Here is a 70,230-nt window from a genome sequence, read left to right on the forward strand (position 1 = left end):
TGTCAGTCCAGGGCTGTTTTTAAGAAGAATTATCTGCAGACCGTATTATGAATGTTTCTCTGCTGCAGCAACATATCTAAAAATAATTTGGAGAAACCTAACAGACACTCTGTATGGGATTTCAATAAGATGAAAACCAACACTCACACAGAAACACTCATCACCAAGACAAGACGACCCTGAGAAAAAAAATCGAACGATATAAGATCCGGTCAGAAAGATTCATCACCAAGACAGCACTCACACAGAAACATTCAGCACCAAGACAACACACACAGAAACATTCATCACCAAGGCAACACTCCCAAGTATTTTTTTCTCAAGTTTTATCCCACAGACATAAGATACTGCCTGCAAGTAGACTAGCATCATCTCCCTCCAGTGAAAGTAGAAAACAATTTCCAGACTTTGCACTCGATCTGAACTCTTGGATAATCAAATGCCAAGGTCCCTTGATCCTGAATATAATTTCCAAAACTCAAGAGTCAGGCAGCAATGCTGTAGTCTAGACAAATTGTTCATCGTTACCAGTCATTAGCATTCTTAAATACAGTTGCTTTCAGTCCTGTCCATTCTACCGAATTTATTGGACAAAAGACTACAACAAGTTGACTGGGATCCTCTTCCCTTGCTGCAACGGAACAACGATGTTCAAATTAAGCTAGGCCTTCAAATTGGGTATGTGTACTAGTAGTGTGCCTTGTGCCATCCGAGTAGAGTGAAAAGTAGAGTGTTAAGCAGCAGTGCGCAAACATATCCATATCCAAGCACCTGCTACTGCCATCGTGTATGGCCATGTCAAACATGAATCCCATTTCCCTGTTCTTTCTAGAGCTCCTCCGCATTGGCCTTAGCGCACACAGTTTATCGCCGGCGATGACAACCAGCGGTTTGTCTACTCTGGCTTCGCTAACACTAACCTTACCCTCGATGGCACGGCCTCAGTCACGCCAAGCGGGCTGCTGGAGCTGACCAATGGCATAGCCATGAGCATGGGCCACGCCTTCTACCCAGCTCCATTGCACATGGCCGACTCGACCAACGGCACAGTGCAGTCCTCTGCTTCCTTCGTGTTCGGCATCATCTCCATCTACGACTTGAGTAGCCATGGTCTCACCATGTTGGTCGCACCAAACAAGGATTTCACCAAGGCGACCCCGGTACAGTACCTGGGACTCGTCAATGGCTCGAACAACGGCAACAGAACAAATCACATCTTCGCTGTCGAGCTGGACACATGAAAAAACTCCGAGTCGGGGACATCAACAACAACCACATCGGTGTGGACATCAACAGCCTCAGCTCCGTTCAGTCCCACCCAGCCGGCTTCTTCCACGACCAGAATGGCACATTCAAGAACTTGACTCTCAGTAGCCAAGAGGCGCTGCAGGTGTGGGTGGACTATGAAAGAGAGAAGACACAGATTGGTTCAGCAAACCTGGGAGAGATTGCTGACCAAGGTGGGTGGCCGCAACATTATCGACTGGTGGATCTTCATGTCTTCGGGTTGGCAGGGATACCAAGGCTGCAAAATCCGCTTTGCTGACCCAGATCGCCCAACCGGACGTACTGGCAGACGCTACCGGCCTCGACGAGGATGCTTGGGCCTCAAGATATCACCTGGAGGAGCAGCTACTCCATATCTACAGAATGGAGGAGGAACACTGGCGGCAGCGCGGCAGAGTCAGGTGGGCTTTGCAGGGCGATGCGAACACGGCATACTTTCACGCCGTAGCCAATGGAAGAAGAAGGAAATGCAATATCTCTAAGCTCAGCTCTGTCAATGGAACAATCACGGATCCAAAACTGATTCAACAACACGTTTACGAGTTCTATAGGAACCTGCTTGGTTCATCAGCCCCAAGGGTTTGTCGGTTGGCGCCCTCCTCCTGGGGAGAGGAGGCTCGTGCTGGCGTGCACCTTCCCTGAGTCTGAACTCGAGGCCATAGTCAAAGATATGAAGACAGACACCGCTCCGGGACCCGACGGCTTCCCTGTGGCTTTCTTCAAGCACTTCTGGCCACAGGTCAAGCACGGTATCCTGCACATCCTTAATGACTTCATGCTGGGCGCATCGACATTGCTAGGCTCAACTTCGGAATCCTGTCACTCATTCCGAAAGTCCCTGGGGCAGAACAAATCTTACAATATAGACCGATTGCCTTGATCAACGTAATTTTCAAAATCATCTCCAAAGCCTATGCTTCCAAGCTAGACCCTATAGCTCACAGGATTCTATCTCTGAATCAAACAACGTTTATTAAGGGCAGAAATATCCTCGACGGCCCGCTCGCTCTCATGGAGATCATCCATGACATCCGGGTGAGGAAGCACAGTGGGGTGCTCCTCAAGCTCGACTTCGAGGAGGCATATGACCGGGTGAACTGGGACTTCCTGGGGGAAGTCCTACGCTGCAAAGGATTTGATGAAGGCTACATTCACAGGATACTGCAACTTGTCTCTGGGGGGCAAACTGTTATATCTATAAACGGTGAGGTGGGGCCGTTCTTTCGGAATAAGAGAGGGGTTCGACAGGGAGATCCCCTCTCACCACTGCTCTTCAATTTTATTGGAGAAGCTCTTTCTGGGATCTTATCAGTCGCGGCTTCGGCCGGACACATCCATGGGCTAGTCCCACACCTTCTGCCAGGGGGCATCACTGATGAGGACATCCCATCTATTGATACAACCGCTGTACCTACAGCCACACAAATACAAGGACCAATCACTCGAGCTCGTGCCAAACAACTTAACTATCAGGTACTTTCGTTTCTTGGAACTATTCCTCATATACATGAGAATATGATGCTGCCTAAATCAGATATGTTTGTTACTCTTAGGAATGATGGACCTAGCATGGATGAGGAGGACAAGCATTGGAGCATGATCACGCATGGAGGAGATGGCAGCAAGCACTTGAGGATTGAAGATGACGCCGCAAGTGGAGATTTCAGAACTTTCAAGCCACCATAAGAAGAGATGAAGACATGGACGAAATATAGAGTTCTCCACTTCATAATTTCGTCCATAGCATAATATGGTGCTGCGTCACCTTTAGTTTTGGGCCAGGCCCATGTCATTTTCGCAGGAATTAAGTCAGCCACTTTTTAGAGTCCGTATTGAAGGGGGAAAGGCCTTCTAGGGTTTGGTTCGACCACCATACGTATGGCTGGTCGAAACCCCACCTTTTCCTCCTTTAAATACCTCCATAGCCGTCACGTTTAGACTCGGATTTTGATTAGACTAAAAGTTAGCCATTGCTGCAACTCTCGTGTACTTCTTTTGAGGCCAATGCCCAGAACAAGACCGACTATTCGGAATCCCACCTTATTCAATAAAGCTTTCATCTTTCATCCGCAATATTCTGATTGCAATATTAGTTCTTACTTGTTCTCGATTTCAGGTAGGAATTAAGACCCTCGCTGGTCAGGCTGATCGTGCATCCGCAAGATCAGTAACTCCCGGAGATTGTCCTAGCGATTGCATTGGCGCACGAGCTTTGCATGTGTAGTCGGATCGTCAAGCACGAACTCCACCAACAAATCGACGCTATCATACTCTCATCGAAAGATCGGACACCTTTGCCCTATCAAGTGGTATCAGATTTCAGGTTGCTCGGTGAGATTTTACTGTTTTCCTAGTGTAGATTGCATCTGCCATCATACCCATAAACCACGAAAAAGCCAAAAAAAAATACAGTTAGGGTTTAGATCATATCGTCCCATAAACCCCCTGCCACGCCTTTGCATTGTCTTTTCAGTTTTGCATTATTGAATTTGTGTCTGCATCTTCGTGTCGAGTTGCTGGTCTTAGCGTCTAGTTCCTTTAGAGTTTCGAGTTCTGGTCATAGTAGTTACGCCGCCGCCGCATACTCGCATCGCTCGCAGATCATCACCACCATATACTTCCGCTGCTGCCCTATACACCCACCAGATCGTTCCCACCACAATCAGATACACCTGTCATATTTTTTCCGCCATAGTCGTGTCCAGATAATCGCCGCCTTTCGTTTGTGAGCAGAAGGTTAAAAAAAAAGTTGCAAAAAAAAAAATTTGCAAAAAAAAAAAAAAAAGTCAAATCCGCATCCTAGTCGGGTTGACCACGATTTCCACTAGTCAGGACGCATACGAACTCCGTTTTCGACGTTTGACCACTCAAAACGACCGGGAGAAAAAGTTCTATCCAGCCACAACAGCTTCACCGTTGTGCGCTTTTCCGAGCTCTCAGAATTGCCAAAAAACGTCGGGAAGGTTGAGATTTTTGACCTTTAAGTTTCCTACCCGGAAATTCCTGTGTTCTTCACTTATATCTTGCTTTTGAGCTATTCCTTTGTGCTTGTGGGAGCCAACCGCCACCATATATCACTTCATCGCTGCTCGTTGCTTGTGTGCCGCGCCGTGACCTCGTTTGTGTTCTAGGCTCGCGTCTCTAGTACGGTCTAGCCTAGGACCAGCACAGTACCGTGGTTGAGCATACTTTCAATATTGCATTGCTGTTTTGACATTTGCTGTTTTCTACCATATTAGCCTTCCTACAGCTCCACATATTGTCTCCACGTGCTTGGTGTCGACCCCAGGTAATCGCTTTGGCAATCCTTGGAGACGCTGATTCCTTGCTGGTTGTTACATCACCTTCCTCCTGTTTGGTAAGGACTTGTAAGAGCTTTGTATTTTGCTTGACGAATTGCGCGTGAACCACCATATTCCGTAGTTTGTAGGCATATACATTTGTGCTTTTTCTGTACTAACCATGACAGGCACAGAGTCGGCGAACGTTGACCCGGATAAGATGACGAATGCAGAGATGCATGCTCACTTCCTCCACCTTTTGGGCGGGCATGCAACCGACGTGGATGGGCGCCTCGGTGATGTTGACGCCAAACTCACCGACGCGCTGGACAAAATCGATGGCCTCGAGGCAGCCTTCAACTCCAAGCTCGACGCCAAGTTCCAGGAGTTGTTGACTCGATTACCGCCGCCTCGCGCCAACGTGCAACGCCGCGCACGCCGCGTTCCTCGTGCGGACGTTCCGGCGGGTACCGCTCCTGCTGAGGCAGCCGCACATGACGCGCCTTCTGATGAAGGATACGAGGACTATGGAGGGAACGAGGATGAGCAAGTAGATGAGAACGTGCTAGATGAAGAGGAGGTCCAACAACCTGCACCTGGTCGTCCACGGCAGCTGAACCGCCACGCTCGACCACCTCCCCGCCCGGTACGTAATGATGATGATCATGTTGCTAAACTAAAACTGAATATTCCGCCATTTGAGGGTAGATATAATCCTGATGCATATCTTACATGGGAATTGGAAGTAGAGCAACGCTTTGCATGTTTACGCTATCCTGATCATTTGCGTGTTAGTGCTGCTACTTGTGAGTTCACAGATTTTGCATCTATTTGGTGGTCTGAGCATTGTAGAGTACACCATGCTAATATTCCTACTACTTGGGTTGGTTTAAAACTTGCTATGCGTACTCGCTTTGTTTCTCCACATTATCAACGTGATTTGCTAAAGAAATTGTCTCGCTTAGAACAAGGAAAAAATTATGTAGAAGACTATTATCAAGAATTGCAAACTGGCATGATTCGCTGTGGTATTGTAGAGGATAATGAGGCTATGCTTGCACGTTTCTTTGGTGGTTTGAATAAAGAGATTCAGCATATTTTAGATTATAAGGAGTACAACACTATTACTCGCTTGTTTCATCTTGCTTGCAAAGCTGAACGTGAAGTGCAGGATCGTCAACCACCATGGAGAAAAGCTAATGTTTCTGCAGGTCGTACATCGTCATGGACTACGCGACAATCAGCGCCACAATCTCGTGGGGCTACACCAGCACCTTCTACCTCCAAGTACACCGCGCCTGCATCACGAGCACCACCGGCTGCTACTTCACCACCATCTGCTGGTCCTCCTCGGAGTTCATCTTCGATGGCCTCCACGGGGAAGACGCGCGACATACAATGTCGCAAATGCTTGGGTTTTGGACACATAGAGAGAGAATGCAGAACCAAGCGTGTGATGTTGGTGCGTGAAGATGGCGAATATGATTCTGCAAGTGACTTTGATGAAGATACATTGGCCCTTATTGCTGCACGTGATGGTGCCAATTCTGATTCTGAGAGAGAGATGGAGGTAATGGAAGCTGACACTGCTGATCAGTACAGGAGCTTAGTTGCACAACGTGTGTTGAGCGTGCAATTGAGCAAAGCTGAGCATGATCAACGCCACAATCTGTTCCAAACAAGAGGCGTTGTCAAAGAGCGAGCTATAAGGATCATCATTGATGGAGGGAGCTGCAATAATCTGGCTAGCGTTGACATGGTGGAGAAGCTTTCTCTTCCTACAAGACAGCGCACACATCCATATTACATTCAATGGTTTGAGAGCTCTCGGAAGCTCAAGGTAACAAGAACTACACGTGTGCATTTTACTATTGGTACATATTCTGATTTTGTGGATTGTGATGTTGTACCTATGCAAGCTTGTTCTTTGTTACTTGGTAGACCTTGGCAATTTGATAGAGAATCTGTTCATAATGGTAAAACTAATCAGTATTCTCTTATGCATGATGGAAAGAAAATTGGTCTCAAACCTATGACTCCTGAACAAATACTAAAAGATGATCTTGCTAGAGCTAGTAGAGTAAAAAACGAGGAGAAACTTAAGAGTGAGAATCAGATTGTTGCTGCAGATTTTGTGCCACATAAGACTAATACTAAATCTGATTCAAACCATGCTACTGAAATTCGTCTGAAAAATCCTTGTTTGCTTGCTAGCAAATCTGATATTGCTGAACTTGATGTGAACACTACTCAATGCTATGCTATTATTTGCAAAGAAGTTCTGTTTTCATTTGAGGATATGCCTCCTTCTTTGCCACCTGCGGTTGCTAACCTTTTGCGAGAGTTCATTGATGTGTTCCCACAAGATGTACCACCTGGACTACCACCTATCCGTGGGATAGAACACCAGATTGACTTGATTCCAGGTGCTTCGCTGCCCAACCGTGCGCCATATCGTACCAATCCTGAAGAGACCAAAGAGATTCAGCGACAAATTCAGGTTCTCCAAGATAAAGGTTACATTCGTGAGTCTCTTAGCCCATGTGCTGTTCCTATTATCTTGGTACCTAAGAAGGATGGTTCTTCACGCTTGTGTACTGATTGTAGATCTATTAATAATATTACCATTCGTTACCGTCATCCTATACCTCGTTTAGATGATATGCTTGATGAATTGAGTGGTTCTATTATGTTCTCTAAAGTTGATTTGCGTAGTGGTTACCACCAGATTCGTATGCAATTAGGAGATGAATGGAAAACAGCGTTTAAAACTAAGTTCGGTTTATATGAGTGGTTAGTAATGCCTTTTGGTTTAACTAATGCACCTAGTACTTTCATGAGACCGATGAACGAAGTTTTACGTGCTTTTATTGGACGTTTTGTGGTGGTATACTTTGATGATATTCTGATTTATAGCAAATCTTTGGAGGAACATTTGGATCATTTACGTGCTGTTTTCAATGCTTTACGTGATGCACGTTTGTATGGTAATCTTGAGAAGTGCACCTTTTGCACCAATCGAGTTGCGTTTCTTGGCTATGTTGTTACTGCGCAGGGAATTGAAGTTGATCCAGCCAAGATTGAGGCAATTGAGAATTGGCCGCAGCCAAAGACGGTCACACAAGTGAGGAGTTTTCTTGGCCTCGCTGGTTTCTATAGGCGCTTTGTGAAAGATTTTGGATCCATTGCTGCGCCGCTGAATGAGCTTACAAAGAAGGATGTGCCCTTTGTGTGGGGCGATGCACAACAAGACGCCTTCATGATACTGAAAGATAAGTGTCAACACCCGGATTTTTAAGTCCAGATGCCTATTATGCCATTCATCGCAATCCCAGGAATATTGTTTTTGCGAGACATAATAGATTGATATCACAACACATCATTCATTACAACCCATAATTGTCTTACATAGAGGGATCACATGATCCAGTCTTAATACATCATAGTGGATCTAGAGATCCTATTACAAAACACATAGCGGAAGCGAAGTAACGATTGCGGTCCATCTATTCCACAGGCAACTGTTGACGTCAGGAGTGCTCCTAGTTGTCGTAGACGTCCTGCTGTCCATCTTCCTCGTACTGCTGTTCTCCTTCAAAGTCTGGCCATTTGAATAGCCAGGGACAAAGCCATGAGTACTTTAAAGTACTCGCAAACTAATACTAATGTAAGCACTATCAACTATAGTAAGGGGGTGCTAAGCTCTAAGTTTATTTGCATAAAGCCAATTTTAGTTCACAACCATTTAGTAAAAGCCTCTTCATTTGCTAACTAACTCAAGTGGGAACATTAGTGTCATTCCCACAACTCTGTTGTGATTCAATTCAAATTCACCATTTCAAGTTCAAATCACAAGTCACCCTTCACATGTCACATTTTTGAAAATGGTCTGATGACGGAACAGTATGGCCTTTCCAACCGTCCATAACCGTGGACGCGGTTATTCGAATAGTTCTACACTCTGCAGAGGTCGTACACTTGTGCCACAACATTTGCAATAATCCGTCGTGGTTAATCGGCCCCGATTTATCACACTCCGTGTGCGGACTACCAACCATAACCTTTCACTTACATACCATAGTATAGGCACCTCTCCCCATGAGTTTGGCCTCCCAAGTGAAGACAAACTGTCGCCCGGGAACCGCACATGGCTTGGGCCGGACATTCACCTCATATTCACGTCATATCACATCATTCCATATTTCTTTGGAGGCAGCCCTTGGCATAACCCCGATGACGCTTGTTTAGAGGGAACCCATACTAAGATACATAAACTTCTAGTTAAGCCCTACCCATATCAGGTGTTGTGGGGGTACTTGTAAAATTGGAATGGTATCGCATCCGAACCCAACCATCGGTTTTTGTAAAGTTCACCATTTCATTCACCAAGTCACATTCACCTTCAAAATCTTTCAATAGAATGACTCATCATTCCAAGGTTTTCCAAGTCATTTCATTTCACATATTCCCATCTAGAGTAGTCAATTTTATTTGTTAGCACTAGCAACTAGTCATGAGGGGTGCTAACTAGCTTATAGCTTTCTAGGCTAAGTTTGATACTCTTGTAGTACTCCATCTCTAGACCAAAGTTAACTATAAAAGCAAGTTATAATAATCAAAGTATAAGTTTGGAAGAATAAAACTTGGGATGGGATCATGAAGCATAAAATAAAAGGTGGTGGTGCCTTGCTCTTGTAGAGCTTTGCACTTAGCAAGAATATTAGCTTGCAAGAGTATAGCTTGCCTTGATTGGGGTATTGATCAAAGTGGTCTTCTTCTCCTTGGAAGTAGACCTCCTCCTCCTCCTGGTACTCCTCGGTACTAGCGTCTAAAATACGAATACGAGGTACACAATCATCACACCAAACTATTTTATAAACTAAGCACCAACAGGGTTCACACACTTAAACTAGCATCACATATTACTATTAAGTTGGTGGATGTGTTTTCTTATTAATTAAGAAAAATAATTTCCTCTCATACTAACTTAGGTGGTATTTTTAATTACTTAGAGAAATAATTTCCTCTCATTATCTTCTTAAGATTTAATTTCTCTCATGAATAATATGTGACCTAGGTTGACCAAAGTCAACCTCTTCACACTTATTATTTGAGAAAATGACTTAAATGAGGTGAACACCTCATATCATTTAATCCTAACATGGTAAGGATTTAATATCATCAACAATTCATATGAGACTTAAATGACCAGAGTACCTACCTCATTTTGGATTGTTCATGACAAGATTTAAATGAGAGAAACACTCCCATATGATTTCTTAATAGTTTTGGACAATATCTTTGACTAGAAATAGCCATAAAGTCCTTTAATTAAACTAGGCCATGATCATTCAAACAACTATGTAATATTTTTATATATTCTGGTAGATAATGTGACATATGATTTTTGAGAGTTGGAATTACCTTAAAAGAATTTTTATATAATTTTTAATAATTATTTGAAGTTGAAAAAGGCCCTGCCTTGTTATTTTTGTCACATTTATTCTACAACTAGTCTAGAGATGGGGCCAAGTGTAGTTTTGTAGGTAATTTAACAAGGTTTCCAAATATATAAAATTTGTCCAATTTGGTTTGGTAGATTTTATTCTATTTAATTTTCAAAACAGCATCTCGAGAATAATTAATCAATTTCGAAAATCCTGATTTGAACTGGTGGGCTTAGGCGGGAAGCTAAGCGGGCTGCACGAGGGAGAGGGAGTGGGCCGGCCCGAGCAGCGCAGCGGGCCAGCCGACAGGTGGGAGCCACCCGTCGCGTGGCCTTAACACGCCCCGAACCGTACGCAATCGGCGCCGTCGGATTAAAAGGCAATCGGACGGCTCGGGTCGTCCCCGTCCTCGACGAAGAGGTCCGGCGAGCTAACCTCACCGGCGGCGAGGTGGTTCGCGGGAGGGGACTTACCGTGGTCCAGCGGGGTCAGCGAGGCGGGCTATCGGCGTTGGAGACGACGGCGGTGCCGACGGTGGTCGCAGCAGCTCCAATGGTGGCCGCAATCGATGGCGCCGTTGCTGGGGTACGGCGGGCGCCGGCGAGCAATTGGGGCTAGCTAGGGCACAATGTGAGGAGGGAGATGGTCGAGGAGCTTCGAGAGGAGGTAGGGAGGCGACCGGGTGTGGAGTTTGGAGGCGGGAGCGTCGGCTTTTATAGAGGCGAGGCAAGGCCGAGGCGGAGCGGGCAGGTTGATGGTGGCGTCGCCGTTCCAGGGCGTTGAAGGGGCAAGGAATGGGCGAGGTGTGTTCCTGGGGTTACGGTGATCACGACGTGCATCCAGGCGAGGTCAGTGGTGGTCAGGAGCAGGCGGCACGTCACCGTGTACCGGCGGACCGTGGCGGACGGTCGTCGTCTGTGACGACGGCGACAGGGCGTGCGCGTCCAAGCGGCATTGTCCGTGAGGTGGCTGGCGTCGAGGTGAGGCTGCAGGTGAAAGGAGAGGTCGAGGGGAGCACTGAGTCGACGGGGCACGGCGGCGTCCTGTCGCGTCCAGGGATGTCACCGTGCGTGTCCTGGCGCGCGTGGGCGTCCTCCGGGCGTGGTCCGGGCACGCTGGTCTCGGGCGATGCCGACTTCTTCTCGGTCAACGGCGTGCACGAGCAGCTTCGGGAGGGTCGAGGAAGTCGATGGACAAGGTGGTGAGGTGCTGAGATGACCGAGAGGGGAAGTGACAAGATGATGGCATGGTGAGCACGGGCAAGTGGTGTTTTGGGTCATGGTGACCAAGAGAGAGGGGTGCAGTGGCTTGGACTGATGATGGGAGGTGTGATGGAGTTCCGTGGCCTCGTGAGATGGTCGTGGTTGGACCTGGTCCAAACCAAATTTCAGTATGGGCACAAATTTAGCTTGTGCACACAAGGTGGTTGTATAAATGGCCGCAAGAAAGTTTTTGTTGAATTTTTGGCAAACTTTTTGGTGGATCTCATTCATATAATATTTGAAGTAGATTGGTGGTGGTGGTCCTCATTTTGGTGAAGGTTTGCAAGAATTCAAAATGTGGGGGAATCTTCTCTTTGTTTCAAAGTCCCTTCTTGTCAACACTATACTGGTCAACCTGGTCAACATTAGGTATGGTGGTCAACATGAAAGTTGTTCACCTTCATATGGTCTTGGATGACATGGAGAGAGTTGGCCAAGTTTGGTTGCAGAAACAAAAGATAGGTGGGTGCAAAGTGGGGAAGAAATTATAAATGTGACATATGACCATTATCATATGTGATGTTGATTTTGAGATTTGCTTTGATTTGATTTTGGTTTCTTTGATGCAATTGTGTTTGTTTATCATATATAAGAGTTTTACAAACAATAGATCAAGCAATGGTGGCCTTGGTTGAAGATTTGCAATTTTGGCTAAGTGTATGTGAGTGAATTTTGGGGATTTTCTCCCTATTTGATTTCTCCCCATTTGAGTTGACTTTTGTTGACTCTAATGTGATTCTTATTAGTTTAGAAACATTTTCAAACCATTGAATCCATTTCAAAAGGTCTTGATCAAAGATTTGCAAAATTGACCATAACACATAAGAGGTGAGGTTCAAATTTTATTATTTTTGTAAATTGTTCATCTTGCTTCACTTGGGCATGGGTTAGGGTCAATTTAGTATTATATTAGGTTGAGAGATGGTTTCACACCATTTGGTCAAGGTTTAAAGTGCATAGGTCAAGAATTGGGGAAATGGCTATGTGCCACATATGCCTCTATGCATATGTTGTATTTGATTTTTGATTTGACTTGGCTTGACCCCATTTGATGTTGTTGAGTGTTGAAAAGGCATATGGAAGTGATCCAACCATTCACAACAAGTACTAGGGTCAATATTCTTTATTTCCCAAATTGCTATTTTATTCTCATATGCCTCTATGGCATTTTTAGTTTCTTTTTATTTTCTTTGGAAACCACTTGGATTTGGTTTGATAAGTACTAGGTAAGGTGTGTGAAGGTTTTCCAAACCTCTAAGCAAGGTAGAAAAGCATAGGGTAAAGTTTTATAAAATTAGCCATAGGCACATATACCTCTTTCTTATTTAATTTCCTTTTATTTGAATTTAACTAGGGTGGTGAAAAGAGGGGTGAGGTTTAGGGTTTGGTGGGGTTCACAAAGGTTCACCACCATTTAGCATAAAGAATAAAGGTAGGGTTCAAGATTTACCTATTAGGGCTATATGCCCCCATATATCTTTTATTTTATTTTGGGTTTCTCAAAATAGATACAAATGATTTTTGGAGAAGATTAGGGTTTAAGGTTTTTCTTATTTGATTTCTTTCTCTTTTATTTTATTGGGTTGGTGACCTTCACTTGATCACTTTAGGGTTTTAGGGTTTAGCACCTAAGCATAAAAACACTCATCATGGCAAAACACAAGATTTAAACCAGATCTATATGTATCAATCTTATTTTAATAAAAGTTTTTGTTGGTTCCAAAATTTGGAACTAGGGAAATTCATTTTGTTTGTTTTGAAATTTATGGGTTGTTACAAACCCTTCCCCTAAACAAATCTCGTCCCGAGATTTTAAGAAAAGTTAGGTTCCTAAGAGAGATTGAGCATTTTATTAACAGGAGGACATACTTGGCATGGTCCGGGGTGCTTCCCGGGCTTCAAGTGGCGTCATGTGGTAGAAACGGCCGTTGTTGTTGTTCTCGGTTCCTTCTTCCGGCAAAGCGGCGTTGTTGGCGAGGTGTGCTGCGGTATTGGCGGCAATCCTGGCAAGCTTTTTGGGGCACTCATTGGAGAAGTGACCCACAACTCCACATTCGTAGCAGTTGACGGTGGACTTGTCTTTGGGGTTGATGGGAACAGTGTTGCTTCCAGTCCTTGGGGCATTATTGGGGTTGTTATTGTTACCATTGGGGTGGTTGTTGGTGTTGTTGGGGTTGCTGTTGTTGTTTTTGCTGTGGTTGTTGTGGTTGCCTCCGGGCTTCGGGGGTCCTCCGTTGTTGTTGGTGTAGTTGGGGCGATAATTCTGAGCAGGGGGCTTGTTGTGTCTTGGGGTGAATCCTCCAGAGGAGTTGTTGCGGTACTTCTGGGTATGGTGGGGTCCATTCTGGTTCATCATTCTGCGTTTGCGGTTCTCATTGGCTTGATGTAGCTTTCCTTCCATCTGTATGGCTGAGTCCACGAGGGCTTCTAAGTCAGCGAACGGAATGTTCACTAACACAGTTTGCATCTCGTCGTGTAGTCCATTCAGAAATCTTTCCTTCCTTTTCTCATTGGTGTCGGTCTCATCCGGGGCGTACCTTGACAGAGTGAGAAACCTGTCGCGGTATTCCACCACCGACATCCTTCCTTGTTTGAGTTCGCGGAACTCGTCTCTCATTTTCTTGATCAGTCCTTGGGGCACATGGTATTTGCTAAACTTGGTCTTGAAGTCCTCCCAGGTCATCATCTGTCCCACATTCATTGCACGGGCACTCGTCCACCAGGCTCTGGCAGGTCCTGCGAGGTAGTGGGTGGCGAACAGTACTTTTTCTGCGGCTTCAACTCCCGCAACTTCAAGGTTGTTCTCCATTGTCTGGAGCCAGTCATCAGCATCAAGGGGTTCTTCTGTCTTACTAAACATTGGGGGATTAGTGTTTTGGAAATTCTTCAGCTTCGATCTAGGGTGATCGTGGTTTCCATGGCCGTTGTTGTTCTGAGCGATCTGCTGCAGTGCAGCGATGTTGGCTTGGTGTTCAGCTCTCTCGGCTTCGCGGTCTTCCATCATCATCTGCAGCATTTGTATCATTGCATCTTGGTTGGCGCTGCGGGTTGGTGGGGCCATCTGAATATTGGAGGTAGATGATAAGGTAAGAGGGAAATTTCTATGGTTTGTTTGGTTCAAAGTTCAAACAGTTTCAAAACTTGAGTAGTGTTGAGGGGGTAAAAACCAACAACACTTTTTCATTCATACCAAACATCACACATTACAAATCTAACACACCGTTGGTTTGAAGAACCATTCATTCGCTCTACGATACAAGGGGAATCCTGATACAACTCACACCTACTCAAGTGCTTTAGTGATACTACTCTTCAGGGGGGAATTCTTCGTCTTCACGGTTAAGGTGCTTGGCGAAGGGCGAGGGTGTTGTCCAAATCCCTGCGGGTTTTGTACAGCCTGAAGTCCTGGTGTGCTACATAGTGGTTCATCTCCGTGTGTGGTGGCATGGTCATCGATCTTCCCATGGAGTCATGTCTTGGGTAGTAGATGAAACGAGTGTTCCGGATCTTGTTCTCATTTTGTCCACACAGACGGGCGATTGCTTCTTGCATAGCTCTGACTAGTCCTTCCTTCCAGGTGTTTCCCGTTACAGAAAACCATATGGTTTCCCATACCGGGGCTCCAGGCTTTCTTCGTAGATCAGTGGAAACTTCCCACTGAGGTGATTCTCCGGAGTGGTTTTTGAGGGGTATTCCGAAGAACTCGGGATACGGGTGGCCTAGATATTCCACTAGTTGCTTCAAATCCTTTTCGAACCTCAGGTCGCCTCTGGGACCAAGCTGATAGAACTCCCATTGGTACTCCATCTATGCACAAAGAGGATGAGTAAGTTCAAGTGTGCAAAATTTTATGTAGGCTTGCAAAGAAAAGTAGAGCCTAGATTTCTCATTGTTGAAAAAGATCTCAAGGATAAGGGTGAGAATAAGTTTTCACAAATATTCATTTCATTGGTTTTTGAAACTAAGTTTTTCAGACGTCCATTCTAACTAGGGTCTCCTAAGGTCAACAATGGCTCTGATACCAACTTGTCAACACCCGGATTTTTAAGTCCAGATGCCTATTATGCCATTCATCGCAATCCCAGGAATATTGTTTTTGCGAGACATAATAGATTGATATCACAACACATCATTCATTACAACCCATAATTGTCTTACATAGAGGGATCACATGATCCAGTCTTAATACATCATAGTGGATCTAGAGATCCTATTACAAAACACATAGCGGAAGCGAAGTAACGATTGCGGTCCATCTATTCCACGAGCAACCGTTGACGTCGGAGTGCTCCTAGTTGTCGTAGACGTCCTGCTGTCCATCTTCCTCGTACTGCTCGTTCTCCTTCAAAGTCTGGCCATTTGAATAGCCGAGGACAAAGCCATGAGTACTTTAAAGTACTCGCAAACTAATACTAATGTAAGCACTATCAACTATAGTAAGGGGGTGCTAAGCTCTAAGTTTATTTGCATAAAGCCAATTTTAGTTCACAACCATTTAGTAAAAGCCTCTTCATTTGCTAACTAACTCAAGTGGGAACATTAGTGTCATTCCCACAACTCGTTGTGATTCAATTCAAATTCACCATTTCAAGTTCAAATCACAAGTCACCCTTCACATGTCACATTTTTGAAAATGGTCCGATGACTGAACAGTATGGCCTTTCCAACCGTCCATAACCGTGGACGCGGCTATTCGAATAGTTCTACACTCGCAGAGGTCGTACACTTGTGCCACAACATTTGCAATAATCCGTCGGGGTTAATCGGCCTCGATTTATCACACTCCGTGTGCGGACTACCAACCATAACCTTTCACTTACATACCATAGTATAGGCACCTCTCCCCATGAGTTTGGCCTCCCAGGTGAAGACAAAGCTGTCAGCTGGGAACCGCACGGGGCTTGGGCCGGACATTCACCTCATATTCACGTCATATCACATCATTCCATATTTCTTTGGAGGCAGCCCTTGGCATAACCCCGATGACGCTTGTTTAGAGGGAACCCATACTAAGATACATAAACTTCTAGTTAAGCCCTACCCATATCAGGTGTTGTGGGGGTACTTGTAAAATTGGAATGGTATCGCATCCGAACCCAACCATCAGTTTTTGTAAAGTTCACCATTTCATTCACCAGTCACATTCACCTTCAAAATCTTTCAATAGAATGACTCATCATTCCAAGGTTTTCCAAGTCATTTCATTTCACATATTCCCATCTAGAGTAGTCAATTTTATTTGTTAGCACTAGCAACTAGTCATGAGGGGTGCTAACTAGCTTATAGCTTTCTAGGCTAAGTTTGATACTCTTGTAGTACTCCATCTCTAGACCAAAGTTAACTATAAAAGCAAGTTATAATAATCAAAGTATAAGTTTGGAAGAATAAAACTTGGGATGGGATCATGAAGCATAAAATAAAAGGTGGTGGTGCCTTGCTCTTGTAGAGCTTTGCACTTAGCAAGAATATTAGCTTGCAAGAGTATAGCTTGCCTTGATTGGGGTATTGATCAAAGTGGTCTTCTTCTCCTTGGAAGTAGACCTCCTCCTCCTCCTGGTACTCCTCGGTACTAGCGTCTAAAATACGAATACGAGGTACACAATCATCACACCAAACTATTTTATAAACTAAGCACCAACAGGGTTCACACACTTAAACTAGCATCACATATTACTATTAAGTTGGTGGATGTGTTTTCTTATTAATTAAGAAAAATAATTTCCTCTCATACTAACTTAGGTGGTATTTTTAATTACTTAGAGAAATAATTTCCTCTCATTATCTTCTTAAGATTTAATTTCTCTCATGAATAATATGTGACCTAGGTTGACCAAAGTCAACCTCTTCACACTTATTATTTGAGAAAATGACTTAAATGAGGTGAACACCTCATATCATTTAATCCTAACATGGTAAGGATTTAATATCATCAACAATTCATATGAGACTTAAATGACCAGAGTACCTACCTCATTTTGGATTGTTCATGACAAGATTTAAATGAGAGAAACACTCCCATATGATTTCTTAATAGTTTTGGACAATATCTTTGACTAGAAATAGCCATAAAGTCCTTTAATTAAACTAGGCCATGATCATTCAAACAACTATGTAATATTTTTATATATTCTGGTAGATAATGTGACATATGATTTTTGAGAGTTGGAATTACCTTAAAAGAATTTTTATATAATTTTTAATAATTATTTGAAGTTGAAAAAGGCCCTGCCTTGTTATTTTTGTCACATTTATTCTACAACTAGTCTAGAGATGGGGCCAGTGTAGTTTTGTAGGTAATTTAACAAGGTTTCCAAATATATAAAATTTGTCCAATTTGGTTTGGTAGATTTTATTCTATTTAATTTTCAAAACAGCATCTGAGAATAATTAATCAATTTCGAAAATCCTGATTTGAACTGGTGGGCTTAGGCGGGAAGCTAAGCGGGCTGCACAGCGGGAGAGGGAGTGGGCCGGCCCAGCAGCGCAGCGGGCCAGCTGACAGTGGGAGCCACCCGTCAGTGGCCTTAACACGCCCCGGAACTGTACGCAACTGGCGCCGTCGGATTAAAAGGCAATCGGACGGTTCTGGGTCGTCCCCGTCCTCGACGAAGAGGTCCGGCGAGCTAACCCTACCGGCGGCGAGGTGGTTCGCGGGAGGGGACTTACCGTGGTCCAGCGGGGTCAGCGAGGCGGGCTATCGGCGTTGGAGACGACGGCGGTGCCGACGGTGGTCGCAGCAGCTCCAATGGTGGCCGCAATCGATGGCGTCGTTGCTGGGGTACGGCGGGGCGCCGGCGAGCAATTGGGGCTAGCTAGGGCACAATGTGAGGAGGGAGATGGTCGAGGAGCTTCAGAGGAGGTAGGGGAGGCGACTGGTGTGGAGTTTGGAGGCGGGAGCGTCGGCTTTTATAGAGGCGAGGCAAGGCCGAGGCGGAGCGGGCAGGTTGATGGTGGCGTCGCCGTTCCAGGGCGTTGAAGGGGCAAGGAATGGGCGAGGTGTGTTCCTGGGGTTACGGTGATCACGACGTGCATCCAGGCGAGGTCAGTGGTGGTCAGGAGCAGGCGGCATGTCACCGTGTACCGGCGGACCGTGGCGGACGGTCGTCGTCCGCGGACGACGGCGACAGGGCGTGCGCGTCCAAGCGGCATTGTCCGTGAGGTGGCTGACGTCGAGGTGAGGCTGCAGGTGAAAGGAGAGGTCGAGGGGAGCACTGAGTCGACGGGGCACGGCGGCGTCCTGTCGCGTCCAGGGATGTCACCGTGCGTGTCCTGGCGCGCGTGGGCGTCTCTGGGCGTGGTCTGGGCACGCTGGTCCTGGGCAGTGCTGACTTCTTCTCGGTCAACGGCGTGCACGAGCAGCTTCAGGAGGGTCAGGGGAAGTCGATGGACAAGGTGGTGAGGTGCTGAGATGACCAGAGGGGGAAGTGACAAGATGATGGCATGGTGAGCACGGGCAAGTGGTGTTTTGGGTCATGGTGACCAAGAGAGAGGGGTGCAGTGGCTTGGACTGATGATGGGAGGTGTGATGGAGTTCCAGGGCCTCAGAGATGGTCAGGGTTGGACCTGGTCCAAACCAAATTTCAGTATGGGCACAAATTTAGCTTGTGCACACAAGGTGGTTGTATAAATGGCCGCAAGAAAGTTTTTGTTGAATTTTTGGCAAACTTTTTGGTGGATCTCATTCATATAATATTTGAAGTAGATTGGTGGTGGTGGTCCTCATTTTGGTGAAGGTTTGCAAGAATTCAAAATGTGGGGGAATCTTCTCTTTGTTTCAAAGTCCCTTCTTGTCAACACTATACTGGTCAACCTGGTCAACATTAGGTATGGTGGTCAACATGAAAGTTGTTCACCTTCATATGGTCTTGGATGACATGGAGAGAGTTGGCCAAGTTTGGTTGCAGAAACAAAAGATAGGTGGGTGCAAAGTGGGGAAGAAATTATAAATGTGACATATGACCATTATCATATGTGATGTTGATTTTGAGATTTGCTTTGATTTGATTTTGGTTTCTTTGATGCAATTGTGTTTGTTTATCATATATAAGAGTTTTACAAACAATAGATCAAGCAATGGTGGCCTTGGTTGAAGATTTGCAATTTTGGCTAAGTGTATGTGAGTGAATTTTGGGGATTTTCTCCCTATTTGATTTCTCCCCATTTGAGTTGACTTTTGTTGACTCTAATGTGATTCTTATTAGTTTAGAAACATTTTCAAACCATTGAATCCATTTCAAAAGGTCTTGATCAAAGATTTGCAAAATTGACCATAACACATAAGAGGTGAGGTTCAAATTTTATTATTTTTGTAAATTGTTCATCTTGCTTCACTTGGGCATGGGTTAGGGTCAATTTAGTATTATATTAGGTTGAGAGATGGGTTCACACCATTTGGTCAAGGTTTAAAGTGCATAGGTCAAGAATTGGGGAAATGGCTATGTGCCACATATGCCTCTATGCATATGTTGTATTTGATTTTTGATTTGACTTGGCTTGACCCCATTTGATGTTGTTGAGTGTTGAAAAGGCATATGGAAGTGATCCAACCATTCACAACAAGTACTAGGGTCAATATTCTTTATTTCCCAAATTGCTATTTTATTCTCATATGCCTCTATGGCATTTTTAGTTTCTTTTTATTTTCTTTGGAAACCACTTGGATTTGGTTTGATAAGTACTAGGTAAGGTGTGTGAAGGTTTTCCAAACCTCTAAGCAAGGTAGAAAAGCATAGGGTAAAGTTTTATAAAATTAGCCATAGGCACATATACCTCTTTCTTATTTAATTTCCTTTTATTTGAATTTAACTAGGGTGGTGAAAAGAGGGGTGAGGTTTAGGGTTTGGTGGGGTTCACAAAGGTTCACCACCATTTAGCATAAAGAATAAAGGTAGGGTTCAATATTTACCTATTAGGGCTATATGCCCCCATATATCTTTTATTTTATTTTGGGTTTCTCAAAATAGATCCAAATGATTTTTGGAGAAGATTAGGGTTTAAGGTTTTTCTTATTTGATTTCTTTCTCTTTTATTTTATTGGGTTGGTGACCTTCACTTGATCACTTTAGGGTTTTAGGGTTTAGCACCTAAGCATAAAAACACTCATCATGGCAAAACACAAGATTTAAACCAGATCTATATGTATCAATCTTATTTTAATAAAAGTTTTTGTTGGTTCCAAAATTTGGAACTAGGGAAATTCATTTTGTTTGTTTTGAAATTTATGGGTTGTTACAATAAGTTAACACATGCTCCATTACTCCAACTCCCTGATTTCAATAATACTTTTGAGCTTGAATGTGATGCTAGTGGAATTGGTTTAGGAGGTGTGTTATTACAAGAGGGCAAACCTGTTGCATATTTTAGTGAGAAATTGAGTGGGCCTAGTCTGAATTATTCTACTTATGATAAAGAATTATATGCGCTGGTTCGGACATTACAAACTTGGCAACATTATTTATGGCCTAAAGAATTTGTTATACATTCTGATCATGAATCTTTGAAGCATATTCGTAGTCAAGCTAAGTTGAATCGCCGCCATGCAAAGTGGGTTGAGTTTATTGAGTCTTTTCCTTATGTTATCAAACACAAAAAGGGTAAAGATAATGTTATTGCTGATGCTTTGTCGCGCCGTTATACTATGCTATCTCAACTTGACTTCAAGATTTTTGGATTAGAAACCATAAAGGAACAATACTTGCATGATGCTGATTTTAAAGATGTGTTGCTGAATTGTAAAGATGGTAGAACATGGAACAAATTCGTCCTCAATGATGGATTTGTGTTCCGTGCTAACAAGCTATGCATCCCAGATAGTTCCGTTCGTCTTTTGTTGTTGCAGGAGGCGCATGGAGGAGGATTGATGGGTCACTTTGGTGTGAAGAAGACGGAGGATGTACTTGCTGCACACTTCTTTTGGCCACGTATGCGTCGAGATGTTGAGAGATTTGTGGCACGCTGCACTACATGTCAAAAAGCTAAGTCTCGACTTAATCCACATGGTTTATATATGCCTCTTCCTCGTTCCTAGTGTACCTTGGGAGGATATTTCTATGGATTTCGTTTTGGGTTTGCCTCGTATACGTAAGGGGAGGGATAGTATCTTTATTGTTGTGGATAGGTTTTCTAAGATGGCACACTTTATTCCATGTCACAAAACCGATGATGCTACACATGTTGCTGATTTGTTCTTTCGCGAAATTGTGCGTTTACATGGTGTGCCAAATACTATTGTTTCTGATCGTGATACTAAATTTCTTAGCCACTTTTGGAGATGTTTATGGGCTAAGTTGGGGACTAAATTGATGTTTAGTACTACATGTCATCCCCAAACTGATGGACAAACTGAAGTAGTAAATAGAACATTATCTACTATGATGCGGGCTGTTTTGAAGAAGAACTTAAAATTGTGGGAAGAGTGTTTGCCTCATATTGAATTTGCTTACAATCGTTCGCTGCATTCTACCACTAAGATGTGCCCTTTTGAGATTGTGTATGGTTTTGTTCCACGTGCACCTATTGATTTATTGCCTTTACCATCTTCGGTGCAAAATGATTTGGATGCTACACAACGTGCTGAATTGATATTAAAATTGCATGAGACTACTAAAGACAACATAGAACGCATGAATGCTAAGTATAAAATTGCTGGGGATAGAGGAAGAAAGCATGTTGTGTTTGATGTTGGTGATCTTGTTTGGTTACATTTGCGCAAAGATCGTTTTCCTGCATTGCGCAAGTCTAAGTTAATGCCTCGTGCCGCTGGTCCTTTTAAGGTGTTAGAGAAAATAAATGATAATGCATATAAACTTGAGCTTCCGCGTGAATTGGGTCCGGTAAGTCCTACATTTAACATTGCAGATTTGAAGCCTTACTTTGGTGAAGAAGATGAGCTTGCGTCGAGGACGACTTCAATTCAAGAAGGGGGGCATGATGAGGACATCCCATCTATTGATACAACCGCTGTACCTACAGCCACACAAATACAAGGACCAATCACTCGAGCTCGTGCCAAACAACTTAACTATCAGGTACTTTCGTTTCTTGGAACTATTTCTCATATACATGAGAATATGATGCTGCCTAAATCAGATATGTTTGTTACTCTTAGGAATGATGGACCTAGCATGGATGAGGAGGACAAGCATTGGAGCATGATCACGCATGGAGGAGATGGCAGCAAGCACTTGAGGATTGAAGATGACGCCACAAGTGGAGATTTCAGAACTTTGAAGCCACCATAAGAAGAGATGAAGACATGGACGAAATATAGAGTTCTCCACTTCATAATTTCGTCCATAGCATAATATGGTGCTGCGTCACCTTTAGTTTTGGGCCAGGCCCATGTCATTTTCGCAGGAATTAAGTCAGCCACTTTTTAGAGTCCGTATTGAAGGGGAAAGGCCTTCTAGGGTTTGGTTCGACCACCATACGTATGGCTGGTCGAAACCCCACCTTTTCCTCCTTTAAATACCTCCATAGCCGTCACGTTTAGACTCGGATTTTGATTAGACTAAAAGTTAGCCATTGCTTGCAACTCTCGTGTACTTCTTTTGAGGCCAACGCCCTGAACAAGACCGACTATTCGGAATCCCACCTTATTCAATAAAGCTTTCATCTTTCATGCGCAATATTCTGATTGCAATATTAGTTCTTACTTGTTCTCGATTTCGTGTAGGAATTAAGACCCTCGTCGGTCGGCTGATCGTGCATCCGCAAGATCAGTAACTCCCGGAGATTGTCCTAGCGATTGCATTGGCGCACGAGCTTTGCACGTGTAGTCGGATCGTCAAGCACGAACTCCACCAACAAATCGACGCTATCATACTCTCATCGAAAGATCGGACACCTTTGCCCTATCAATCACGCACCTTCAGTACGCCGACGACACGCTCATCCTCATCCAGGGGTCGGACGGGGATATCACAAACCTGAAATTCCTCCTGATGTGCTTTAAAGATATGTCGGGGCTCAAAATCAACTATCACAAGAGCGAAGTGTTTGTTCTTGGCCAGCGAAACAGCGAGAGAACCGCCATTGCCAACAAGCTGAACTGCAAGCTTGGGAGCTTCCCCTTTATCTATCTAGGCTTACCAATTTCGGATAGGAAGTTAACGCTCGAGCAGTGGCTCTTTTTGGTACGGAAGCTTGCTGCTAAGATAGAACCTTGGGTGGGAAGACTGATATCCTCTCGGGGGCGACTCATTCTGTCTAACTCCTGCCTCGATAATCTACCAATCTATGCTATGGGACTGTTCCTCCTGCATGACGGGATTCATGCGAGGTTCGACTCCCACCGCTCCAAGTTTTTCTGGGAAGGGGCAGGGCCAAAGAGGAAGTATCACCTAGTTAACTGGCCAACGGTTTGTCGACCCAAAGAAGTAGGGGGGCTAGGTTTGCTCAACACCAAGAGAATGAACCTTGCTTTGCTTCTGAAATGGATTTGGAGGCTGTATCAAGAAGAAGACATGATCTGGACCCATATCATCCATGCTAAATACGTAGATGCCTCGGACCTGTTCTCGGGATCAGGCCAAGGAGGATCTCTGTTTTGGAAAAGCCTGCATAAAATCAAGCATCTGTTCAAAGTAGGAGCGAAACAAGAGGTGAGGAACGGTATGCGCACCAACTTCTGGAAGGACTGGAGGATTGGGAGGGGTCCCATCATGGAGTCCTTCCCCTTGCTCTTTGCCATCTGCGACAACCAAGATAGCTCGGTTCTGCACCACCACTCCTTGCAGGTCCGCTTCCGCCGATCGCTTGATCAGGAGGGTTTGCGGCAATGGGGTGAGCTGCAAGGGATGCTGAACCATGTGCTCCTCGACACTGGGCAAGACAAGGTCTCTTGGCACCTAGAACAAGTTGGATCATACTCGGTCAAATCTATGTACACCCAGCTTTCTCAGGGCACGACGTAGCCCACCACAAAGACATGTGGGAAGCCAAAGTCCCGCTAAAAATCAAGATTTTCTCTTGGCAGATAGCGCTTGATAAGTTGCCATCGGGGCAACAGATCCTTACCAGACACGGCCCTTCCAATGGCCTTTGTGCCCTGTGTGGCGCCCCGGAGGATGCAAGCCACATTTTCTTCTCCTGTTCTTTGGCGTTGTTTGCTTGGTCGGTCACGCGCCAGCTGCTAGGGTGCAACTCCTGGCCAACTTCGCTCAATTTCATGCCATTCTTTCTGGATTTTCGGGATACTCTAGGAGGCTGCTGTGGGTGCTCTTCCTGGCTCAATCTTGGGCCCTGTGGAATACGTGCAATAAGCTTGCTATTGAAAAGAAAGTTATTTCTAACCCAGCTGACATTATTTACAAAACCATCATTTTTTTGCAGCTGTGGAGCCTAAAGTTCAAATCAAGAGAAAAGGAGGGGCTAAGCTGGATGGCACGCGAGCTAAGGGAGTTGTACGTGCAGCTGAAGCCGCCGGCGGCGTGAAGAAGTAGCCTGTACCTCGGTGTTGGGACTGGGTGTGCGGAGAAGCCATCGTTTTATCTCTGTTTGAAACTGTTGCCTTGTTTTGTTGAAACTATCTATTGTTGGTATGGTGTGGCCAAGCTGTAATGCCCAGCAGTGTGTAATCCTAACTGGCTACCGTATGGCTTTATTAATTTAAAGTCCGGCAAAGTTCATCTAAAAGACACAGATTGATGTTACCATGGCTACTCTCGACATGTCCACCAAGCCCAGAAGACCAACAGTGTCCACCAGGTACAACCTCTCAGCTGTGCTCAAAGATGTGGCATACATCGGCTTCTCATCTTCAACAGGCAAGATCAACACACGACACTATGTGCTTGGTTGGAGCTTCGCCATGAACGGTGCTGCTCCAGCCATCAATGTCACCATGCTTCCAGACCTTCCGCGGCATCAAACCCAGGGTCATCGATCCTGGGTGCTAGAGATAGTTCTGCTGGTTGCAATAGCGGTGGTCCTCCTGTCTTTGGGCGCCATTGCTTTCATCCTTGTGCGAAGGCATTTCAGATACGCCGAGGTACAAGATGACTGCGAGCGCGGTCCAGGCAGTCATGGTCCAGGGAGAAGCCAGGAGGGGCTTCGTGGCAGGCGCCGCGATGATGCAGGAGGTCGTGGCCGACACGGAGCTACATGATAGCTACATCGACGATTTTGTACAGCACCTCAGATCTTACTCCGCTGCAAGTGATACTGCGGCCCCAGACTCCTGAAGAAAATACAACCTCTGTTTTCAAATAAGCGACTCAACTTTTTTTTTTTTTGAGAAGATAAGCGACTCAACTTTGTAGACACGTTTCAGTGTACAGATACATTCGTTTTTCACATAATTAAGTCACTTATTTCCGAACTGAGGAACAGAGTAGGAGAACTCGTGTGTTTCATCCATATCTGCTTTACTAGCAACTGTATCTTTACTTCTTAGTGCTACTATAACAATACAGTAGGTATTTGCTATGATGTAACAAAATGCGTAGTATTACATACTGAAGGTGACAATGAAACACTGAAAACTGCAGCTACATTGGAAAGAAAATCTGTTCACGTGTTAGTATAAATGATGTACTGTACATCTTTTCTTCACGAGGCTGTAGTGTCTGGCTAGTGTGGTGGTTATTCAGAGACTCAAGTACAGAGAATGCCAGTCCAAGGCTGTTTTTAAGAGGATTTATCCACAGATCGTAGTATGAATGATTCTCCGCTGAATCAACATATTACATATTTAAGAATAATATGGACAAACCTAATCGACACTCCCAAACGTACCGTACATGAATGAAAACGAACACGCACACATAAACATTCATCACTAAGACAAGACGATCCGGAGAAAGAGCGAACGGATATAAGACCCCGCCAGATCAGGGGAGGTTTATTTTTAGAAAGTGTTGTCACTGCACATGAGGTTATTCATGAGGTGCATAGAAATAACTCAATAAGGATAAGGGTTTAGTGTTGAAGCTTGATTATGAAAAAGCTTACGACAGTTAATCTTGAATTTCTCTATGAAGTAGTGGAGCTTAGAGGCTTCAACCCTACTTTTATTTGTTTTATTAAACAGATTAACCAAGGGGGATCTGTAGGGGTGAAAGTAAATGATATAGAGGGTGATTTCTCTTTAACAGGAAAAGGATTGAGACAGGGGCCCCATTGCCCCTCTCTTATTCAACTGTATTGTTGATGTTTTCTCTAGAATGCTACTAAAAGGGACTGAAGGGAATTTAATTAGCGGTCTCTGCCCTAATTTTCTTCCAGGGGGTGTTGTCAGTCTACAATATGCTGATGATACTTTGTTGTTTCTTAAAAATGATCCCAGAGGTGGATCCCTCACATGTTTTGAACAAATTTATGGCATGAGAATAAATTTCCATAGAAGTGATCTTATTCCCATTAATATGGATGTTGTAGAAACCCAACCTTTCCTTGACATATTCCAATGTGTCATGTGTAAATTCCCTGTTAAATACTTGGGGGTTCCTCTGCATCGACTTAGGAGGGAAGATTTACAACCTCTTATAGAAAATATTCTCAAGAGAATCACTGGGTGGAGAGGGAAACTCTTATCATCTACTGCCAAAAGAATTCTTATACAAGCATGCTTAGCTAGTATTTCTATTTATTTGCTTTCCTTTTTCAAATTTCCAAAATGGGCTTTTCATTTAATACATACATAGATAGCTAACTTCATGTGGAATGATGAGGAGGGCAATCATAAGATTCACCTAGCTAATTGGCCTTCCATCTGCATGAAAAAAGATTTTAGAGTTTTGGGGATTCCAAACTTACAAGATTTAAACATCTGTTTGATTGGCTCTTGGATCAAAAGATACATCCAGAGTGAGGGAGCACTCTGGAGAAAAGTCTTAGATGCTAAGTCCAATACAAAAAAACCCAAATATACTGTCATGTCATGACCTCCAACCTTCCACTTTCTGGAAGGGGGTTACGTGGGCATCAAAAGAAGTAAAATTTAGATAAAAATGGCAAATTGATAATGGCAAATCCATAAAGTTTTAGGAGGACACCTGGTTTGGAAATTCTCCTTTAGCTACTCAATTTTGGGACTTATATTTTGTTTCTAACAAAAAAAAAACCATTTTTGAAATTTGGGATGGCCATGAAATTATGGGAAATTTTAGAAGGACTTTCACTGATGATTTGATGATTCAATGGCATGAATTGTTGGAGGTGGATAGATCCATTTCCTTCTCCCAAGAAAAGGATCAACTTATTTGGCAATATAATTCCTCTGGAGTTTATTCATCTAGTTCTTTATATGATGTAATCAACTTTAGAGGGACTACCCCTGTTTATCTCCATGCTGTTTGGAAAATCAAAATTTCACCTAGTGTTCAAGTTTTCCTCTGGTTGAACAAGATTATGACTAGAGATAATCTTAGAGCTAGAGGAATACCAAAACCTATGGAATATGAAATATGCACTGAATTTGAAATTGTGCATCATCTCATGTTTGAATGTATTGTTGCTAGAGTCCTTTGGGATTTGTTTGAAGAGGTTTTTGATGTGCATGTGTCTAATTTTGAATCTATTGCAACTAAATGGCTTTGTAACAAGAAATTCATGCATTTCAATGTAGTTTCCCCTGCTGTCCTATGGGGTTTATGGTTGAATAGAAATAATCTTGTGTTTAACAAGGTTACTTGGATTAATTTGAAATAGGTGTGGCCCCTAGTTTACTTCCTCCTTCGGGATTGGAAGAAACCTTTCAAGGATCTAGAAAATGGAAGAAAAAAAACGCTCAATTTATGGACCTGCTGCTGGCCAATTTGAAAGCTCCACTATGCATCCCTGTGGGTAAGGTGCCCCTCCTTCGACTTCGACTGGATCTCCACCTGGAACTCAAGCTTTGAAGGGAGGGCAACATGATCAGCTAGAGAAGCCCAAAAAATCTGAATGGAGAATGCCTCCAGGGGTCGTCTGGTGAAGGAGCAATTTCAAATTCTGGTCCTTTTCGAGCTGTAGCTGAGTAGTGAACTGTTCTTTAATTTTCATGCTTATGTACTGTTGCTCTTGGGCTTGATTTTGCTAGTATTTCGGGAGTAGCTGGGATGGCAGCTACTTCCCCAGCAAAATAGAAGTCACAGCCAGTTTGGGATGTTTTTCTTTCAGTTCTTGCTTTGTTCCTTTAGCAAACTTTAATTTTCCTTCCCTGTAAAAAGACTTTGGCTTCTTTTCAATGAAATGGAGCTGGGGAGCGATCTCTGTTGATCTAAAAAAGACCCTGCAAGAAACAACCATCACCAAGACAACACTCACATAGAAACAATCACTAAGATAGCACCCCCAAGCATTTTTTTCCTCAAGTTTTATCACAGACATAAGATATTGTCTGCAAGGAAAAAATGGCATCTTATCCCTCCAGGAAAAATAAATACAATTTCAAGACCTGGTAAGTTCCCTTGATCCTAATATAATTTCCACACAAAAAAAAAAAGCTACTAGAGAAGATGAGGCAGATGAGCAGCCTGATTTTAGCGAGTAGTCCATCTTAGTGGATCGGTCTGTAGCTCTCTGTTTTGTCTTCCTTGTTCCCCTGTCAGCTAGTTCCTCTCTGCTTCTAACCGAACCTCTTTTTCCGCTTAATTGCAGAGCCCCTGCCGTTCAAACCTCAAAAAAAATATCCAAAACTCAGAGTCTGACAGCAATGCTGTAGTCAAGACAAATTGTTCATCGTTTTCAGTCATTGTCCATTTTTAAATGCAGTTGTCTACTTTTAGTCTGTCCATTCTACTACCGAATTTATTTGACAAAAGACTACAAGAGGTTGACTGAGATCCCCTACCCTGAAACGGAACAACGATGTTTTTTAAACATAAGGCCAAAGGAACAGCGATGTTCAAATTAAGCTGAATCTTCAAATTGGGTGCACGTGCTAGGTAGCGTACCTCCTGCGCTCCGAGTAGAGTGAAAAGTCCGGTGCTATGCTGCAGTGCACAAACTTATCCCGTATTCTTGCCATCGTACATGATCATGTCGAACATGAATCCCATTTCCTTGTTCTTTTTAGAGCTCCTCCTCATTGGCCTTGGCGCACCACAGTTTATCGCCGGCGACGACAGCCAGCGGTTTGTCTACTCTGGTTTCGCTAACGCTAACCTCACCCTCGATGGCACAGCCTCAGTCACGCCAAGCGGGTTGCTTGAGCTGACCAATGGCACAGCCATGAGCAAGGGCCACGCCTTCTACCCAGTTCCACTCCGCCTCCACGATTCGCACAACGGGACGGTACAATCCTTCTCCGCCTCCTTCGTGTTTGGTATCATCTCCATCTACAACTTGAGCAGCCATGGCCTCACCATGCTGGTCGCACCGAGCAAGGATTTCTCCGGGGCGAATCCAGTACAGTACCTGGGCCTTGTCAATGGCTCAAACAATGGCAAAACAACCAACCACATCTTCGCTGTTGAACTCGACACTTGGCTAAACCCCGAGTTTGGAGACATCAACAACAACCACGTGGGCATCGACATCAACAGCCTCAGCTCTGTGCAGTCCCAACCAGGCGGCTTCTTCCATGACCAGAATGGCACGTTCAAGAATTTGACTTTCAGTAGCCAAGAGGCAATGCAGGTATGGGTGGGCTACGATAGAGAAACGACTCAGATCGAAGTTACCATGGCTCCCCTCGACATGGCCGCCAAGCCCAAGAGACCAACAGTATCCACCAGGTACAACCTTTCATTTGTGCTCAAAGATGTCGCATACATCGGCTTCTCATCCTCTACGGGCAAGATCAACACACGACACTATGTGCTTGGTTGGAGTTTCGCCATGAACGGTGCTGCTCCAGCCATCAATCTCACCATGCTTCCAAAGCTTCCACGGCATCATCCCAAGGGTCATCGATACTGGGTGCTAGAGATAGTTCTGCCGGTAGCAACGGCGATAGTCCTGCTGTCTTTGGGCACCATTGCTTTCATCCTTGTGCAGAGGCATTTCAGGTATGCGGAGATACGAGATGACTGGGAGGTGGATTTCGGCCCACACCGGTTCTCTTACAAGGATTTATTCCATTCAACAGAAGGATTTGAGAACAAGAACCTTCTAGGAGTTGGAGGATTTGGGAGAGTGTACAAAGGGCTGCTTCCGAGATCCAGATTGAAGATAGCCGTGAAGAGGGTGTCACATGATTCCAAGCAAGGTATAAAGGAGTTCATCGCGGAAATAGTCAGCATAGGCTGCCTTCAAAACCGCAATCTTGTGCCATTTCTTGTCTATTGTCGACGTAAAGGTGAACTTCTCTTGGTATATGAGTACATGCCAAACGGAAGCCTTGATAAATACTTGTATGGCAAAGAGGATAACACGGTGTTGAGCTGGGCTCAAAGGTTCCGGATCATCAAAGGAATTGCAGCTGGCTTGCTTTATCTCCACGAGGAGTGGGAGAAAGTGGTTGTTCATCGAGACATCAAGGCAAGCAATGTGCTCCTTGACGACGAGATGAATGGACGATTGGGTGATTTCGGCCTTGCAAGGCTGTATGACCATGGCATCGACCCACAGACTACAGATGTGGTTGGCACCATAGGCTACCTAGCTCCAGAGCTAGCACGCAGCGGAAATGCCCCTCCTCCTACTGATGTCTTTGCCTTCGGCATGTTCGTTCTTGAGGTCACCTGTGGACAAAGACCTGTCAATCACCAAAACACAGAAGAAAATCAGCTCATTTTGATCGATTGGGTGATTGACAAGGTGCAGAAAGGATCATTCAGTGATACACTGGATGCTAGGCTAAAAGGGAGTTATGATGTTGGTGAGGCATGCTTGGCACTAACAATAGGGATACTATGCTCTCACCCATTCGCCAAAGCAAGGCCTACCATGAGGCAAGTCATGCAATACCTAAATGGGGAAACTGAGCCTCCAGAGTTAAGCTTCGAGATGCTAGATTTGATGCAAAACGAAGAATTTGAGCCATACATCATTTCATACCCTGTGTCAAGTACAAGCATAGCCACAATGTCTCACGTCTCAGGAGGAAGATGAACATGGCACTTTGTCATGTCTGATATAAAGTATATTTATTAAATACCTTAAGGAACATATATATTGTAAATGTGATGAGCCATATATACAAAGCCTATATCTACCTTAAAGATATTTTGGTTCGTTTGTAAAAACATCATGTCCTCGTTTTGTTCTGTCTGCATCCCCGTATGTTGTGTAATTTTTCTGTTGCTTATTTCCCTGCAACATCATGGTTTTGTATGAGAACGTCCTCTTAAATAATGGATGTCACTGGTGCCAAAATCACTAGATTAAATTTATAAGGTCTTTTTGCCAGCAAGTGTTCACTGCAGTCATATGGGCTATGCTTGTTTTTGTTTATAACAACTCATACTACCTCCATTTCATAGAATAAAGCCTATTTTTTTTTAGAAAAGTCAAGCTAAGTAAAGTTTGACCAAAATTTTAGAACAAACTAACAAGAACCACGATATCATTTATGAAGATACATTTTAAGTTTAGATTGTGCATATTGATTTTTTTCCTAAAACTTGGTCAAACTTTACCTATTTTGACTTTAAAAAATATAAGCCTTATTCATTGAAACAGAGGTAGTATGTGCCATCCGGGAGAATCATAAGGCCAGATGGATAAAAAAACCTGACAAGACAAACCAATCTAGATGTGACTTGTTCATTCCGCCAGAAATCTACATGTATTCTATCTTTCTAGAATATTTGGCGCTTTGAATAGGCGATTTTGGTGGGAAATGGGTAAAACACCAAGGATATATGGAAAGAAAATTATATGCTAACTAAATGCAGCAGTTGCATATTGGAAGAAAAAAAATCACCTAATTGGGAGTTGTTCGAGAAATGCATGTATAGTAAGCATGTTGAAATACTAGCCATGCAATACCATTCAGCTAGTTTATGTTTATTGACTTGAGGCATTAAAATTTTAAAACATCACTTGATGGCCGATTCAGACTGCAACATAAATTGACTCGAGGACAAAATCAGAGTCATGTCACAGAAAGCAACTTCAGTGGCAAGTAGTTATAAAAATCAAAGTGTAAAGCACGAGAAGTTGAATTTTCTTTCCTTTTCATTTTTGTAAACTAAGATATTGTTTTAAGAGATGTCTTGTGCTTTAGTGAAAAATTGTAAACTTCAGTATAAATTTCGGGCTACACCAGAAACCAGAGAAATTTTGGTAGGCTACAAAGGTTCCTCATACATGAGGCCACACAGGTTTTCATAGGATGCAACTAAGATTATGATAAAACCAATTAGAAAATATAGTATCCCATCGGTGCGTGAGAAATATTAATAGAACAAATATCTATCCATCTTTTTTAAAAACAGGGATTTCCACCCCCAGTCTCAGTGAAGACACAAACAACCGGTACCGATTACTAGCAACCATTCTAAACTACAACTAAGTGTGTATTGTTTAGGTAGGCACTCTCTTCAAGAAACACAGCATATTCTATGTATACTCTACTGAATGTACGTAAGATATTGTTGGTAAGTACTATTCTGGACTTGGTACTCTGAAGTCTGAATACTCTCTTCAATAAGTCCACATCTCAGTCAGACAAAGAATAATGTCTGGACAAATCGTACTATGACCAAAGTTGCGTACACATCAAAGCGTGACATATTTCATCAAGGTTCCTTTTTCAGTTATTGTCCATCTTTACATGCATTACTTTACTTTCTCTTATGTCCAGTTTACATGTAAAAAGAGAGTACACTACAAATGTTCACATGGATTCTCTGCCCTTCCTGGAATGGAAAACTCAGATTATATATTTTCTGCATGTAGGATTACAGCTTCTAACCCCGCCCCTGTACTCCAGAGTGTGAGTTATGAGATGCCAAGTTCCCTCCATCCTAGCCTCCTAGGCAACCTCCACAAGTAACACTCAGACAGCAATACGAACAAGCAGTCCATATCATAGGTACACATCAAAGCTTTGCAAGCTGCATGAAGCTTCACTTTCAGTTATCTTTCGTCTTCAAATGCAATTACCTAATTTTGTTCGTTTTCACTTGACTTGACAAAAGACTACAAAAGTTTTGTTAGGATCCTCTTCATTTGCTGCAAGGGAACAGCGATGTTAGACTCTTCAAATGCATTTTTCTAGTTTTCTTCCACTCCATTTGACTTGACAAAAGACTACACAAGTTATGTTAGGGTCCTCTGCCTTTGCTGCGAGGGAGCGATGTTCAACTACTTCACATATCTCCGCTTAAATGTCACTAGTCATTATCTTAGCTCGACAGAGCTTTTTATTAAGCTTGAGAATGTTTAAAAAAACTTGGATGGAACCAGAAATGCTATGCTCCCATGGTTTCTAGCCTTTTGAGGGCGAACTTGGTGGTTCTTTTGTACAAATTTTAGTTTTGATTCATAACTTACGTACAAGTAAAGAAATATACTTTTTGTACGAGGAATTTATAAGGGTAAGCAGAGACATATAAACCACACACCCCACTAAACAGACACAACCACTACGCATCTCCCACCTATGACAGAAAATTGATCTGAACTACCTGACATTGTCTTACTACATGCTATGGTAACTTAATAAAGAGATCTACTGTAGTTGTTAGGGTGTTTCGTAATCAATCCGAAGATGTAATTGACTATAACCTGAACAAATATCACTGTCTCCATCAATTATAAAAACCTCTAGACAAAGATAGATGTTGAAAGACCAGAGAGTAGACTTCATATGGATGCTTCAAGGTATTAACAATATAAATACTGCACGACTGAGTCCAACCTGAAACTATATATCCTTAGTTGCCCATGAAACACTTACCTCTCGCATGCTGCTTGTTGAGTTGTAGCTTGCAAGTCACACACATGCCTGCAATGAAGTATACATCCTTCCTCCAGAAGTTCCTCCTCCTGATTGCTCTTATCCTCGCAACCTTGGCATCCGGCGATGACCAATTTCTCTTCTCTGGCTTCAACCAATCCAGCCTAACCCTCGATGGTTGTGCCGCGGTCACAGACACTGGCCTCCTTGATCTGTCCAATGACACGAGCGGTCTCAAAGGTCACGCCTTCTACCCTACTCCTCTGCATTTCCGCAAGTCGCCCGGTGGAAAAGTTCAATCCTTCTCAGTCTATGTAGTTTTCAGCACCTTCATCACATACCAAGACTTGAGCGCTGAAGGCATGGCCTTCTTCATCGCCCCCACCAAGAATTTCTCCGATGCACGGGCGCCCAAGTACTTTGGCCTCCTCAACGAGAAGAACAATGGCAACACAAGCAACCACATCTTCATGATCGAGCTCGACACCTACAAAAATGCTGAGCTCCAAGACATCAACGACAACCATCTCGGGATTAACATCAACAGTGGAATCTCCTTGCAATCCAGAACATCTGGCTTCTATGAAGACGAGAGTGGTGCCTTCGAGAATATGACGCTGAATGGTAACAAGGCTATGCAACTGTGGGTAGAATATGACAAGAATGATATGCAGATCAATGTGACCTTAGCTCCAATCAACATACAGAAACCATCAAGGCCACTGCTCTCTGCAACCTGTGATCTCTCAACTGTACTCTCCGACTCAGCTCAAGACATTGGATTCTCAACCGTATCTACTCCCATCAACACCCGTCAGTATGTGTTGGGATGGAGTTTTGGCATGAATAGACCAGCTCCATCCATTGACATCTCCAAGCTTCCTAAGTTGCCTCTTGTTGGTAAGAGGGCCCAGTCCAAGCTCTTGGAGTTTGTCCTACCAATAGCCACTGCAACATTTATTCTCTCTGTGGGCACTCTTGTTGCTCTAGTTGTGCTAAGGAGAATGAAGTATGCAGAGGTGCATGAGGATTGGGAGGTAGAGTTTGGCCCGCACCGATTCTCGTACAAAGATTTGTTCCATGCTACGGGAGGGTTCAAAAACAAACACCTACTTGGAGAAGGAGGTTTTGGAAAAGTATATAAAGGAGTGCTTCCATTGTCTAGTGTTGAGATTGCTGTGAAGAGGATGTCTCATGAGTCAAGACAGGGGATGAAGGAGTTTATCACAGAGGTTGTTAGCATCGGCCGACTCCGCCATCGCAACCTTGTGCAGCTACTTGGCTATTGCCGTAGAAAAGGTGAACTGTTTTTGGTTTATAAATACATGCCAAATGGTAGCCTTGATAAATATCTACATTGTGAGGAGCACAAGGCCATTTTGAATTGGGCTGAGAGGTTTCGAGTAATCAAAGGCATTGCTACCGGCTTGCTCTATCTCCATGAGAAGTGGGAGAAAATAGTAATCCATAGAGACATCAAGGCAAGCAATGTACTCCTGGATGGTGAAATGAATGGGCGGCTTGGTGACTTTGGCCTTGCCCGGTTATATGATCATGGCACCGACCCACAAACCACACATATTGTTGGTACGAAGGGGTACATAGCCCCCGAGCTACTACGTACAGGGAAGGCATCCCCTCATACAGATGTTTTTGCCTTCGGCATGTTCCTTCTCGAGGTTGCATGCGGGCAAAAACCTGTCAAGAAAAATGCAGAGGGAAATGAGGTTTTCTTGGTCGATTGGGTACTTGAGCATTGGAACAATGGGTTGCTTACTGAGACAGCGGATACCAGGCTCCAAGGTGACTACTGTATTGATGAGGCTTACCTCGTGTTAAAGCTGGGACTTCTATGCCAGCACCCGTATCCTAGTTCAAGGCCTAGGATGCGAGAAGTTATGCAATACCTCGATGGTGACATGCCATTACGCGAGCTGAGGCAGACGCAAGTGAGCTTGATGAACATGGAGGCCTTGATGAAAAGCAATGGACCGAACTCATCTGTCGTGTCATACCCGCAAATGACAACAAGCTTCGGCACAATATCTGGCCTCTCAGGAGGAAGATGATATCCATAGTGTTTTGTCGTTGATTACGTACACTGTTTCTTAGGAGCACATATATAAATGTAGTAAGTCGCTAGAAATAAGCATACGAGGATGATCAGTTACATGTCTAAAGTCTGTACAACATTTTCATTTAGATGCTCATAAGTTGTGTGTATATTTATGTATGTTTACCTTTGAGCTCTTGTGTGCCACTTGTTTTTGCCTTTGTATCCTCTGAGTTGGTTGTGTTCAAGTTTGTGGCAGCTTGATGTTCAAATTGTACTGCCGGGATTTCAGAGATGTTTGTGTCCTCACAGGTTCAGAGCTTTTGTGGGCAAACTGAATCGGTTCCTTGTGTTACTCCTAGCGAGCGCTAATCACAAATTCAGAATCAAGCTTCAGAAATCATCGATTACCTCGTAGCCAGTGTCTTCCCCGTCGCAGTCAGGCCGCCGCGTCTTGTCGCCATCGGGCTGCCGCCCGTCTGATTCAGGTCGCCGCATGCTGCAGCCGGGCCTCCGCCTGTCGAAATTGGGCCTCCCAGTGGACGCCGTGGAGGAGCCTCCGGCGCAATCGGGCTGCTCCTGACTCACGGAAGCCGCCGCCACCCCGTCCTCGCCTCAGCCGCCGCCGAGCTCCGCCGCGCGCGAGCACATCGCCGCTCGATTCATTCATTCAGTGAGACAAGAGCACCAAGTAGAGAGGGCCGGCAAGGAAAGCGTACCCAATATTTTTACGCTTCGTTGGCCGCAAGACGCTTACTTCATCAAACGTCACGTTCTGTTTATATACTTCGTACCTGAATTGCGTTGGAATTTTCAGATTAAATTTCCTGGTAAGTGATACTATGTCATGTACTCATGTGTGATTCTAATTTTCTAATCACCGTGAGAGACCTGAAATTGGCACATGATGTGGTAATACTCATTTTAAAAGAATTTTAACCGAAAATATTGACCAATAAAATTATGACTATATTGTACTCCCTCCGGTCCATATTAATTGACTCTAATGTGGATGTATCTAGACACATTTTAGTTCTAGATACATCCATATTAAAGTCAATTAATATGAATCGGAGGGAGTACATAATTAGCATCGTTTGATTCGTATTATAAAATAATTTATAAATATACTAACTTTATACCAACAATTTTTATTTAAATCAATTTATGGTAAAAGAAAACACACAAAAAACGAGATCGTTTTATTCATTGGAATGTAGGGAGCAGAAAGTATCTTTTGGACAATTAGCACAATAACCCATGCAAGTGCCTAGAGTGGATTTTTCACGGCCGATCTCACTCCTTAAATAATAGCAAAAATCATGTCCCTAATTTTTTAAAATAAATATATACACTTAGGTTACGATCCTTGCGAGCGCCTCGGGGTAACCCTAGCACCGTCGACCCATAACAGTCGCTCTCCTTCTCTTCCCTTCACCACCACTGGAGGGCGTAGTGGGGTGAAGCCCACGCGGCGCTAGCAAAGGCGACGGGGCTTCTCCCTCTCTTGCATGGTCTCCCGTGTGGTGCGGGGGCAGTCCATATGTCTAGGGACGTGGGGCCTGGTGTGGGACGTCCGACGCTAGAGGCGCGCGTTCATCGGCGGTGAGGCTGGCCCGGCGTGCGTGGTCGCATAGAAGTGACAAACGCGCAACAAATCTTGAGCGACCTCAGCATATGGTGCGCTACGACGGGCAAGTTCGTGTGGATGTGATCGAAGTTGGCTCTTGCCGCGCTCTCCCCTTCTGGCTTCCGATTGTGGTGCTGCTCCAAACCCTAGTTGGGCCTAAGCGGGCAAAGGAATGGATGCTTCTGAGTGATGGCCAATGCCCCGTCCGGATCTGCTGGAGGGTCTCATATTTTCGATACATGCGCTCATGTTTTTGTTATGTAGGTACAGTTAAATTGATATAGTGATATTTATTTATATGATACAGAGAGATTGCACCAATATTATATATGTGTCCTTACAATGTTAGACAAGGTAGAAAAAAATGATGGATATATTGTAGAGAAATATTGAAAAACAATGTAACCTTTTTAAAAATATTACAATAAAAAATTATGCTATTAGCAAAAAAAATACCATAACCGGCTGTAATCCCTAGCATCCGGCATTGAAGAACCCAGCTCAAGAAAAAAGAAAAAACTACATTGCACGTAGCCAGACCACGAGGCCATGGATGACTCGTCGGCCGTGTGCTGCCAAACTGATGCTACGTGTTTCGCAAGACACCTGTGGGAATTTTTGCATCTTCTAGAGCAGACCAACGGCCGCCAGCAAAGATCCTTTCAATTCAACCGCACGCACACATGTACGCGTTTTCGTGACTCATGGCCCCACGCGTGGCCGTTATTAACCCGCCAAGTCTACAAACCGGAAAAGCAGCGGGCACGTTGGCATCATCATGCCTGTGTGCTAGCTAGTGTACTGCGTGCTCATTAATTATTTCCTTCTGGAAGAGGAAACACGTGGGCCACCGGCCAGTTCGCCGCCGGGAAAGAATTTTTCTCACGAACGCTGCCACCTTTGTTAACAGCGAAATCTTGTGGTTCGAATTTTTTGGTTTTTTTATGTTAGAAATCCGCGCACTGGCGTGATGCTATCGAGGCCGAGTTCTATGTACTCTACTCTCGTACCTGGCGACTTGTACCCCATGTTTCTGGTGTTAACTTAATTGATTCGCCGTGGGTATTCAAAGTGAAGCTTTGTGCGGATGGTTCTATTGAGCGGTACAAGGCACGTCTTGTTGCTAAGGGTACAAACAACGCTATGGTCTGGATTATGATGAGACTTTCAGCCCTGTCGTTAAACCAGCAACCATTCGACTCCTACTTGGTATGGCTCTTTCTCACATGTGGCGTCTCCGTCAGCTGGATATTCAGAATGCTTTTCTTCATGGTTTCCTTGATGAAGAGGTCTATATGCGATAACCTCCTGGTTTTGCTGATCCCGACAAGCCAAATCACTATTGCAAGTTTATCAAGTCATTGTATGGACTGAAGCAGGCTCCTCCTGCCTGGCATGCCCATCTCAATTATGTTCTTGGCTCTTTGGGGTTTTCACCATCAGTGGCAGATACATCATTGTTCATTCTTCGGCACCCAGATATCACTATCTATCTACTGGTATATGTTGATGATATCATAGTTCTCAGTTCCTTCGCACATGCTATTTCCAGGTTGACCAATCAGCTTCGTTCTGAGTTCTCCGTTAAAGATCTTGGTGTCCTCCATTACTTTCTTGGGATTGAGGTTTCATCGCCTTCTTCTGGTAGCCTTCTTCTTCGATAGCGCAAGTATGCTTTGGATCTCCTTGCACGTGCTAATATGTTGAAGTGTACCCCAGTGACTACCCAGATGGTGATGTTCTTTCTTCTATGGCGTCCTCTGAACGTCTCTGCAGTACTCTGAAGTACACATCGATATCGCAACATTGTTGGTGGTCTTCAATATCTCACAGTGACACGCTCTGATTTGTCCTTTGTGGTGAACAAGGTGTGCCAATTCCTTCATGAGCCTTGTACACCCCATTGGTCCGCTGTTAAGCGGATACTCCGCTATGTGCGCCACATTGTTGACGGTGGTTTGCAGCTTCGGTCTTCCTCTTCTTCACTACTTTCAGCTTTCTCCGATGCAGACTGGGCTGACAGTATGGATGATCAGCGATCCACGGGGGTATGCTATCTTTTATGGAGGAAATTTGATCGCCTAGAGTGCTCGTAAGCGGTCTACAGTCTCCAGGTCTAGCACCGAGTCAGAGTACAAAGCTCTAGCCAATGCTACAGCTGAGCTTGTCTGGGTACAATCATTACTGAAGGAACTTGGTGTTGCTCAAGCCCAGCCTCACGGTGTCAGTGGCGGACGCAGGAAAGAATTGGAGGGGGGGCACACCTCAAAAAAATTTTTTTGCGCACCCCCCAAATTGTGAAAAACCTTTGCATAATGAAGTAATGAACAATATACAAGACAAATTCATTGCATTAGAGTTCAATACATATATCAAATGTGCACGATTACAATACAAATAGTTCAAAACATTACAAGGGTCTTACATGGTAGAATATAGCATAATTAGAAACTTACATCATTTCGTCAATCTACGGTTTCGCATTGCCATGAAAGTTTCAACAATGGTATCATCACTTACATGAATGAACACCCCTCGCTCGATAAATGTCACTAAGCAATGGTTCAAGAGGCTATCACCCATACTATTTCTCAACTTGTTTTTTACTAGACTCATTGCGGAAAATACTCTTTCAACATTCGCCGTCGCCACCGGTAGAAGCAATATCAATTTGAGAAGCATGTAAACTAAATCATAAACAACATGCTTTTTTGTTTCAACAAGCTTAATAGAGAGCTCACCAAGATGATTGACACATTTGAATCTATCATCTTTTCTCATGTCATCAATAAAGATCTCAAGTTGGGGTTCAAGTCTTAACAAATCCATGCTTGATATGTCATTGGGGTAGAATTGAGCAAGTCTCATTACCTTTTGTGCATCATAAGAAGCAAATGAATTGACGGGATTCAAAGCCGCCATACAAATAAGCAACTCCATGTTAACCTCATCAAACCGATTGTCAAGCTCTTGAATAACTTGGTCAACAACGCCAAGATAGACTTCTCTTCTATAGCGATCATCATTTGTTTGCTTTTCATAATACCGTTGTGATCTTCCATGAGCCACATAATTAGATTCCGGGGAAGGAACTTCAATGCCATGAGTGTTGCAAAAGAATGTCACCTTTGCAAGAAATCTTTCCCATCCAAGTGGTGACCTCATATCCTTCATTTTCTCCTTTGCCAATCCAACAAGCACCATTGCATTGAGAATATCTTGATCCTTCTTTTGCAAAGCTATAGACAAGTCATTTGTGTAGCCAAGAACAACAAGCATCAAGTTGAGATTGAAAACAAAGTCAAATGATTCAAAGGCCGCGGCAACTCCTCTTATTCTTGTCCACTCACTCTTTTGTGAAGGATCTTTTCCAATCCTCACAAGCACCTCAAGTATCACCGGGTACATATCAACAATGTGTAGAATGGTCTTGTAATGAGAGCCCCATCGAGTATCACCGGGTCTAGATAAACCCATCTCTTGATTGAGTCCACTTCCACTTTCAATTTCACCCATCTCAAGTGCTTGTAAAACTTGTTGAGCTCTAACATCTCGAAGCATGTCATGACGCTTGCAAGAAACTCCAATGATATTGAACAAATAAGAAACATGATCAAAGAACCACACACATGCTTCATTATCCTTTGCCACGGCAATAAGAACCAATTGAAGTTGATGTGCAAAGCAATGTATGTAATAAGAAGAAGGTGACTCTTTCATGATCAATGTTTTTAACCCCTTAATCTCACCCTTCATGTTGCTAGCCCCATCATATCCTTGTCCACGAATTTGAGTGGGAGACAAATGATGATCTTTTAGCAAAGATAAAATTGCAACCTTGAGAGACAATGAAGTAGTATCGGAAACATGAACTACTCCAAGGAACCTCTCACATATTCTTCCCAATTTATCCACATAACGCAAACAAAGAGCAAGTTGTTCTTTGTGAGACATATCACTAGACTCGTCGGCTAGAATTGCATAGTGGTCACCATCAAGATCTTCAATGATTAGTCTAGTAGTTTCTATCGCACAACATTCAATAATATCATGTTGTATCCTTGGACTATTCAAGATGCAATTTCCGGGAGCATTCTTCAAAACAACCTTATTGACTTCCTCATTACCTTCCGCAAGCCACTTTAGAAGTTCAAGAAAATTTCCCCGGTTGGTTGATTCTTCACTCTCATCATGTCCACGGAATGCCAATCCTTGTTTCAAAAGAAATCTCAAGCATCTAAGAGAGTAAGTTAGCCTAGTCTTGTAAAGAAGTACATCCTTCTTAGACACCTTCATAAGAACATTATCAATTTTGGTGTTGGGTGCAACAAATAAGTTGTACTTCTCTTGAGCTTGGTTGTGAATGCTAGTAACACCACCCACATGCTTCTTAAATGATTCGGGTCTTTTCCAATTTCTAAAACCATCTTTAACAAAGGCATCTCCTCCGGGACCTCCATTGGCTCTCTCTTTGAACAAGAAACACACAAAGCAAAATGCCGCATCCTTTTCGATACTATATTCTAGCCAATTGTAGTGATGAAACCAAACACAACTAAAGTGTCGATTTTTGCCCTTCTTTTTTGTTGGCGGGAAAGCATGCTCATATGGTTGGCATGGACCTTTTAGGATATATCCTCTCCGAACATCATCTTGAATATTAACATCATAACTTGAAATAGGTATCCTTTCCCCCGGATCATGTGGACAAAAGTGAGCATCATTTGACCTTGCATTTGGTTGTTGGGGTGAGGTTGGGTGTGGTGTTGTATCTTCAATGTCAATCTCACTCTCAACATCCGATTCGACTTCTTCATCGTGAACAATATAAGATTGGACCGGAGATGCAATCTTCTTTGATGCTTGTTTCTGAAAAAGTAGCGCAATTTGGCTATTTCTCTTCATTTCTACACAATTGAAACATTCAAACATTACTAATTTAACAATTTTATGTGTTCTTCATCATATAAGACTTAACATACATTGATAATTTGATACATAGACACATGAAAATAACAATTTTTCATACAAACAGAGAATCATATGCAAACAACAAATTGGAGTGAATAGCAAAAATTAGCCCTCTCACTTCTGGTGGCAGGCTCGCAGTCGTGTGAACTGAGAAGGAAAGATTCCGGGCGGGCCTGTGCCAGTGCTGCGGCCGGGCGGCCGGCACGACAGCAGCGAGGGGCGGCGCCGCGGCGGACGCAGCTGGGCGGGCCGCGGGTGAGCGCCTGATTGGGCGGGGCCGATGGGCAGCAGCCACGGCGGGGCTAGGGCGGCGGGCGGCGGCGGGGCCGGGGCCGGGGCGGCGGGGCGGCGGGGCGGCGGGTGGCGGCTGCGGTCGGGCTCGGGACGCGCGTGGAGACGACTGGTGGTGGAGTGGGGAATCGTCGAATCGAAGCTGGGCGTGGCTGCGTGGGGCTCGACTCCTCCAGGCTCCAGGATGGGCTCAATCGGGCTTTTTTTCAATTTTTTTCCATGGGTACAAGTTGGGCCAGCGAAATTCTGGGTGGGCCACGGCCCCCCCGGCCCCCCCGCTGCGTCCGCCAATGCACGGTGTTATGGTGTGACAATATTGGTGCTACATATTTGTCATCCAACTCAGTCTTCCATGCACGGACAAAACACATTGAAGTGGATTTTCACTTTGTTCGAGAGCGTGTGTCACAGAAGCAATTGCAGATCCGGTTCATCTCCTCTAAGGATCAAGTTGCTGACATTTTTACTAAACCACTCACTTTAACTTTGTATGAGCATTGTAAGCACAATCTCAACCTTTCGCTAGTTGAGATTGAGGGAGGGTGTTAGAAACCATACCGTATACTATACGGTGTCCTTGTAAAAAACATTATACCTTATATATAATGAAAAGAACCTACCCGATGAGGCTCACGTCGGGACGGCTAAATCCACTTCTCACATTTTCTTTCATTTTATGCACGGTGTATTCTCGAAAAAAAACTCTACTCCCAGACCGGCATCAACCTTCACTCGAAGTTGATGGCATCGTGTGCTTCTCGATCATTCGAATCGGCAGCTTGATCTTTTTGTCGTTCTTCGGATTTGGCGAGATTTTCTAGACGTGGCGTTGCGTATTCGACGGTTCTCCGGCGAGGGGAGCGTCGCGGAGGGGGGGGGGAGAGAGAGATAATCATAAGGTGTGGAGTATTCGGGACAGGTTTACACAAGTTACCCATCTTCAGACCTCACAATGGCCGCGAGATCCTACATGCTTCTATAATTTACTATAAGGCAACAACTGCGCGATTACAATGAGTTGTGTTGTTCTCTACCGCAAGGGCTCGTGGGATCCGACATATAAAGGCGCCATGATCTAGGATTTATAGGGTGTAGTCCAGGTCAACTCTACTAGCACTAACCTAATTTTTACAACTTGCTGTATAGAAGGATCTAGCTAAATCATGTCAATATAGATCCGGCTAACTATGGCGGTGCCGGATCCGGTTAGAGCATCAGTCCCTGGACTCTCCGTCTTGGTCAATCAACAACTGGGTTGCCCGGATAGGCCATAGGCCCATCCACCATCTGTGGGCCACCCGGCCTTGCCAAGATCGGACCATGTCGTTGGCATACCTATGCAGTATATTCACAACACGGCTTGTCGTCGGCGTTCGTCATTATGCACAGAGACGCTGGAGGGCGGGGCGAGCTAGATGCTCTGGAGCGAGGATATTGGTCCGAAGATGGTGGATCCGTCGCTATTTTCCGACTTCGTCGATGAGATACATCGGATCTTTGTCCAAGATAGAGCGAGGATGTCCTATGGTTGGCGTGCCACAGCGATATGTGGCTTGATGCTTGCAGCAAGACTGTTCATTGACTCACGAAACTTTGTTGGTGATGGTGATTTTTTTTTGGATATAACAATGGTGGAGGCTCGACGTCTCCTTAAATCGTGTGTATAGACGGCGTTCGAGCTTCGACGAGCGTGGAAAACCATATGTGTGTGCACCATTCAGTGTTCTTTTTACAATGTTTTTAGGACAATTTTTTCTCATGTCTTAGTTTTCACCTTTATTTTTTCATGTACTTGATTTTCTATTATTAGCGAAATACGGGGAAGAACTGTTCCACGTTTAGTGCATCAACCTGGATCCTTTGCAGGGAAAGATCGTCATGGCATTAAGCGTGCGTGGAGGACAGATATATGTAATCCAACCTTTGTTTTCGGTATCTCACCCCCTCAAGAAAGGAAGAAGCTTAGATCACACATGCACAACCCCACACACAAAATTAGCGAACTGTTCGTTGAAGTTTTCTCCACATTGTAACTAGGTCAACTAGGAAGTCTAAACTAGGCCTTCTCTGAGTAAGATTACAAAAAAGAGTAATAGGAAAAGGCCACAAACAAAGAATTACAAAATAGAGAAAAATTGTGTACTCTCCAATCCATATTAACTATCGACAATCAATCAGCAACAATAGTTAATATGAATCGGAAGATGTAGTAAGAATAGTCATTTGGAGTTTCAAATAGTATTAAATATTTATTTTATACATGTATTAATTTATGGTTAGAGACAAATCTTGAAAGACATACATGCCCTTGTTCATTCGATGGATGGATGGAGTGAGTAGGAATAGTCAATTCGATGAAACAGGAAAAAAAAACCATAGAAAAAGTAACTCGATCCGTAGGAATTTTCGGAGCGTCATTCCTTTGATTTTGCTCTTTTTCTCCTGATTTTGATTTGATCTTGCTATCTTTAGTCAAGTGTGGACCGAAGCTTCTCTCTTTCTTTGTCCTCTCCACTGTCTGTTGTTGGTGTTGATCCTGTCAAGCAATGAAGCAATGCCACCGGTCAACTACGACCCAGGATTATAGTGCTCCCTCTATTTTGAAAAGATACTATAGATTTTTCTAAATTTAAATGTATATTATGTTTAAATTTATAAAATTCGTGATATCTTTTTTTTGGGATGGAGGAAGTATATTAGAATAATCTACAACTAGATAGTACTTTAGATACCAACGCTTCTAGAGTTCACAAATCTTTGTTATTGCGGATTTGCTATTGCTATGCGCAACCACAATTTTTTTTAAGTACGCTCTTTCGGCTGCACTTCATCGACAGGAAAGTACAAAGTGCAACTATAATGAGTTGCATTTTAAAGTGTGATTACACTTTACCGAGATTTGTAAATCTCAACTGAGTGATACATGGACAAACTCTTGTTATTATGGCTGAAGCCATCTCGCTTTCCTGCTTACCAAACCCTCCTTCCTTGCAAAGTTCCAAACTCGTTTTCTTGGTCGCTTGTCTCCATCTCTTCCCGTTGGAAAAAGTCTTCCTCACGATTTTCTACTACGCTAAACTCCAAGTCTAAAGTCTTCTTCACACCTTGACTTCACGATCAAGTTGTGCTGGTCTTAATCTCACAGCTAAACACAAATCGAATTATAAAAGAGATACGGAGTACATATTTAAAAACACTTTCAGTAATCCCATACTAATCTCACACCATTCACAAGATCTTTTAAAATCTTCTGTCTCATACAAAAATACTTTTGAGCACATCTTTTTAGCCGACATTTTGCAGCTATAATAAATGAGTAAAGCTATATGAAAATATCAGAATATATAGATAGTAAAGCAATGCGAAAATTCCATGTGTGGACTTTTTTGAAAAATAAAGGAAGGATTGAACGGCAGTTGTATTATTTCTCGGACAATAACTGCTCAACGTCTAGAAACACGCACCAACTGCCCCATTTCTCACGAGATTATCCCGTACTAAACCCGGTAGAATTCACCACCACTTCCACCAAAAAAGATTGGATCTTTATACCACCATCATTACTGGAAGTAGTCGCTGGTCTTCCTCACATCGCTCCCCAGAGCCAGAAAGATTTCGTCTTCGTTAGCAACTAGTAGCGCAGCTTGCTGGTGCCAATCGCTGGCTCGCTTCTAGAACGCATCCAGCCGGCCGGCCGGAATTCGTGGACTCCCCGACCCAGCCCACACGCTAGCACCCCCAGTCCAACACGCGCAGGATTTCCTCCCGGAATTCTATTTGATTTCCCTCGATTTTTCTTCGGAGGCGTCCTCTTCTTCGTTGAATCCATTCTTGTCCGTGGTCGGAATCGGGATTTGCCCCCAAATTAGCCTGCTTTAGCTAGCGTCTCGCCATGGGCAACTGCTGCGGCGCGCCGTCGTCGCAGGAGAAGAACCGCCGGAAGCAGAAGGCGAACCCCTTCACGGTCGCCTACAACCGCCCCGCCGGCGCCGCGGCGCGGGCGGGGCTGGTGGTGCTGCGGGACCCGACGGGGCGGGACCTCGAGGGGAGCCACGTGCTGGGCGGGGAGCTCGGCCGCGGCGAGTTCGGTGTCACCAAACTCTGCACGGACTCCGCCACGGGGGCGCGGATGGCCTGCAAGTCCATCTCCAAGCGCAAGCTGCGGACCCCCATCGACGTGGAGGACGTGCGGCGGGAGGTGGAGATCATGCGCCACATGCCGCCCCACCCGAACATCGTCAGCCTCAGCGCCGCCTACGAGGACGAGGACGCCGTGCACCTCGTCATGGAGCTCTGCGAGGGCGGCGAGCTCTTCGACAGGATCGTCGCCAGGGGGCACTACACCGAGCGCGCAGCCGCAGCCGTCACACGCACCATCGTCGAGGTGGTACAGGTAACGCCCCCTTGCTTGTTTTTCCTGGCTGTCGCTTAGCACTGGTAGTTGGTGACAATTGCTAGTAGCCACTGGCAGTTGGTGCCCATAGATTGATTCAATTGCCAAGAACTTTTGGCTACTGCCCAAGTTGTGTTAATAGTTCCTAGCACTAGCTCCTACAGTCATGGATTTCTGATGCGAGAATATTCTAGATTTAGTAAGGAAGAGCAACTCATGGTAGCTTTCAGCTTAACTGAGCTTCAGAGAAGCTTCTGAACTAAATTTAGTTGTCGTGTTGGTAGCAATCGACTACCTCTTAAAACTCGGGCCTTGGTTTTGTTGGTGTTAAATGTTTAACTGAACTGGCAATTAATGAAATGGCTTCACGGAGTATCCCAGTGCACAACAAATATGGTAGTATCCCAATCTCTAAGCATATACTCATGCAGGCTCTGTGATGTACACTGCCGATGCTGCACCATGTGTTTGCATCTTAATTTCTTGCATTACTGGATTGTTTTGTGCCATCTGACATGTATTGTTGCCACTTTATTATGACAGACGTGCCACAGAAATGGCGTCATCCATCGGGACCTCAAACCAGAGAATTTCTTATATGCAAGCAAGAAGGAGAGTTCTCCTCTAAAGGCAATTGATTTTGGGCTATCCGTATTCTTCAGGCCTGGTATGCTCTGCAGACAACTGATGCTCAAGAACATACCTTTGCAATAAAAGGAAATTTTCTTACCTGCATAAGATAAGCGAGTGCAGGGTAAATATAACTAGTCGAAAACCCTGCTCGACATGGCTAGATTCTACGATATAGAAATGTGATCGTATTTCTCATATAACTCCTTATCTTTGGAAATGTTACTGTAGATGTGTGTGTGTGCGCGGTCGTGTGCACGCTTACTTCTTCCTGGTTAGCAAAACAAGAAATCAAAATATAGCTGTGTATCTCGCATAAACATATTATTTTAATGGTATTACATGGTTAACCTGCAGTCCTGTACCTTATAATCTAAACCACTAAAATAAGTGATACAATCTTTCTTTTTTTCTCTGGATTTATGTAGTAATTTAAAGCCTCTCATTGTAAACTTGGAAGCCCTTTGAAGACTATAAATACATCACCCACAATATTTTGCTTGATTTACGCCCTGCAAAATGGAGCTAACTTCATTGATACAGTCTATTCAGAATATATGTACAATAATTTAGCCTAACCGAAGGGTTATCATCTCATCGATGGTGGCTTCTATATGCAGGTGAACGATTTACTGAAATTGTAGGAAGTCCATACTACATGGCCCCGGAGGTCTTAAAGCGCAACTATGGGCCTGAAATTGATGTCTGGAGTGCAGGAGTTATACTTTACATACTTCTTTGTGGTGTGCCACCATTTTGGGCAGGTACTTTTCTTCCTTGATTAGACAGAATGTATGTCGAAGAAATTATAGATGACCTTACAAATTCTTGTGATACTGTGCAGAAACTGAACAGGGAGTAGCACATGCGATTATACGATCTGTAGTAGATTTCAAAAGAGAACCATGGCCCAGAGTATCTGAGCCTGCTAAAGACCTTGTCAAGCGGATGCTGGATCCAAATCCATTGACACGGCTTACTGCAGCACAAGTACTTGGTGAGCATTACCACATTACTTTTTTCTATTGCATAACATATACTGAACGCTGTCTCCCTCACTTCGGTGGTGAATTGAATCTTATGAGGGTATGCCTGTGTTATGTATTAGCCATGAACAATTGATGAATAATGAACTTACATGATTATACCAGTTGCATTTATGAGACAATTTTCCTATTACTACTGTGACATTGTTAACTTTATGAGCAGAACATCCATGGTTACACGATTCCAAAAAGAATCCGGACATTCAACTTGGTGATGCTGTCCGAGCGAAGCTGCAGCAATTTTCTGCAATGAACAAGTTAAAGAAGAAAGCCTTGAGGGTAAGACTAGCTACATGTTGGTCTCAACTACATCAGCATCCTCATTGACCAAAAAATCGTTGAATTGGTGACAAAAGAGTTACATTCATGGATTTCTCTAGTTAAATTAACTTATTTTATGCTTTAACCTTTGCAGGTCATTGCTGAGCATTTGTCGTTAGAGGAAGTAGCTGACATAAAGGAAATGTTTGATAGCATGGATGTAGACAAGAACGGGAAACTAACCTTTGAGGAGTTCAAGGCTGGGCTCCGTAAACTTGGAAACAAAATGCATGATTCAGATCTTCGCATGCTGATGGATGCTGTGAGTTACTAAACAAAAATTGTCCACGCTATAGAAATCAAGTCTTTGTTTTGAGAGATGTTTGTTACTCTGCTTTGCAGGCTGATGTTGATAAAAATGGCACCCTAGATTATGGAGAATTTGTTACGGTGTCTGTCCATGTGAAAAAAATTAGCAGCGAAAAACATATCCAGGAGGCCTTCTCGTTCTTCGATAAAAATAAGAGTGGTTATATAGAAATTGAAGAGCTTAGAGAAGCTCTGACTGACGAGTTGGAGGGACCTGCTGATGAAGACATTATCAGTAGCATCATTCATGATGTGGATACAGATAAGGTCAGCTCAATCTTACATAACCCACTAAGTTGTACATTTTTCTCCGAACATTATATATGCTATTGACCCAGCTATCTGAAAGGAAATTGAAACCAAACTACTATAAAAAAAATCGCTTTGAATATTTGTTTCTGGAATACTGCCACATGCATGGCCCTGGTTAGGTTTCAAAAGTTGCTGCAAGACATGGTTTTATATAGGGATTCCCTTTAGCTAACTAAAGTATTGGCGATTGCTATCTGTGCACCTATAATTATAATGTTATGAAATCAAAGGCATTGCCAGATAGTCAAGGATAGTACCAGACTGTATAAAGTAAACAACATACCAGCCAGACAAGGATGACTTAATTGGAAATGCAGTTGGCAGTTGAAAATAGCAACATATGACTTGTTCAACCCCTCCCAAGGTCAACTCTAACAACGATGTGCATGTGTGTTCTTTGGACATCACAGGACGGGAAGATAAGCTTCGAAGAGTTCGCGGCGATGATGAAAGCAGGGACAGACTGGAGGAAGGCATCCCGGCAATACTCGAGGCAGAGGTTCACTAACCTGAGCCTGAAGCTTCACAAGGATGGGTCCATCAACGATGATGATAGGAAGTAGACTGGACAGAAATATAGAGATAGGAAGATGCTGATCTTCTCAATTGTGAGAGTACATAGCTGTTCTTCTGTTTCGGGGTTTGGTCTGTCAGGTTTTTTTTTTCCCAGCTTGTTTTTATTTTCTTTTCATACAGTAAATGAGTCAGCTAACTCTCAATTCTTGGCTTTGTAAAGATTAGCGTTTTGTGTCGTTGCCATGTGCCGGCGAGAGCAGAGGTGTATGTTTGCCCAGCTTGTAAGTAAAATTCCTTCTAGTGTAATGTAAAAAAGTGGCGTGGAGATTATTTGTTTGATAAGAGTTGTTGACGTTGTCGTTCTCAGCATGTGTGTATCTTCAAGCTTGTGATGTGCCTTTCTTGATGCGGATGGTTTTGCCGTCATTTTGCAGGGTGCGCATGAACTCCCCAAATACAATATTTTGTATATATAATCTCTGATCTTGCATTTTGGAATTTTGTAAATCAAATCATCGACAGAGGTATTTTGTCCAATTTGTAACCCAACAAACCAAACAGGCTCTCTCTCTACTAGTGCAGGAGACAATCCTACAACATAAGTTGTCATTGAGTGCAAAGAGATGCATTCTCTAAAGAATTGCTATGAACAGACCATGGACAAGATGTTTAGTTGCGTTGCAATCAATAGTATAGTGCAGTTTTTAAGATACCTGTATGAATTTCAAAAAAAACTTTTTTGTAGTAAGAAAAAATGTTTGGACAAAATATATCATCCAGTAACATGGTTGACGTCTGCTGCATTGTCGGGCCATGTTACTGGATCCAGCAGCCCACTACGCCCTGGCTTGGTTCAACTGCAGCCCAATAAGCCAAACGGAGCCACTCGAAATAACGAACCCCGACCAGAGCTGCTGCGCTCTCGTTTAGAGCATCTCCACTCGTCCCCCGAACACGTCCCCGGCGAGCGTTTTTTACATCCGGACGGCGTAAATCGGCCCAGTCGCGCCCCCGGTTCCTCGTTTTCGTCCGGAATCGGGCCTAGTTTCATCCGGCGATCCCACGCCATCCCCGGCCCCCCGGGGAGCGCTCGGGGACTCGGACGAAACGCAAGCGCGGAAATACCGAGGAAACTTCCCGCGCGTCTGGTGGCCCCAACTTGTCGGCGAGAGAAACCGATCGTCGTCCTCATCGCATCGTCTTCCGCGCGCTGTAAAAGCCTCCCGCCGGTCTGCATTCGCCGTCCACGCGGCGAGTTAATGTCGTCGTCTTCCGCGCACGCATCGTCTTCCGCGCGCACTCCACGCGGTCAAAGGCTGCCGCCGGTCAGCTCGCCGCGGACGCGTCGCACTCCACGCCGCATTAATCCCCCGTGCCGGCCGCACCTATATACGCCGCTCCGCTCGCCGCCGGGGTACCCCGTGATCCACTCTCCCTCCGGTCTCCTCTAGTCTCCGTCCACTCTCCCCCACTCTCCGAAGATGGCATTCTCCGACGACGACGGCGCAGCCAACAACGGCTTCCCCCGCCGCTCGCTCCACGCGTGGGAGGGGCACCTCCTCCACCAGGTGGGGTACCCCTGCCCGCCGGACACGAGGCCGCCCGGCGGTGGGTGGCGGCTGAGCCGTGGCGGCGTGCCAATCCCGCCGCCGCCTCGGGGCAACCTCCTCGACATAGAGATCGAGGAGGCGCGGATGAAGATGACGGATGAGGAGCGCGCCGAACCACGCCACCACCCCGACAACTACACGGCGTTGAACTCATACTTCCTCGCGCCGGTGGGAGCGGGAGCTCGCCGCGTACGACGGCCCGCCGCCTCCGCCTCCGCGCAACAACTCGGCGGGCCGCAAACGTTGGTGGAGCGCGCCGGGCCGGAACCTCGAGGCCGTCATCGAGCACATCCAGGGCGGCAACTTCCCGGTGCTGACGATGCCCGCTCCATCGAGGGCATCGGCGAGCCGCCGCCGGGGAAACGTCTGGCAGCCACGGCGCATGGCTGCCAGCTCGTCGTCTTCCGGATCGGCGCCGAGGTCATCCTTGGCGCCGGTGAAGAGGGATGAGGCGACGTCGCCTTCGACGCCGGCGCGCGTGAAGAGGGAGCCGGCGTCTCCGCCGCCGACCAGAGGGCGCAGCAGCGGCGCCCTCGTCATCCGCGACCAGCCTTCCGCGCCGCAGAGCGGCCGGAAGAGGACGAAGAAAGAGGCCGCCGCACTCCAGCTCGCCGAGGAGGAGGCGAAGCGCGCGGAGGACGCCGCGCTGGCGGAGGCGATCGCCAGGTCGCTGAAGGACTTGGAGGAGGAGAAGCGCGAGGACGACGCCGCACTGGAATGGGCCAGGCGCGACTGGGAGCGGCAGGAGGCGGAGCAGCAGCGGCGGCTGCTGGACCTGGCCGCCGCACACCAACGCGCCGCCCGCGCCGCCCGCGGTGCCACAACCGCCAACGACGATGCCGCGCGCTTCCGCCGTCCCGCGACACCTCCTTCCGGCGTCGCTGTCCCCGTCGTCGACCTCGAGTCCTCCGACGACGACATGTACAAGCCATCCCCGGGGTGGTGGGGAGACGCCGGCCAGGGCGAGCGGCAGCCAGGCCGCGCAGCCGAAGGACGACGGCTCCGACGACGACGGCGACTACACGGTGTTCTACCGCCATTTAGGCATGTAGATCGCCGTGTTTTAGAATTAGCATTTGAATTCCCCTAGCCGAATTCGAAATATAGTCGAATTCGGCCTCTATGTATGAACTCCGCCCGTTATATGATAAATATCATTAAATTTAGTCTATATTCACCCGTTTTTAGCCGTAGTTTGTCAAGTTTCCGTTTTTCAATTTCGCCTCGTCGACTTCGCCTGGGCACGCGGCTGGAAAACTACTACTCCCCACGCCAAATCTTCCTCCAATCCGGACGAAAAATTCGCCGGATTTGGGCGTGGGGAGCGCCAACGAGTGGGGATGCTCTTAGTACCACCTCGCCGGGCGAGAGCGGATGGCAGGCGACGACGCGCTATATAAGGAGACCCTGGGCGACGAGGAGAAGCATACCTTTCTCGGCCTTTTGGCTAAGATCAAGTGTAGTATCTGATATCTGATATGTGGGCCATGTGCCTACAACGATATTAAATTTATTTTTTGTGGGGAGGGCCCACCACAGTGGCTTGCCACTAGGGCCCTCGCGTGTCGCCCAGTGCGTTGCACTACTGCCTGGGCCTGGTGCACCCCAACCAAATCAACTCTAAGTTTAGTTGTTAACAAACAATTACGTTCTCCCTGGATTCAGCCATCGTTTCTTTCAAACGTGTAAATTAGTCTGCTAATGCGTCTGTCTTTGATCCTCCTTAAGCAATTGCTACTCCTATATTCTTTAGTCATGTCTGATCATGTTAATTTCTACCTTTACTAATTTTCACATTACTTCTATAGGAGAAAGGATCAGGATCTCTTCTATAAGGAGTATCACAAGGCTTGGTATTATGTTAAGCGTAAAAATTCAGTGGTATACGCAAACTGACAAACGCATATATGTCCATGGCATGACACTGGAACGATAATGCTTAGATTCATGACTCATGAGCTCCATTTTTGGTTAGCATTGCTCCCCTTCCGTGCTGATGGATGCTGCCATCGCCTCCAATGTCAGGCAGCAGGGTGTCATGCATTGTACGATGCTATGACTGTTTATAAACCGCCAGTTGGGTTTGTTCGGGCGGAAGATGGAACACTTCAGACCATGGGAGGGTAAGTGAGGTACAGATAAGGTCAGTAGTTGTTGATGAATAAAGCATGGTAGGGGAAGTGCTCCGAGTAGAGGTGCACGTTTGGGAGATCTTGTGTTGGATGTTTCAGAAACCAACCGTTGGCACTACAACACTGAAAACAGTATGCCCTCCAAGTCTAAGCCGTTGCAAAATTTCAATATATGTAGCTCTGGCTTGAAATTGGCAAGGCGAGAACTTGGTTTTGGCAAGATTATCAGCCAAACGATTTTTCCCATCAGCAGGGAGTATTTTGCGAGAAATGACAAAGCCAATACTCTAGGCATGAGATGGTGATTCCAGTTGGACGGCCAAATCATCAGAAAACCCTTTTGTGTTATTTTGCAGCCACCGTTGACCTGGTTCGCCTCCCTCGGCTGGCCACCAAGGTAGATCCTTCTTGATCCCAATCGGCCTCCCTTCGTTTCCAAATCATATAAAGACACATAATTTGTATATATGGTAATCTGCAAAGAGCAGCTTCGCCTCCATCATGGGGAAGCAAACTGGACCTGAGACAACTTTAGGAATTAGGAGTCTAGCAAGATCTGACGACCCAGCATGGAAAGGTGGTTCCGGGAGCTCAGAAGAGCATTACAGCATCATATCTCTGAACTTTGACAAGAAAATTGCTGGACGTGGCATCAGTCGGCTGAAGTGGCAAGAAGGTGCCTGAAGAAGTAGACTGGCAAATGAAGCAACTGAAACCATGAGAGGCATCAGTATTCATTGACTGATATTTGCTCTGCTATTTGGTTGCCTTGTGCTCATGTAGTTGTCATAGATTTCTAGTTCGAGTGTTATCACTGAATCATCATCGATTTGAGAAAAGAAGAGAACGCTGCCACAAGAACTGTCCGTACAAATCATATAATCTTTTCCATAGCATGGAAAAACCAAACGCTACAAGTGGTAGTTCCTGTTATAAGAACATACTATAGTACAGTATATTTACCTTCAATATTCTAGTAGTACAAAGATCACCGCGAAGTTCTTTATTTGTATATAAGTATAGAGCTAAGCACAATCAATCATGCGATTGGATCCTGAGGTATTCTAGATGGTAGAAGCCGTCTTCATCCCGCAGCTGACCCTTGCCGACCACAGCCCCCGTGCTCCGATCCTGCACGAAGCAGTCGGCTCCACAGAACATGACGGAGAAGCCCCGGCGCGTGAGCTGGTGCACGGAGACGAGCGTGGACGCCGGCGGGAGGCCAGGGAAGTAGTGCACTTCCGCGAGGTAGAAGGAGGTCCCTAGCTGCACGATGCCGACCAGGATAGCCCAGAGGATTTCTCCGTCGCGCCTGGTGAGGGAGGCCGCGTCGCCAGGCCCCAGATCTCTGGACCCCAAGAGCAGCCGCTTGTCGCTGGTCGCGTGCACCATGGCTCCTGAATCGAGAATAAACGCGTTGGGCTTCATCTCCTCCTCTGGGGGTCGGGCGACCGCCGTGGCCATCCCATGTCTTCCAGGCGTCGGGTTGGTGTCGATCTTGGGATCGGGCACCTGCGGTGGGGAATTTTCGGAGAGAGGAATCGGTGGTGGACAGTACCTGTCTGGCGGCGGAGAGTCGTCGGATCCGCCTTTCTCTGCAGCGAGGTCGGCCATGGAGATCCAGCGGGAGAAAGAGCAGGACGGCAGCCTACCGGACGAATGCGCGGATTGGGTGAAGCAGCTAGCATCATGGCAAAGGTCAAGGTGTTCGTCTCCCACTTCCACACGCACGCGAAATTACGAATGTGTCCCAGCACACCAACGCGTAAGTTGCATCCCCGTCAAAGGACAAAAGCCGCTTCGCCATGAAAAAACAGGACAAAAGGCGGAACAAGGACTGCTCGCGATCTAAAAAGTTTTTCTTTCCCTTCTCTCTCCTCTGGCGGCGCCTCGGCGATCCCGGAGTTTTGGTTTCTCCAGCGATCAAGCGATCTTTTCCGCTCGTCGCTGAGCGGCAAGCAAGGGCAAGGAGGCCGTGAGTGATGTCTACGCAGGGAAAGCCTGAGGAGAAGATGGCAGATGAAGGAGAAACAAGTGGGGCATCGACGGAAAAGAAAGAGGAAGTGGAGGATCTCCTAGGACGGCTGCATCTTCATGAAGACGAGATCGAAGATTTTGTATGGGAAGAGGAAGCAGAAGAACCAGATTTCAAAGCAAAGTGGTTAGCGATCGCGAGAGTGCATACATCTAAGTTAGGGTTCAGTCAGAGTGCCCTTTTTGCTGACATGCGATCGTCGTGGAATCCGGCAAAGGAGGTAACCTGGAGGAGAGTAGATTCAAATCTCTTTACTATACAATTCAATTGCTTAGCAGATTGGAATAAAGCCTTGCATCAGGGTCCATGGCTGTTTAGAGATCAGGCTTTAATCATTGAGGAATATGATGGATTTACAAATCCGAGAGCTGTAAAATTAGACAGAGTGGGGGTGTGGGCGCAAGTTCATAAACTGCTCGATAATTATCTGAGGGCGCCAATCATAAAAGGGATGTGTCGTAATGTTGGAGAGGTGACTGAGGTTCAGATTAAGTTGCCATCGGGGTTCGTTGGAAGCTTTGTTCGTATAAAGGTGAGATTGGATGTCAATAAGAAAATTAGCAGATTCGCATCGGTGACAAGAGATGGGAAGAAAGAATATTTTCAGGTGAAGTATGAGAAGATGCCAGTTTTCTGTGCTTGCTGTGGCATGATCGGTCACTGGTATGAGGAATGTGGCACAGGGGAACATGAAATATCAACACTTGAATGGGGTGATTTTATGTTAGCGGATGGAGGCAAAGGGAGAGGCCGGGGTAGAAGTTCTGGCCGTGGCCGAAGTGGAGGAGGTAGAGATGGTGTTCCTTGGGGTCGAGGCATGGGCAGAGGTCCGAACCCCTTTGCGAATGAGGGAGATGTGGGTGATGTAAACTTTCCATCAGACATGGAGTATGAGGGGCATATTATCCATAATCCTTTTCTTAGGAAGAGGATAGCGGAAAATTCTGCAAGAGGGACAGGATCATCGGAAACGGTTGTGGTTGGTACCAATACAGGAGGTGGAGTGCTGGCTATGGTTGGTCAGTTTGAGGGAGGAACTGAGATTGGTAACATTACTCCCAGAAAAATCTGAATAAAAAGAAGGTTTGGCCGAATGATGATGGCGAGACACCTGAAACAAATGAGAATATATTGGCGGCGCCCCGCGAGGGTGACCGCCAGGAGCAATGAAAATCCTAGGACTCAACTGCCACGGCCTAGTTGGGGCTGCGGCAGTTATTGCGCTTGTGAATCTTCAGAAGCGTAGAGGTGCGGATGTTTTATTTTTATCTGAAACTCATTTGGATACTTGGCCAGCAGAATGTTTACGAAGAAAGTTAAATATGGATCATAAAATAGTGGTAGCAAGCGATGGTAGAAGTGGTGGTCTTTTATTACTGTGGAAAAAAGAGGTGGCAGTTGATCTTCGGTACAAAATGGAAAACTATATAGATGTTACTATAGGTAGTGGCCTGGAGAATATCTGGAGATTTACAGGTTTATATGGTGAACCAAAATGGCAAGACAAATACAAGACATGGCAGCATCTTCGTGATCTACATGCTCAGAGCTCCATGCCATGGGTTGTGATGGGGGATCTGAATGAAATTCTTTATCCGTTTGAAAAAGAAGGGGGAAATCCTCGACCTCTTCGATTTATGCAAGCTTTTCGGGATGCACTTACGGATTGTAATCTTCATGATCTTGGGTACATTGGGGATAAATTTACATGGCATCGAGGAAAAATCCGAGAGAGACTCGACCGGGTCCTGGTTAATGATGCTTGGAAAAATAAATTTGCGGGGGCTAGTTTGGAGAACCTGCCATATAGTCGATCTGATCATCGTCCTTTGCTTCTGTTGCTAGAGGAGCAGGAATCACACGATACCCATGGACCAAGGGTTTTGAGATTCGAGGCGAGATGGCTGAAAGAAGGTCGGTTCAAGGAAGTGGTTGAAGGGGCATGGGAATCTACACAATATATGCATGGTCTTGATCTGGCGGGCAGATTAGCCCGGGTGCATGACCATTGATGGCGTGTAACTCACACGTTCGTTGGGAACCCCAAGAGGAAGGTATGATGCGCACAGTAGCAAGTTTTCCCTCAGAAAGAAACCAAGGTTTAATCGAACCAGTAGGAGCCAAGAAGCACGTTGAAGGTTGATGGTCGCGAAATGTGATGCGGCGCAACAACAGGGATTCCGGCGCCAACGTGGAATCTGCACAACAAAACCAAAGTACTTTGCCCCAACGAAACAGTGAGGTTGTCAATCTCACCGGCTTGCTGTAACAAAGGATTAAACGTATCGAGTAGAAGATGTTTGCAAAGAAAATAGTAGAACACAATTGCAGTAGTAACGCAGTAAAAACGAGTAACAAGCAGCGATAGCGATATTTAGGAACAAGGCCTAGGGAATAGACTTTCACTAGTGGACACTCTCAACATTGATCACATAACAGAATAGATAAATGCATACTCTACACTCTTGTTGGATGATGAACACATTGCGTAGGATTACACGAACCCTCAATGCCGGAGTTAACAAGCTCCACAATAATGCTCATGTTTAAGTAACCTTATAGTGTAAGATAGATCAAAAGACTAAACCAAGTACTAACATAGCATGCACACTCGTCACCTTCATGCATATGTAGGAGGAATAGATCACATCAATATTATCATAGCAATAGTTAACTTCGCAATCTACAAGAGATCATGATCATAGCATAAACCAAGTACTAACACGGTGCACACACTGTCACCTTTACACACGTGCAGGAGGAATAGAACTACTTTAATAACTTTGCTAGAGTAGCACATAGATAAATTGTGATACAAACATATTGCAATCATAAAGAGATATAAATAAGCACCTCACTATGCCATTCAACAGTGAATAAGTATTCTGTGAAATATAGCCTAAGAGACCCACACGGTGCACACACTGTCACCTTTACACACGTGGGACAAGGAGTCTCCGGAGATCACATAAGTAAAACCCACTTGACTAGCATAATGACATCTAGATTACAAGCATCATCATATGAATCTCAATCATGTAAGGCAGCTCATGAGATTATTGTATTGAAGCACATAGGAGAGAGATGAACCACATAGCTACCGGTACAGCCCCGAGCCTCGATGGAGAACTACTCCCTCCTCATGGGAGCAGACGAGCGGTGATGAAGATGGCGGTGGAGATGGCAGCGGTGTCGATGGAGAAGCCTTCCGGGGGCACTTCCCCGCTCCGGCAGGGTGCCGGAACAGAGACTCCTGTCCCCCAGATCTTGGCTTCGCGATGGTGGCGGCTCTGGAAGGTTTCGCGTATCGTGGCTCTCTCCGTAAGGGTTTTCGATGCAGGGGCTTTAAATAGGCGAAGAGGCGGCGCAGGAGGGTCAACGAGGCGACGACACCATAGGGTGGCACGGCCAGGGCCTGGGCCGCGCCACCATGTCATCTGGGCCCACCAGGGCCCCCTCCGCGGCTCTCGGGTGTTCCGGATGCTTCCGGGCAAAATAGGAACCCGGGCGTTGATTTCGTCCGATTCCGAGAATATTTCGTTACTAGGATTTCTGAAACCAAAAACAGCGAGAAAACGAGAACCGGCACTTCGGCATCTTGTTAATAGGTTAGTTCCGAGAAAATGCATAAATATGACATATAATGTGCATAAAACATGTAGGTATCATCAATAAAGTAGCATGGAACATAAGAAATTGTCGATACGTTGGAGACGTATCAGCATCCCCAAGCTTAGTTCTGCTCGTCCCGAGCAGGTAAAACGATAACAAAGATAATTTCTGAAGTGACATGCCATCATAACATTGATCATACTATTGTAAGCATATGAGATGAATGCAGCGATCCAAACAATGGTAATGACATGAGTAAACAAGTGAATCATAAAGCAAAGACTTTTCATGAATAGTACTTCAAGACAAGCATCAATAAGTCTTGCATAAGAGTTAACTCATAAAGCAATAATTCAAAGTAGAGGCATTGAAGCAACACAAAGGAAGATTAAGTTTCAGCGGTTGCTTTCAACTTGTAACATGTGTATCTCATGGATAGTTGTCAATGCAAAACAATATAATAAGTGCAATATGCAAGTATGTAGGAATCAATGCACAGTTCACACAAGTGTTTGCTTCTTTGAGGTGGAGAGAGATAGGTGAACTGACTCAACATAAAAGTAAATGAAAGGTCCTTCAAAGAGGAAAGCATCGATTGCTATATTTGTGCTAGAGCTTTTATTTTGAAAACATGAAACAATTTTGTCAACGGTAGTAATAAAGCATATGAGTTATGTAAATTATATCTTACAAGTTGCAAGCCTCATGCATAGTATACTAATAGTGCCCGCACCTCGTCCTACTTAGCTTGGACTACCGGATCTTTGCATGCCATGTTTCAACCAAGTGTCACAAAGGGGTACCTCCATGCCGCTCTGTACAAAGGTCTAAGGAGAATGCTCGCATTTTGGATTTCTCGCTTTTGATTATTCTCAACTTAGACATCCATACCGGGACAACATGAACAACGAGATAATGGACTCCTCTTAAATGCATAAGCATGTAGCAATGATTATTATTCTCATATGAGATTGAGGATATATGTCCAAAACTGAAACTTCAACCATGATTCATGGCTTTAGTTAGCGGCCCAATGTTCTTCTCTAACAATTTTGCATGCTCCAACCACTAAAATGATAGATCCTTCGGACAAGACGGACATGCATAGCAACTCACATGATATTCAACAATAGTTGATGGCGTTCCCAGAAGCATGGTTATCGCACAACAAGCAACTTAATAAGAGATAAAGTGCATAAGTACATATTCAATATTACGATAGTTTTTAAGGCTATTTTGTCCCATGAGCTATATATTGCAAAGGTGAATGATGGAATTTTAAAGGTAGCACTCAAGCAATTTACTTTGGAATGGCGGAGAAATACCATGTAGTAGGTAGGTATGGTGGACACAAATGGCATAGTAGTTGGCTCAAGGATTTGGATGCATGAGAAGTATTCCCTCTCGATACAAGGTTTAGGCTAGCAAGGTTATTTGAAGCAAACTCAAGGATGAACCGGTGCAGCAAAACTCACATAAAAGACATATTGTAAACATTATAAGACTCTACACCGTCTTCCTTGTTGTTCAAACTCAATACTAGAAATTATCTAGACCTTAGAGAGACCAATTATGCAAACCAAATTTTAGCATGCTCTATGTATTTCTTCATTAATAGGTGCAAAGTATATGATGCAAGAGCTTAAACATGAGCACAACAATTGCCAAGTATCACATTATCCAAGACATTTTAGAATTACTACATGTAGCATTTTCCAATTCCATCCATATAACAATTTAACGAAGAAGAAACTTCGCCTTGAATATTATGAGCTAAGAACACATGTGTTCATACGAACCAGCGGAGCGTGTCTCTCTCCCACACAAGGATGAACTTATTCAGAGAACTAAGATAACAAAACAAAAGCACACAAACGCTCCAAGTAAAGTACATAGGATGTGATTGAATAAAAATATAGTTTCAGTAGAAGAAACCTGATAAGTTGTCGATGAAGAAGGGGATGCCTTGGGCATCCCCAAGCTTAGATGCTTGAGTCTTCTTAAAATATGCAGGGATGAACCACCGGGGCATCCCCAAGCTTAGACCTTTCACTCTTCTCGATCACATTATATCACTCTCCTCTCTTGACCCTTGAAAACTTCCTTCACACCAAACTTCAAGCAAACTCATTAGAGGGTTAGTGCATAATCAAAAATTCACATGTTCAGAGGTGACACAATCATTCTTTACACTTCTGGACATTGCATAGAGCTACTGGACATTAGTGGATCAAAGAAATGAATCCAACATAGCAAAAGAGGCAATGCGAAATAAAAGGCAGAATCTGTCAAAAGCAGAACAGTCCGTAAAGACGAATTTAAAGCTGGCACCAGACTTGCTCAAATGGAAAAACTCAAAACAAATGAAAGTTGCGTACATATCTGAGGATCACGCTCGTAAATTGGCAGATTTTTTCGAATTTTCTACAGAGAACTGTGCCCAGATTCGTGACAGACAGCAATGCTGTTTCTGCGCAGCGATCCCAAATATAACATCAACTATGACATAGAAACTTTACTTGGCACAAAAACATGATAAGGAGAGGTTGCTACAGTAGTAAACAACTTCCAAGACTCAAATATAAAACAAAGTACTGTAGTAAAAAAAAAACACATGGGTTATCTCCCAAGAAGTTCTTTCTTTATAGCCATTAAGATGGGCTCAGCAGTTTTAATGATGCGCTCGCAAGAAATAGAAGTTGAAGCAAAAGAGAGCATCAAGAGGCAAATTCAAAACACATTTAAGTCTAACATGCTTCCTATGCATAGGAATCTTGTAAATAAACAAGTTCATGAAGAGCAAAGTAACAAGCATAGGAAGATAAAACAAGTGTAGCTTCAAAAATTTCAGCACATAGAGAGGCATTTTAGTAACATGAAAATTTCTACAACCATATTTTCCTCTCTCATAATAACTTACAGTAGCATCATGAGCAAACTCAACAATATAACTATCACATAAAGCATTCTTATCATGAGTCTCATGCATAAAATAATTACTACTCCCAACATAAGCATAGTCATTCTTATTAATTGTAGTGGGAGCAAATTCAACAAAGTAGCTATCAAATATAGGAGGTATATTGTAATCATAATAAAATTTATCCTCCATAACAGGTGGTAACAAAAGACTACTATCATTATAATCATCATAAATGGGAGGCAAAGTATCATCAAAGTAAATTTTCTCCTCAATGCTTGGGGACTAAAGAGATCATTTTCATCAAAACCGACCTCCCCAAGCTTAGAATTTTCCATAGCATTAGCAACAATGGTGTTCAAAGCATTCATATTAATAACATTCCCATTAGCATGCATATAAAGTTCCAATGGTTTCTTAATTCTTTCTTCAAACACATCATGTCCTAATTCAAGATAAAGTTCATAAAGATCTCTCATATTTTTGTTGTTTTCCATTATGCCTAACTAGTGAAAATAAAAACAAGTACAGGACTAGACATGATAACAAAATAAATTAAATGCAAGTAACTAATTTTTTTGTGTTTTTGATATAGAGAGCAAGATAGTAAATAAAGTAAAACTAGCAACTAATTTTTTTTTTGTGTTTTGTTTAGGTGCAGCAAACAAAGTAGTAAATAAAATAAAGCAAGACAAAAACAAAGTAAAGAGATTGAGAAGTGAAGACTCCCCTTGCAGCGTGTCTTGATCTCCCCGGCAACGGCGCCAGAAAAAGAGCTTGATGGCGTGTAACTCACACGTTCGTTGGGAACCCCAAGAGGAAGGTATGATGCGCACGGTAGCAAGTTTTCCCTCGGAAAGAAACCAAGGTTTAATCGAACCGAGTAGGAGCCAAGAAGCACGTTGAAGGTTGATGGTCGCGAAATGTGATGCGGCGCAACAACAGGGATTCCGGCGCCAACGTGGAATCTGCACAACAAAACCAAAGTACTTTGCCCCAACGAAACAGTGAGGTTGTCAATCTCACCGGCTTGCTGTAACAAAGGATTAAACGTATCGAGTAGAAGATGTTTGCAAAGAAAATAGTAGAACACAATTGCAGTAGTAACGCAGTAAAACAGTAACAAGCAGCGATAGCAGTATTTAGGAACAAGGCCTAGGGAATAGACTTTCACTAGTGGACACTCTCAACATTGATCACATAACAGAATAGATAAATGCATACTCTACACTCTTGTTGGATGATGAACACATTGCGTAGGATTACACGAACCCTCAATGCCGGAGTTAACAAGCTCCACAATAATGCTCATGTTTAAGTAACCTTATAGTGTAAGATAGATCAAAAGACTAAACCAAGTACTAACATAGCATGCACACTTGTCACCTTCATGCATATGTAGGAGGAATAGATCACATCAATATTATCATAGCAATAGTTAACTTCGCAATCTACAAGAGATCATGATCATAGCATAAACCAAGTACTAACACGGTGCACACACTGTCACCTTTACACACGTGCGAGGAGGAATAGAACTACTTTAATAACTTTGCTAGAGTAGCACATAGATAAATTGTGATACAAACATATTGCAATCATAAAGAGATATAAATAAGCACCTCACTATGCCATTCAACGAGTGAATAAGTATTCTGTGAAATATAGCCTAAGAGACCCACACGGTGCACACACTGTCACCTTTACACACGTGGGACAAGGAGTCTCCGGAGATCACATAAGTAAAACCCACTTGACTAGCATAATGACATCTAGATTACAAGCATCATCATATGAATCTCAATCATGTAAGGCAGCTCATGAGATTATTGTATTGAAGCACATAGGAGAGAGATGAACCACATAGCTACCGGTACAGCCCCGAGCCTCGATGGAGAACTACTCCCTCCTCATGGGAGCAGCAGCGGTGATGAAGATGGCGGTGGAGATGGCAGCGGTGTTGATGGAGAAGCCTTCCGGGGGCACTTCCCCGCTCCGGCAGGGTGCCGGAACAGAGACTCCTGTCCCCCAGATCTTGGCTTCGCGATGGTGGCGGCTCTGGAAGGTTTCGCGTATCGTGGCTCTCTCCGTAAGGGTTTTCGATGCAGGGGCTTTAAATAGGCGAAGAGGCGGCGCAGGAGGGTCAACGAGGCGACGACACCATAGGGTGGCGCGGCCAGGGCCTGGGCCGCGCCACCATGTCATCTGGGCCCACCAGGGCCCCTCCGCGGCTCTCGGGTGTTCTGGATGCTTCCGGGCAAAATAGGAACCCGGGCGTTGATTTCGTCCGATTCCGAGAATATTTCGTTACTAGGATTTCGAAACCAAAAACAGCGAGAAAACGTGAACCGGCACTTCGGCATCTTGTTAATAGGTTAGTTCCAGAAAATGCATAAATATGACATATAATGTGCATAAAACATGTAGGTATCATCAATAAAGTAGCATGGAACATAAGAAATTATCGATACGTTGGAGACGTATCAACCATCTACATCGGTGGGATCGTACAGTACTCAAAAGTACTAGCAAGCGTATTAAAACAGCACAGCGTGATCTTGAAATAGTGGCGAGAGGAGCACTTACTGATGAAAACGTTGCTCGGCAGAAGGAGTTAGCAATAGAAATTGAAAATCTTTTGGTTCAGGAAGAAATTCATTGGGCTCAACGGAGTCGAGTAAATTGGCTCCAATTTGGTGACAAAAATACCTCGTACTTTCATAACTTTGCAAAGGCCCGTAGACAGAGAAATAGAGTGAAGAGGTTGAAGGATGAAAATGGAGTCTGGAGGGAAGGAACGAGCATATCTAAATCCCATGATTTCTGATTATTTTTCGGTGGCTGTTCTCTACTGAAGTTTATGATACTGATCCAACTCTTCTGCAGAAAGTCCATCCACGTGTGACAGCCATTATGAATGACTCCCTACTTCGACCATACACGGCTGAAGATGTTCGTAAGGCTTTGTTCTCGATTGGGGATATGAAGGCACCTGGCACAGACGGTCTTCATGCGATCTTTTTCAAAAAATGTTGGCATATTGTTGGTGAAGTTTTAACCCAAGAGGTACTGCAGGCCATTAATGATAAGGTAATACCTGAAGGTTGGAATGATACTGTTATTGTGTTGATTCCAAAAGTGGAGACTCCTGAATCAATTTCCCAATATAGACCAATTAGTCTATGCAATGTTCTATACAAGGTTATATCCAAAATGATTGCTGTTCGTATTAAGCATATTTTAGATGAAGTTATTTCACCTGTACAAAGTGCTTTTGTCCCTGGCAGAATGATCACAGACAACATTCTTGTGGCATATGAAAGTTTGCATACAATGAAGAATAAAAAGAATGGAAAGGAGGGATACTGTGCTGTTAAATTGGACATGCATAAGGCCTATGATCGTGTGGAGTGGATTTTTCTTGAGAGAATGTTAATTCAATTGGGTTTCCATCCTGAGGTGGTTGAGCTGTTAATGGCTTGTGTGAAATCTGTGAAGTATAAAGCGAGATATAATGACCAAGAAACAGAAGGTTTTATTCCAACCAGGGATCGAGACAGGGGATCCCTCTCTCCCTACCTGTTTCTGATTTGTGCGGAGGGTTTATCGAGTTTACTAGCTCATCAAGAGGAGGTTCGTGGTATTGAAGGGGTAAAGGTGTGCAGAAATGCACCATCAGTGTCACATCTTTTATTTGCTGATGATTCCTTAATCCTTATGAAGGCAAACATAGTTAATGCAACCTCGTTGAGACAAGTGCTTGATCAATATTGCACAAATTCGGGACAATTGATGAGTGAAGGGAAGTGTAGTATTTATTTCAGTCCCAATGTTGATGTTCTCATTAAGGCGGATATATGCTCTGAGCTGAATATTATGACTGAAGCCTTATCTGATAGATATTTGGGTCTTCCTGCTATGGTGGGGATAGACAAAAGTGATAATTTCATGTATCTGTTGGAAAGAGTGATAGCAAGGCTGAATGGTTGGAAGGAGAAAACAATGTCAATGGGAGCAAAAGAAATTTTACTCAAAGCTGTAATTCAATCTATATCTGTCTTTGCTATGGGTGTTTTTAAAATACCAAAGAATATCTGCAAAGCCATTACTGATGCCATGGCAGCATTCTGGTGGGGTGATACTGAGGATCAGAAGAAGATGCATTGGAGGGCATGGTGGAGAATGTGTATTCCAAAAATTGATGGAGGGATGGGATTCCGTGACCTCCATTCTTTCAATTTGGCGATGTTGGCAAAACAGACATGGCGACTCCTCAATAACCCAACCAGCCTATGTGCTTCCATACTTCAAGCAAAGTACTACCCAGATGGAAATTTGTTGGCTGCAGGGCCTAAGAAAGGCTCTTCTTTTACCTGGCAGAGCATCATTAGTGGCATACAAACTTTCAAGAGAGGGCACATTTGGCGTGTGGGAAATGGAACAAGGATTAATATATGGAGAGATCATTGGGTACCAGGGAGTGTTACTCGGAAAATTGAAACAAACCGTGGCAATTGCTTACTGAGGACAATTGATGAGCTTATTGATCCAGCAACTGGAGTTTGGGATGAACAATTAATCAGGGACAATTTTAATCCTTTGGATGTTAGAAGAATTTTACAGATTCCCATTAGTCAAGATTTAGGTGAAGACTTTGTAGCTTGGCACAAGACTAGTAATTTTTGTTTCTCTGTCCGATCTGCCTACTACTCAGAATGGGAGCATCAGTTTGGTCTGAAGATCAGAAGCAATGTTGGACAAGGCCCATCGACTATAAATCCAGTATGGGGAATTGTTTGGAAACTGCAAGTTCCATCAAAAGTCAAAATTTTTATTTGGAGAGCTTTGCATGGCTTGGTCCCTGGAATGGCTATATTAGCAAACCGACATATCAAAGTGCCAGCTCAATGTCCTATTTGTAAGATGGGGGCTGAGGATATTCTGCACTTGATCTTTACATGCAACAGAGCAAAGGAGGTTTGGACAGCTTTAGGTCTGAATGATTTTATCATTCAATGGTCAAGACTGGATAAATCTGGGAGTGTTGTGCTTGAGGAGATTTTACGCTCAGATCTGAATCACCCGCCATTACTTGGTTCCCTGAGTCTGAAGGAGACAGTGGCGGTGGCGGCCTGGTACATATGGTGGCAGCAGCGAGAAGGTGTGAAGGGAGAAAAGGTGGCCTCACCAATAAGTTCAGCTTTCTCCATTAAAGCCCTAACTATGAATTTTTCTCTAGCGGAACAGAGAGCAACACCGAAGGTGATCACATGGAGCAAACCTCCAGCTCGACATTACAAGCTTAACGTAGATGCATGCTTTTTTCCTAATGGTTCAGGGGCTGCGGCAGCTGTGATTAGAAATGATCATGGTGAGGCGATTGGTGGCGGGACTTGGCCTTTACTAGATATGTTAAGTCCAGCAACAGCTGAAGCAATGGCGTTGAAAAATGGTTTGTTGTTACTTGAAAATATTGGATGCTCGCCGGTAGTGGTGGAATCTGATAGCTTGGACTTGATTACATCATGCAACGGCGAGATTGAATTATGGAGCCCTTATGCAGCAATATTGGCAGACTGTTTTCAAATTGCTCGAATAATTGGGAGAATATCGTTTCAGCATTGTCCAAGAGAGGCAAACAAGACGGCGCATAATCAAGCTAGATTAAGTTTTGAGTCTAATAGTTTTTGTATTTGGGATAGTAATCCTCCTCCATCTGTTTTAACAGATGTGCTGAACGATGTAACTGTACTGAATTTGTGAAGCAGCAAGTACCAGACGCACTCTTTTCCTTACGAGGGTACCGAAGGGGACTGGAAGGTTTTTAATGAGGCGGCTTGCTGACTTAATATATTGGTTTTCAAAAAAAAAGGACTGCTCGCGATCTAGCCAAGCCAGCCGGGAGTAACAGGCATCGAGCGAAAGGCTTTGGGCCGCGACCCGTTACGGACAGAAGCGAGTTTAGGTTCCAATCAGGTTAATCAAGGTTTAGTCTCCGTGGTTTTTGGGCCGATTTTTGCAAAGTTCATTTAAAAATGTTCAAACTAAAAATTATTCATATATAAAATTTGCTCAAATTCAAAATTTGCTCAGATTTAAATTTTGTTCAAATTGGAAATTTTCTCAAATCAAATTTTGTTAAGAATCGAAATTTGCTCGAAATAATTTTTTGTTCATATTGGAAATTTGTTCAAATTCAAATTTGCTCGAAATAATTTTTTGTTTAGATACAATTTTTTCTCAAAATCAAAATATGTTCATATTCGAGAAAATGGTTGGGAAATGTTGAGGATTGGAGTTCAAACTCCGGTCTCTGCTGTCATGGATCAAAGTTGCAACTAAGGAGCTAGATATCGGATGTTGTATAAAACGAAAAAACGGGGCACTTACTTTTAACGAATAGACAAACTAATGGGCCGGTCCACCCGGCATCGAGTTTAGGCGATGCGTCGCTCGGGCACGCTGCTGAGCGGGTATAGGGATTCCCGCCGGGAGGTGCTATGAGCACCGAGCTGGTCGGCGCTGACACGGTTACCGCACACCCTAGCCCGCACCGGGTTATTAGATGGGCCGCGGCCCAACATTAGGTAAGATTTTTTCTTTATTGTTTCTTTTCTATGTTGTTTCTTTTCTTTTAAAAATACTTTTTAAAAAAGGAATAATTTTTAAAATATATGAACATTTTCAGATTTGAACATTTTTTAAAAATCCGAAGACTTTTTAAATTTGAACAATTTTCAAATTTGACCATTTTTTTAGATTGGAATAAATTTCAAATTTGAATAATTTTCAAATTTAAATATTTTTTAAAAAATAAGTCATTTTAAAAAATCTGAACATTTCTCAGATTTGAATAATTTTTTGATTTTAATAATTTTAATAAAGAATTAAAATTTTAAAAATCTGAACGTTTTTTAAGATTTGAACAATTTTCAAATTCGAACATTTATTAGATTTGAAAAAAATTCAACTTTGAATATTTTTCTGATTTAAACAATTTGTAAAAAAGAGATCAACCATATAAGATAAAAAATACTTATATGCAACCATCAACAAATTATCTCACAATTGCCAAGAACAAGTCGCTACTCAAACATTCACATAGAGATACAATACATCATGGGAAAAATGATAGATTGCTTCATACATCATGTTTGCCGAGATATTAAAAGGGGTAGATGAAGATGGTGCGGAGGGTGTTGATGAAGAAGAAGATGATGATGACCACGCCGGAGGGGGATGGAGTCCACCGAAGGCGATTCCGGTAGCGTTTTCCCCCTTTGATCTCCGCCTGCGGCGGCATGCTGACTCTCTATTTATGTATTTTTGATCTCCGCCACTGTTGCATCATGAAAACCCTGGGATTTTATGTCAAACGAAGTCCGTGGGCGAAAGATTGAG

The 70,230-nt window shown here is 44.2% G+C and overlaps 3 protein-coding genes and 1 pseudogene across 3 annotated transcripts; all 4 read left to right on the forward strand.

Moving 5' to 3' along the window:
- The first annotated feature begins 29,225 nt into the window (after positions 1-29,225).
- LOC124704650 (L-type lectin-domain containing receptor kinase SIT2-like) lies at positions 29,226-31,419 on the forward strand. The gene has a single exon (XM_047236921.1). It carries the CDS (start codon positions 29,233-29,235, stop codon positions 31,252-31,254), a length of 2,022 nt encoding a protein of 673 aa, XP_047092877.1. The 5' UTR covers positions 29,226-29,232; the 3' UTR covers positions 31,255-31,419.
- A 2,601-nt stretch (positions 31,420-34,020) lies between these two features.
- LOC124704649 (L-type lectin-domain containing receptor kinase SIT2-like) lies at positions 34,021-36,302 on the forward strand. The gene has a single exon (XM_047236920.1). The coding sequence runs from the start codon at positions 34,036-34,038 to the stop codon at positions 36,115-36,117; it is 2,082 nt and encodes a 693-aa protein (XP_047092876.1). The 5' UTR covers positions 34,021-34,035; the 3' UTR covers positions 36,118-36,302.
- A 10,113-nt stretch (positions 36,303-46,415) lies between these two features.
- On the forward strand, positions 46,416-50,859 carry LOC124704652 (calcium-dependent protein kinase 8-like). The gene is made up of 8 exons (XM_047236922.1): positions 46,416-47,386; positions 47,930-48,053; positions 48,637-48,780; positions 48,861-49,013; positions 49,226-49,341; positions 49,478-49,645; positions 49,726-49,959; positions 50,415-50,859. Exons 1-8 carry the CDS (start codon positions 46,886-46,888, stop codon positions 50,565-50,567), a joined length of 1,593 nt encoding a protein of 530 aa, XP_047092878.1. The 5' UTR covers positions 46,416-46,885; the 3' UTR covers positions 50,568-50,859.
- Positions 50,860-53,556: 2,697 nt separating this feature from the next.
- On the forward strand, positions 53,557-53,739 carry LOC124704762 (annotated as a pseudogene).
- The last annotated feature ends 16,491 nt before the right edge of the window (positions 53,740-70,230 follow it).

The sequence above is a fragment of the Lolium rigidum genome, chromosome 3 (genome assembly GCF_022539505.1).
Source record: "Lolium rigidum isolate FL_2022 chromosome 3, APGP_CSIRO_Lrig_0.1, whole genome shotgun sequence".
NCBI lineage: Eukaryota > Viridiplantae > Streptophyta > Magnoliopsida > Poales > Poaceae > Lolium > Lolium rigidum.

Bases quoted from the DNA above. Each gene is read 5' to 3' on its own strand.
- LOC124704652 (XM_047236922.1), top strand. From the start codon at position 46,886: ATGGGCAACTGCTGCGGCGCGCCGTCGTCGCAGGAGAAGAACCGCCGG. The intron at 47,387-47,929 runs GTAACGCCCCCT...TTATTATGACAG, and splicing joins CCATCGTCGAGGTGGTACAG to ACGTGCCACAGAAATGGCGT. The intron at 49,014-49,225 runs GTGAGCATTACC...CTTTATGAGCAG, and splicing joins TACTGCAGCACAAGTACTTG to AACATCCATGGTTACACGAT.
- LOC124704650 (XM_047236921.1), top strand. From the start codon at position 29,233: ATGATCATGTCGAACATGAATCCCATTTCCTTGTTCTTTTTAGAGCTC.
- LOC124704649 (XM_047236920.1), top strand. From the start codon at position 34,036: ATGAAACACTTACCTCTCGCATGCTGCTTGTTGAGTTGTAGCTTGCAA.